Below are 71,285 nucleotides of genomic sequence, written 5' to 3' on the forward strand. Positions count from 1 at the left end.
AAAACAATGCCTTTTGGTTTGAAAAACGCGGGAGCAACATATCAGCGGATGATGCAGAAATGCCTTGCAACACAGAATGGGAAAAATGTACAAGTCTACATTGACGATGTCGTGATAACATCAAAGAAGGGGTCAACACTAATCAAAGATTTGAAGGAAACCTTCGACAATCTCGACAAGTTCTGCCTTAAGTTGAACCCGACAAAGTGCTCCTTTGGCGTTCCTGCGGGAGAACTTCTCGGGTTCTTAGTATCAGCAAGAGGGATTGAAGCCAATCCCGAAAAAATACAGGCCATCGTAACTATGAGGAAGCCAACAAAGTTGAAAGAAATACAACAGCTAACGGGGCGAGTCGCACCTTTAAGCAGATTCGTCGCCAGGCTAGGAGAAAAGGCGCTGCCGTTCTACGCATTGATCAAACAGGGGGAGAAATTTCAGTGGAACGAGGAAGCAGATAGAGCCTTTGAGAACCTTAAGCGCACAATTTCGACACCACCAATCTTGGTGGCGCCTAAAGAGAAAGAACCTCTCCTCTTATACATTGCAGCCACACCTCAAGTGGTTAGCACGGTCCTGGTAGTCGAGAGAGAAGAAGAAGGAAAGCTTCATGGAGTTCGAGAGGCCGGTATATTTCATCGGCTAAGTACTGTCGCCTTCAAAACAGCGGTACCCTCAATACCGAGAACTGGCGTATGGAGTATTTACGACAGCAAGAAAATTGCGACACTATTTTTTGGCGCACCCGATAATCGTGGTCAATGAAGCTCCTTTGTCAAACATATTGAACAACCCAGAAGCTACGGGTCGTGTCTCCCTTTGGGGAATAGAACTTTCCCCTCGGGACATCACGTATGAAAAAAGAAAGGCAATAAAATCGCAGGTTTTACCAGATTTCATCGCAGAGTGGATGGAGCTACAAAATACGGGACCTCCAGATTTATCGAGAACCTGGACTATGAACTTCGAAGGGTCCAAAAGGTTGGAAGGCGCTGGAGCAGGCGTGATATTGGTATCACCTGAAGGCGACAAGTTGAAATATGTCTTACGGATGACGTTCCCAAACGCGTCTAACAATGAAGCAGAATACGAAGCTCTTATACACGGGATGAAGATGGCAAAGGCTTGCGGTGCAACCAGACTGAAAATTTTCGGTGACTCACAGTTGGTGGCGCAGCAGGTTATGAATCAATGCGATGCGGTTAATGAGAGCATGATAGCATACAAGGAGATGTATAATGAGCTGGAGAAACTGTTTGATGGATGCGAGGTAAACCACATCAGCAGATTGAGCAATGATGAAGCCGACGTCCTTGCAAACATCGGGTCACAATGTCTGGCGATCCCTCCAGGCGTATTTTGGGAAGAAATAAGCGAGTGATCAACAAAGCCAATAAAAACAAAGAAAAAGGAGAAGGAGGAGAAATCTTCGGATACCAACAAAGAATCATTGGAAGAAGAAGAAGAAGAGGAACAGGAGCTAGTCATGATGGTGCAAATTCCATGGATGCAGGCTTACATATCATACATCCTAAGGAAAACAATACCCGACGATCCAGTTGAAGCAAGGCGAATAATTAGACGATCTAAAGCTTTCACTGTGGTAAAAGGAGAGTTGTACAAAAAAAGTATTTCGGGTGTGCTACAGAGATGTGTCACACCCGAAGAAGGAAGGATCATCCTGAAAGATGTACACGAAGGAATATGCGGGCATCATGCAAGCAGTCGAGCTATCGCAGCCAAAGTCTTCAGAGCGGGATTTTATTGGTTAACAGCAATTAAGGATGCGAAGGAAATAGTGCGAACTTGCGACGCGTGCCAAAGATTTGCCGCCAAGCCTCACTCTCCGGCAGCAGAACTGATGCCAATCCCGCTGTCGTGGCCTTTTGCTCAATGGGGTCTCGACATGGTGGGAAAATTACACAAAGCTTCGCCAGGAGGATATGAGTATATGCTCGTTGCTGTCGACAAATTTACTAAGTGGATAGAAGAAAAGCCGATAAATTCACCGGACGGCGCATCGGCAATCAAGTTCGTGAAAAGCATCGTCTTTCGATTTGGAGTCCCTCACAGCATTGTTACAGACAACGGCAGTAATTTTACGTCCAAGGAGTTCAAGGCATATTGCGCAGAAGTGGGCATCAAATTGAGTTTTGCGTACGTCGCACATCCACGGACCAACGGTCAAGTCGAAAAAGCCAATGGCATCATCCGCAATGGTATCAAGAAACGCTCGTTGGGACCATTGGAAAAAGCTCATCATACTTGGCCGGAGGAGCTGCCAAGCGTGTTGTGGAGTATTCGAACAACACCAAATACGGCGACACAGGAGACGCCGTTCTTTCTGGTCCATGGAGCCGAGGCAGTCCTGCCGATAGAAATAGAGCATGATTATCCAAGAGTTACAGAATATGATGAAGAAACTTCGAGAAAAGCCTTGGAGGATGATGTCGACGCACTTGATGAAGCTCGAGACGAAGTCCTGTCACGAGTCGCCAAATATCAACAGGACCTGAAAAACTACCACAGTCGACGATTGCGACCAAGATCTTTCCAAGTTGGTGACTTGGTTCTGCGACTTAATCAAAAAAGTCATGAAAAACTCGAGTCACCATGGCTTGGACCTTACATCGTCACAGAAGTAATCGAAGGAGGAGCATACAGAATCAAGGACAAGAAGACGGGGATTGCTGAGCCAAATCCTTGGAACATGGCGCAACTCAGGCGTTTTTACGCGTAGATGCAGAAATATAGTCTCCTCTATAAACATACAATGTACTGAAACGCCCGCGAGTTTTCAGACGCACTCTTTTCCTTTTTCGGGGCACCGAGTGGGGCCGGGAAAGGTTTTTAATGAGGCGGGCTCGCGGTGCTGCAATATAATAAAGATAGTGGAATTATATATCTTTCCCGACAGGCTCGGGGGCTTCCTCCTAGACGATACAATATATATATATATATATATACACAGTGTCGACAAATACAACTCGCAAAAAAAAAATCTCGCCTTGGTATAAAGCTCGGGGGCTCATAAAGCTCGGGGGCTCATAAACCTCGCCAAAATAAAAATAACGACAAATAGCGGTCAACATAAAGCTCGGGGGCTCATACCCACAAAAAAAAGTACAGTATTTATTTTGCCTTGGGATAACCTCGCATTATAAAACAAAAATACAGCCAACAAAACGCCCGGGGGCTTGGCGTTGAAAATAAAAAACATAGTGACTTCACAATACAGATCATATACACAAGATACAACCTTCGGAACAGTTTATCTTCAAGGATTTCCCAATATATTGTCTATTGTCAATCGCTCATTATTTATAGCACGAGTGCTATGCTCAGCATAGCTGCCCTTCACGAAGAATTCAGAATCCATCCGAAGAAGTTCATCCATCATATCTTCGGCAACAGGGGTCACAACGTCGTCATATTTGCTGAAGTTCTTCCTCCTCTTCGCCATCTTAGCCAAGCACTTTGGAACAATCTGCCCCATGTCCAACTTCGGGTAGCAGATTTTTATCATGATCATAGCAAATCTTGCGCCAGCAGCCAATTGGGCCCGCACAAAGCCGTGGATTCGAGGAGCATCACGAAATTTATCCATTAAAGCGGGAAGAGTCTCTGGCATCTTGTTGCGAGGAAACATAGTGCCATAAACCAGAGACAGAGTCCTTGTACAGAAGTCGAGATAATCGCGAACCTGGAGTGCGCGATCCTGAAATCTGACAATTTTGCGAGTTCGTTCAGGTGTACCCCAAAAATTTGAACCATGATCATGGGCAAGTCGAAGAAGTACATTGGATCGAGCTTCGACACGCTCATCTTCAGTAGTAGCATCCAAAAAAGAACCTATTTTGCCAAAACAAGAATCAGTGAGCAACGAGGAGACAAGCAAAAAGGAAAAGAAAAAGCACAACAATGATAATAAGGCACACCTGCCATATCCAAGCTAGCATCTGTCAGCAGTTGAAGCATAAAATTTTCGCGAGATGTAGCTGCAACAGCTTCAGCAACGGCGGCGTCCTTTTCAGTTATGGCATCTTGAGCTTGTTGAAGTGCAACTTTTTCCCTCTCAGAAGATTTTCGAGATTGTTCCATGAGCATAAGTGATTGCTTCTTCGTGGATTGGAGCTGTTGTCGAAGTTCTTCCAAATCTTCTGCCGAATTCTTACTCGAAGAATTTTCAACAAACTCAACAGAGACAGGGGTTTTCTTCGAAAGAGACGAAGGAAAAACCTCGGAAGGACCAGGAGTTGCCGTATAGTTGTCAAAAATTAACTGAAAACAGAAATTTCGACATCAATCATCGAGCAAAGACAAATTTCCATTCATTTTCATAATATATACATGTCTATTACAAAAGGAGGTCCTCTAGAGAATTACAGAAGCAGTCATCGCCAAGAACACTACGGCGACAGCACCAAAAGGGGAAATAAAAGCTAAAAAGGAAAAAGGAAAAAGCAAAGTGGTCTACTTGACCTCCGGTTTTGAAGAACTCGGAGCGGTTGTTGGCTTATATCCAAGAGTGGCGAGGATCTTCTTCGAATTGGGCTTTGCCGCTTTGATTAGCGACTGCCACTTCTTAGTTTCAATCTTCCCCGCGTCGCCAACTTTCGACCAGTCGACTTGTTGTTGACTCTCTGCAACCAAGTCCATAGTACCTTCGACACCAACTTTTAGTCCCTCTTGACGAAGTTGGAGTCCAAGGTCTTCATTGCCGTTGAAGCACTTGGCGAGGTCAATGAAAACTGCAGGTCGCTCCTTTTTATGGAAGAAATAGGGGAAGAGTCGCGACAGGCCAGCTTCAGCTTCATCTAATCCGTTACGAGCTTCCGTCCCATGAATTTCGAGAAGAGAAAGCGCATCAAGAAGCTCGTCATCCTCAGGATTGTCCAGCTCGTATTCTTGATGTGTTCTCCCTGTTTAAAGCATAAAAAAAAAGGTTATCGAAAAGAAAAAAGGGGAGAGACCAAAACATGACGAGAAAAAAAAATAGCAAGAGTATGAGGACTTACTAACAAAACGTCGACTTTGAGTTTCCAGTCGACTGAGGATCTCTTCTTCTCGAGTGCATCATTAAAACTGCTGAGCCCATCTTAATGGCTATAAAGAAAGAACTTCTTGGGAGATAACCCATGTGTTTATTTTACTACAGAAATTTTTGTTTTGTTGAGTCTTGGAAGTTGTTTACTACTGTAGCAACCTCTCCTTATCATGTTTTTGTGCCAAGTAAAGTTTCTATGCTAAAGTTGATGTTATATTTGGGATCGCTGCGCGAAACAGCAATGCTGTCTGTCACGAATTCTGGCATAAGTCTCTGTAAAAATTCGAAAAAATCTGCAAAATTACGAGCGTGATCCTCAGATATGTACGCAACTTTCATTAGTTTTGAGTTTTTCCATTTGAGCAAGTTAAGTGCCCAGTCCAGATGCATCTTTACGGACTGTTCTGTTTTTGACAGATTCTGTCTTTTATTTCGCATTGCCGCTTTTGCTATGTTGAATGAGTTTCTTTGTTCCATTAACTTTCAGAAGCTTTGTGCAATGTCCAGAAGTGTTAAGAATGATTGTGTCACCTCTGAATATATGAATTTGTGGTTAAGCACTAACCCTCTCATGAGTTTGCTTGAAGTTTGTGTGAAGGAAGTTTTCAAGGGTCAAGAGAAGAGGATGATATACTATGATCAAGAAGAGTGAAAGGTCTAAGCTTGGGGATGCCCCGGTGGTTCATCCCTGCATATTTTAAGAAGACTCAAGCATCTAAGCTTGGGGATGCCGAAGGCATCCCCTTCTTCATCGACAACATTATCAGGTCACTTCTAGTGAAACTATATTTTTATTCCGTCACATCCTTATGTACTTTACTTGGAGCGTCTGTTTGTTTTTATTTTTGTTTTGTTTGAATAAGTTCATCCTTGTGTGGGAGAGAGACACGCTCCGCTGGTTCATATGAACACATGTGTTCTTAGCTTTTAATGTTCATGGCGAAGGTTGAAACTGCTTCGTTAATTGTTATATGGTTGGAAACAGAAAATGCTACATGTAGTAATTGGTAAAATGTCTTGGATAATGTGATACTTGGCAATTGTTGTGCTCATGTTTAAGATCTTGCATCATATACTTTGCACCTATTAATGAAGAAATACATAGAGCTTGCTAAAATTTGGTTTGCATAATTGGTCTCTCTAAGGTCTAGATAATTTCTAGTATTGGGTTAAACAACAAGGAAGACGGTGTAAAGTCTTATAATGTTTACAATATGTCTTTTATGTGAGTTTTGCTGCACCGGTTCATCCTTGTGTTTGTTTCAAATAACCTTGCTAGCCTAAACCTTGTATCGAGAGGGAATACTTCTCATGCATCCAAAATCCTTGAGCCAACCACTATGCCATTTGTGTCCACCATACCTACCTACTACATGGTATTTCTCCGCCATTCCAAAGTAAATTGCTTGAGTGCTACCTTTAAATTTCCATCATTCGCCTTTGCAATATATAGCTCATGGGACAAAATAGCCTTAAAAACTATTGTGGTATTGAATATGTACTTATGCACCTTATCTCTTATTAAGTTGCTTGTTGTGCGATAACCATGCTTCTGGGGACGCCATCAACTCTTTGTGGAATATCATGTGAGTTGCTATGCATGTCCGTCTTGTCCGAAGTAAGAGAGATCTACCACCTTAATGGTTAGAGCATGCATATTGTTAGAGAAGAACATTGGGCCGCTAACTAAAGCCATGAATCATGGTGGAAGTTTCAGTTTTGGACATATATCCTCAATCTCATATGAGAACACTAATTGTTGCCACATGCTTATGCATTAAAGAGGAGTCCATTATCCGTTGTCCATGTTGTCCCGGTATGGATGTCTAAGTTGAGAATAATCAAAAGCGAGAAATCCAAAATGCGAGCTTTCTCCTTAGACCTTTGTACAGGCGGCATGGAGGTACCCCTTTGTGACACTTGGTTAAAACATGTGTATTGCGATGATCCGGTAGTCCAAACTAATTAGGACAATGTGCGGGCACTATTAGTATACTATGCATGAGGCTTGCAACTTGTAAGATATAATTTACATAATACATATGCTTTATTACTACCGTTGACAAAATTGTTTCATGTTTTCAAAATAAAAGCTCTAGCACAAATATAGCAATCGATGCTTTCCTCTTTGAAGGACCTTTCTTTTACTTTTATGTTGAGTCAGTTCACCTATCTCTCTCCACCTCAAGAAGCAAACACTTGTGTGAACTGTGCATTGATTCCTACATACTCGCATATTGCACTTGTTATATTACTTTACATTGATAATATCCATGAGATATACATGTTATAAGTTGAAAGCGACCGCTGAAACTTAATCTTCCTTTGTGTTGCTTCAATACCTCTACTTTGAATTATTGCTTTACGAGCTAACTCTTATACAAGACTTATTGATGCTTGTCTTGAAAGTACCATTCATGAAAAGTCTTTGCTTTATGATTCATTTGTTTACTCATGTCATTACCATTGTTTTTGATCGCTGCATTCATTACATATGCTTCAATAGTATGATCAAGGTTATGATGGCATGTCACTTAAGAAATTATCATTGTTATCGTTTACCTACTCGAGGACGAGTAGGAACTAAGCTTGGGGATGCTGATACGTCTCCAACGTATCTATAATTTCTTATGTTCCATGCTACTTTATTGATGATATCTACATGTTTTATGCATACTTTATGTCATATTTGTGCGTTTTCCGGAACTAACCTATTGACGAGATGCCGAAGTGCCAGTTCCTGTTTTCTGCTGTTTTTGGTTTCAGAAATCCTAGTAAGGAAATATTCTCGGAATTGGACGAAATCAACGCCCGAGCATCTTAGAATCCCCGGGAGCTTCCGGAACCCCGAGAGTCGCCAGAGAGGGGCCACAGGGGGCCCACACATGGTGGCGGCGCGGCCCAGGAGGGGGGGCGCGCCGCCCTAGTGTCTGGTGGCCCCAGACCCCCTCCGAGGCTCCCCTTTCGCCTATATAAGGTCCCTGACCTAAAACCCCGATAGGAATAATCCACGGTACGAGAAAAGTTCCAGAGCCGCCGCCATCGCGAAGCCAAGATCTGGGGGACAGGAGTCTCTGTTTCGGCACGCCGCCGGGACGGGGAAGTGCCCCCGGAAGGCTCCTCCATCGACACCGCTGCCATCTCCACCGCCATCTTCATCACCGCTGCTGCTCCCATGAGGAGGGAGTAGTTCTCCATCGAGGCTAAGGGCTGTACCGGTAGCTATGTGGTTCATCTCTCTCCTATGTACTTCAATACAATAATCTCATGAGCTGCCTTACATGATTGAGATTCATATGATGATGCTTGTAATCTAGATGTCATTATGCTAGTCAAGTGGGTTCTACTTATGTGATCTCCAGGAGACTCCTTGTCCCACGTGTGTAAAGGTGATAGTGTGTGCACCGTGTGGGTCTCTTAGGCTATATTTCACGAATACTTATTCACTCGTTATGAATGGCATAGTGAAGTGCTTATTTATATCCCTTTATGATTGCAATGTGTTTTGTATCACTATTTATCTATGTGCTACTCATGTGATGTTATTTAAGTAGTCTATTCCTCCTGCATGGTGTAATGGTGACAGTGTGTGCATCGTGTAGTTCTTGTCGTAGATTATGATCATAATCTCTTGTAGGTTATGGATTTGATTATCGCTATGATAGTATTGATGTGATTTATGCCTCCTTCGTAGTGTGATGGTGACAGTGTGCATGCTATGTTAGTACTTGGTTTATTTTGCAAAGATCTATTATGCTCTAAGGTTACTTAAACATGAATATCGAATGTTGTGGAGCTTGTTAACTCCGGCATTGAGGGTTCGTGTAATCCTACGCAACGAATGGTGTTCATTATCAAACAAGAGTATATATAGCACAAAGGAAGAGAACTTATTTATTATCTGATCAATGTTGAGAGTGTCCACTAGTGAAAGTATGATCCCTAGGCCTTGTTTCCACCACAAAGAATTGCTTCCCACGCCAGCAAGCTATTTTCTGGCGCCGCTTGTTTACTTTTTTACTGCATCTTTACTTTCTACAATATTACCACCATCTATACCACCTGTGTTTTACTATCTCTTCGCCGAACTAGTGCACCTATACATCTGACAAGTGTATTTGGTGTGTTGGGGACACAAGAGACTTCTTGCTTTGTGGTTGCAGGGTTGCTTGAGAGGGATATCTTTGACCTCTTCCTCCCTGAGTTCGATAAATCTTGGGTGATCCACTTAAGGGAAAACTTGCTGCTGTTCTACAAACCTCTGCTCTTGGAGGCCCAACACTGTCTACCGGAAAAGAAGCGTGAGTAGACATCAATCATCAGCACTGACGTCATCATGGTAAAAGAAAAGCTCGACTATGAAGCTGGGAGAGATTATCGACAACGTAAGGTTATTTCGAGAGCCTTTGATCAAATACAAGTTTTTGCCCAAACGCTCGGGGGCTACTTTGGAAAAATAGAAAACTTCGAGTATAACAAGATAGAAATGGCGAGAGCCTATGACCAAATGCAAGCATTTGTTCATAGCCTCGGGGGCTACTCCCATCGGGAGCGCTGGTCGCGCACCCGATAGATATAAAAATATCGAGAAGGATTATAAATATAGCGGCAGAGGATACTAATCTGTGGAGCCTACACCCAAGCACAAGTTCTTGGATGTAGCCTCGGGGGCTACTCCCATCGGGAACTCTGTTCGCGTGCCCGATGAAATTTTATCAAAAGAAAGAAACAGAAGTGAGTATATTTCGAGTTATACAGATAACTCTATATATACTCCCATCGGGAAGACAAAATAAGTCATCAAATATGACTCGATAAAATGTGCTATTCCAACAGCCGAAAAGCACTCGACAATATATTCTCAGAGCGCTAAAAGTCGCGATAAGATCTCTGAATGCCGCAAAACTTTGCGAAGGTAAGACCCCAGATCCGTTCTGAGCGGCGTGGCACCGTCTCTGACGGCGGACTGCTACTTTTTTCCGTATCAACAGATACGAAGAAAAATCCTAACGGACGCGTTAGGTACCGATAAAATATGACTCGGGACTCGACGGAATGGTAAGACCTTAAGCGGCACCTGTCGAAGTTTACACCAGTATCCCGAGATCATGTCTAGGGACGTGATCTTGAAGTAGGTTTTGCGGGTTGCCACTAGAAGCGGTTAACTAGTACTCGATCCGTCGGATGAACTAGCCCCAACTACCGTTATCCCTGTACAAAATAATATTTGCATATCGAAAGATTATGTAATGAGTAAAGTTGGAGATTTTCCCTGATTCTTTGATTCAAGAAAAATCTCGGGGGCTACTGACATAGGCATCCCCAATGGGCCTGCCAAAGATGGTACCCGGGGTTTACTAAAGGCTCAGGACTCGAAAAATAAGAAGACTTGGAAGCCCATTTAGTGTTAAGGAAAGATAGTTTGTATTAGGAAAGATAGAGATTTGTAATTTTGCGGGTTGGGTACGAAACCCTCCCGAACTATGTAACTTGTGTATTACGAAACCCTCGGCTCCACCCTCTATATAAGGGGGAGTTGAGGGACGAAGAAAGGATCGAATCTATTGTCAACAGAACCCTAGTTTTCATAATCGTCGAGTACTTTTCGGCTGAAACCTTCGAGATCTACTTGCCCTCTACTTCTAGCAAAACCCTAGTCTACAATCTGTAGGCATTGACAAATTAATCCTTTGTCACCTAGTGAGCCTATGTGTGAACTAGCTCATTGGTCATCAGATGATCATGGTTTCCCGATCATGGACATTTATGTAAATTGACAATGGAATCATAGCATTAGGTGAATGGTATGTTGGACATACATCCAATATAAGTATTGCAACACGATAAAGTCACAAAGTTCATCGTTGAGATAATTATGAAAGCTTAGTAACGTACTTCTAAAACCGTGAGATCATATTTAATCTCTATCACCGGGGGTTGCGTTTACCGCATCAACCCTCACACCGTAACAGGGTGATCATAAAGGTGTTGCTCATGTATTTCAAAGGGGTAGGCTGAGGCGTAAGTATCAAGATCAGGATTTTTTTCATCCACGTGATGGAAAGATACTCCGGGCCACTTGATTACATCCATGAAGTTGTGTAGCATATGACTAAATCATGAGCATGAAATATCACGGGAACGAGTTGAATACCCTTATCAGTAACGATAAAGAACTAGGTATAATGATACCGACGATCGCATCTCGGACAAGACTAGTATCTAAGTAACATAGCAAATAGGACTCAACATTTGTGGTTTAACAACATATGTATATTTGTGGAATACACGGGGGTCATTATGGGCATCCAGGTCCCGCTAGTGATCATTGATCGGAGAGGCGTCTCGATCATGTCTGTAGTGTTCCCAAACCGTAGCGTAACACACTTAAGGGCTTGGTGATGCTTAGAGATGGTTTTGGTAACATTGGAAACACCAGAGAATAGGGAAGAGAGAACCAGAAAGGTTCTCGGTGAATCCGAAGGAATTTGGAGTGGTTCAAAAGGTGTTTCGGATCACTAGGAATTAACTAACATCTATTATATATTAATTATTTGATATATTATTAAATATATTTAATTATCTAAATAGGTGCAACCCACCTTAGAGGGCCCCTCTTGGAGGGGGCCATTAAGGGGCCGGCCACCCCCATGTATAAGGGGAGGGTTAGGGTTTAGGGGCAGCTCCCCCCTTGGGCCGGCCGCACGAACCCTCCCCCTATATAATGAAGGGGCACATGGGGAGGAGGAGAGAAGCACACAATTCGAGGAGAATTTCTCTCCCCCATTTCTCTCTCTCTAGTTTCCTCTCCCGCGCACAGTTCCTTGAAGATTTGCGCATGTGGGGGTCTACTCCATCCCAATACCCCGTCGTGCTGCCGGTGTTCAGATCCAAAAAGATCCACTTCTGCACTCTCTGCTGGATCAGAGAACTGGGAGCCGTTCCTGAGCACTGCGCGACCACAGGGGTGCTGCCATTTCTGGCGCCTGTTGTTGTATGAGGATCATCACGACCGTGAGGTCAGCGACGAAGTACGACTATATCACCCACGTCTCAGTGGAAAGTTAACCGCTTCCGGTCTACGAGGGTATGTCACCGAAGTCTCTCTCCATTACACAACATTACTCCTAGATAGATCTGGGTAACCAGAGTACGCTAGTTATAAAAAAATATTATTTTCTGTTGTGAACCCCTTAAAGAATGTCATCGAATCATTGTCGAACGAGGAGTCCAATGGAGAGACCAAACTTTCGTTTTCCGCCGCAAGCATGATGCATGCCCACTACTTGCTTCTGCCGCATAGGGCTGGCTCGTTGAAGAAGTGCAAGGCCAACACCGATCGCGATCGAGAAGGTGGCCACGTGCGCCTTATGAGGGACTACTTCCACCTAACCGGTGAGGTGGTTACGTGAAGAGATTCGGTCATTTCTATCGTATATCCAGACCGTTTTTCCTGGAGACTCTCGATGGTTTGAGTGAATATGATGACTACTTTGAGGCGAAGCTTGATGCCACCGGTAAGGTTGGCTTATCCTCTTACCAAAAATGTTCCGCGACCATTTGGCAACTTGCGTATGGAGTACCAGGTGATCTCGTTGATGAGTACTTGCGCATTGATACGTCTCAAACGTATCTATAATTTCTTATGTTCCATGCTACTTTTATGACAATACTTGAATGTTTTATACATACTTTACATCATTATTATACATTTTCCGGCACTAACCTATTAACAAGATGCCGAAGCGCCAGTTGATGTTTTCTGTTGTTTTTGGTTTTAGAAATCCTAGTAAGGAAATATTCTCGGAATTGGACGAAATCAACGCCCAGGGTCCTATTTTTTCACGAAGCTTCCGGAAGACCGAAGGGATAACGAAGTGGGGCCACGAGGTGGCCAGACCATAGGCCGGCGCGGCCAGAGGGGGGCCCGCGCCGCCCTATGGTGTGGGCCCCTCGTGGCGCCTCCTGACCTACCCTTCCGCCTACTTAAAGCCTTCGTCGCGAATACCCCTGTACCGAGAGCCACGATACGGAAAACCTTCCAGAGACGCCGCCGCCAATCCCATCTCGGGGGATTCAGGAGATCGCCTCACGGCACCTGCCGGAGAGGGGAATCATCACCGGAGGGGCTCTACATCATCATGCACGCCTCCGGATTGATGCGTGAGTAGTTCATCCTTGGACTATGGGTCCATAGCAGTAGCTAGATGGTTGTCTTCTCCGCTTGTGCTATCATTGTTTAGGTCTTGTGAGCTGCCTAACATGATCAAGATCATCTATTTGTAATGCTACATGTTGTGTTTGGTGGGATCTGATGAATCTAGAATACTATGGTAAGTTGATTATCAATCTATCATATATGTGTTGTTTATGTTCTTGCATGCTCTCCGTTGCTAGTAGAGGCTCTGGCCAAGTTGATACTTGTAATTCCAAGAGGGAGTATTTATGCTCGATAGTGGGTTCATGCCTCCATTTAATGCAGGGCAAGTGATGAGAAAGTTCTAAGGTTGTGGATGTGATGTTGCTACTAGGGATAAAACATCGATACTTTGTCTAAGGATATTTGTGTTGATTACATTACGCACCATACTTAATGCAATTATCTCGTTGTTTACAACTTAATATCGGAGGGGTGCGGATGCTAACCCGAAGGTGGATTATTTAGGCATAGATGCATGCTGGATAGCGGTCTATGTACTTTGTCGTAATGCCCTGATTAAATCACATAGTAATCATCATTGATATGTATTGAATCTTGATTTGTCAATTGCCCACTCGTAATTTGTTAACCCGAGCATGCTAGTTATCTTATTGGAGAGACACCACTAGTGAACTGTGGACCCCGGTCCATTCTTTTACATCTGAATACATTCTACTGCAATCATTGTTCTTACTGTTCTTTGCAAACAAACACCATCTTCCACACGATACGTTTAATCCTTTGTTTTCAGCAAGCCGGTGAGATTGACAACCTCACTGTTACGTTGGGGCAAAGTATCTTGATTGCGTTGTGCAGGTTCCACGTTGGCGCCCGTTTCACTGGTGTTGCGCCGCACTACACTCCTCCACCAACAACCTTCTCGTGCTTCTTGGCTCCTACTGGTTCGATAACCTTGGTTTCATACTGAGGGAAACTTGCTTCTATACGCATCATACCTTCCACTTGGGGTTCCCAACGGACGTGTGCTTCACGCGTATCACGCATGTGCAAGTCCAAACGCCCTGAGGTCATGTACAGAAATTTGCAGCACAGTTTATCGCGGTGTTCGACAAAGTTTATCCCTGAGAGCCCAACACCGAAGACACTGCCCTCCTCTTGCCCATCAATGAAAAGAGGTGGTTTCCTCGGATGTTGGGCAACATATACTGCATGCATTGGAAGTGTAGGAACTATCTTTTTTGTTGGCAAGGGCAGTTCAAAGGGCGTGCAGAGGGTTGCACGGTCATACTAGAGGCAGTTGCATCACATAACCTATGGATTTGGCACTGCTTCTTCGGCATGGCAGGATCTAACAATAATATCAATGTGCTCCAACACTCACCGGTATTTGCTAGGCTTGCAGAAGGCAATTCTCCTCTAGTTGCCTACGAGATCAACGGTAATCCTTATGACAAGGGTTATTTTCTAGCTGATGGTATCTATCCTTCCATGTCCACCTTTATCAATATAGTCAACAACCCCAAAGATGAGAAATGTAAGAGGTTGATGTGGAGCGGGCATTTGGTGTGCTTTAATCACATGGGGCTATTGTCTGGCACCTTGCTAGAACCTAGAGCACGAGAAGGATGTGGGAGGTAATGATGGCATGTGTGATCATGCACAACATGATCGTTGAGGACGAACATGGTGACAACATCTGGGACCAAGACTGAAAATTTAGGGGTGACTTGGTTGAGCCATAGTCCGGTTCTGCGTCTTGGGAGCATTGTAACGCCCCTACTTTTGCAACTTTTTTTATGTGTCCAAAGTGCAAAAATCAGCGGGAACAAAAACTTTTATTCTTAAGTGCTGAAGTAGTTTGCTTGCCGTGATTTTTTTTGATGAATTGCCTTGATCTGCTTCCTAAGATGAATTGCTTTTATATGCTTGTAGATGAATTGTCTTGATCGGCTTATTAAAAATTGTCTTGAACTACCCCAAAGAATAACCCCTCTAGTAATAAAAACACATTAGCAACTCACTAAATAAAACCCATGTGTGGCCAAGGAAAATTCTCCTCCTTTGCACTACATAAAACCCCATGTCAACCTTCACCTGGTGATTTCTCATAAGTACCTCAACACATCAAAATTAAATTGTACACAACCAAGTAATGGCTAGTCCAACTTTGTAACTGGATTCAACCTTTACAACTTTAACTCAAGCCCTCCCACTTGTGGCAAAATCACTGCACCTACCTAGAGATCATCTTTCTGAGTATTTTTTAGCTCAACCTATCCTTGATTCAAGAGGGAAGATTATCTACTCCCTAATCTATCTTTGTCTTGTACCCTAGTGAACCACCCTAGAACAACACCAAATTTGGCTAAGTCAAAAATATTATGAGATTTAAATTTGGAGTCCCGACTCGGAGCCTAAGGAAGGTGATCCCTTGTCATCTCAGGCAATGAACTTGGCCCTAGACCTACCCTGTCATGTGAACTTCCTGACCATACCAATGTCTTGGACCAGATCACTCATCTACCCAATTGTCCTTGATAGTTTTGAGGCCAAGTCACTAATATATTTTGGCAGTGTTATAAGATTTAAATTTTGGCATCTAATTCCTAAACCCTCAAACATGTTATAGGTTAACTCAAAGCATGGATCTCATCTATGCAACTTACTCCCCAACCTCCATGACTTCCATGTTCTCTAGGAACCTTGCAACCCATATCTTCCACTTGATTTTTTACCCTAATCAATGTTTCAGCACAAAATCCCTTTTTCAACTCCTATTCATTATTTTATCTAACTCAAGCCTTAATTTCCTAAACCCACGGTGTGGAAATGATAGCTCCACTATGCGGTCATCATCCACCATTGAGATAATACTTTCCAAAATTACTTTCTTTTCCGAAATTCCCAAAGCTCTATTGAATTTATTCTCTAGTTTTAATCACAAAACTATTTCCAGTTTGATCAAAGCATTTTAATTTATTTTCTCAAATAAAATTAGGAATGTCAGTGGTATATTACGGCATCACATTTCCACCCTAAAAAGAGTTTCTTTAAGATAATTTTCTTTATTTGATTTTAAATAAAATGCATGGTATTGGTGCATATGCCATCTCTTGCCTTTGTCTTCTTCCCAAAACTCTTGAAAGTATTCTATGATGTAGGTTACTGCTAGTGATACATTCTAACTTAAACTACCATCTTCCACTCCTTACAATTTCAAAAAGGCTTTGTTTATCAAAAATTCATGAAACTTGGCCAAGGTTATGGGAGGTGATCCAAACATCTATCAAATGAATTCATAATTAAATGGCAACTCGTGTACACCATATGTACCTCCTTAATCCACCACCACTAGCACCGCTCCTTGCTTAACCTGCATACTCATTTATCAACCTCCCTTGATCCACTCTTGTCGGCGTAATGGGACCCAGGGCCCACACAATTACGCAGCAGCGCGTGCGGGCCCTAGCCCACTACCTCTACGATACTTCTATGGAAAGCCAAACATGTATGACTTGTGGTAAAACTGTGCAATGGTGGTAAAGTTTACCTTGTTACGTAGGACAACCAGTGGAGAACAAGTGCTCCCAGACACAGGCGAGTCTGGACGAGCAGACAGAACACGGAGAAAAGGACAAACGGAGCCATGAGCTACCCTTGGTCTCCTCCCGGGAGCATCCCCTGGGAGAGACTAAGGGCACAAAAGCGGAGCCTTCGAGCCAAAGCGTGGCTCGGACGGCCCCAGGAAGGGCTCAGGAGCCTCCTCTCCTTGGCCAGGCGAGGCTAGGGAGCGGGGGAAAGCTAGGATTGATGGGCCGCGTCAGGACTTGCGTCGGGAACAGGCGGGGCGCCTATGCCCCTGCGCGCCATCATGGCGCAGACCGACAGAGGTATGCGCCGCGGGCAGGAGTGACAACTCGCTGCCCGAGCTGTCACGCCATCATCAAGCGCGTCTGCGTACCGCCCGTGGCTATCTATTGGCCGCACGCACCAGCCATCTGCCTGTCGCCCGAGTGGCTCCATCCGATTGAGCCCGGGAATTCTCTTGGGTGGTGCCCCAGCGAGTCGTTGTGACCACCTCTGGAAATATATAAGCCGGAGATTCACACGTTGCAAGGAAGAAAAGAGAGAACATGTTGCCAGAGAGAATAAAGATCATGTTGCCCAGAAGGAGGATCACGTTGCAAAAGAGGGTTCACGCAGCCGAAGGAGAGAGGTCGTAGAACATGCCGGAGAAGGAGGTGGTAGAGAGAGCTACGTCGAGATATAATAGAGAGGGTTAGAGCCTTTTTCTTGACAATGTCAAGGCCAAGATTGAGAGAGGAAGAGAGTGAGGAAAAGATTGAGGAAGTTCGGGAGGTGTAGGAGCTGATCAAAGCGTCCTCCCGGCCGAGAGTTCATCACCCTTGTACTTTGTATCCACAAGATAATCCACCAAAGCAGGACGTAGCGCTGTTAGCCGAAGGGCGGCCTGAACCTGGGTAAAACATGATCGTGTGTGCTTTGTGTATGATCTTGCTCCGCCTAGGAATGATCCTAAGGCGGCGTTGAGGCCGAAACGCCTTCGTGCCCACTAACCAACAAGAAATGGGGGTGTGTTCATCCCCGGTGTCCGCGTAGGCGAGATGCGACATCTGGCGCGCCAGGTAGGGGGGCGCTCGTGTTTCAGCATCAACAATCTTCATCTTCTTCGTCAACGTTTGTCAAGTTCGCTGTCGAGATCCTCCTTGGTCGCCTCTACATCAACCATGGCACTAGGGAGGAACACCGCGGTGGGGGTCGGTACTGCCTCGGCGGGCACACCCGCGACTAGGACTCAATTTCATGGACCTGCCACGGTAGCCGGCCTGGGAGCTCAGACCCCCGCGCGGCGCTCTAACACCGCAGGGGCTGCCGACCCTCACGCCGAGCCAAGTGATGCGGCTCCACCTCCACCACCGCCGCATCCCGCGGCCGAGGACGGCGCTCAGGTCGGAGGAGACGCTGCTGCACACGAGGTCCCTCCACCTAGTTGCGCAGGAGGCGCCGCCAGTGGGGGCGTCCCGTCTGGGGCAGCGGGAGGAGGTCCCGTGTCGTGGTCCCGAGCATGCACACAATCGTCTGCCGCCCTGGGTCCCGTCAGGGGTCGATAGGCCGTACCTAGTGCCGGCTGCTCTTCCCAATCACACCGTTCATGGAACCGTTCATGTGGGCATTACCCTTCGGGTACCCGACATTAGTCTACCTCCTTTGGCCCAACAAGGGGCCCATGAAGATTGCCCTGATCCAAGGTGGGCCCATACATCGGTTACTACAGAGAAGACTTACAAGAAGACGGATTCTTGACGAACAAGGCAAGAAGATGTCGATAAAGGAAAGAATAGATTAGATCTTGATGTAACCTAGTCAAGTTCGGACAAGACTCTTGAGACATGGCCTCCTATACAAAGGCTGCCGAACAAGAACACTTACGCGATCAACACAATCTAGCATACACAAACCCTGGAAACCTTGCCTCTCGGCGAGTTCACCATAGCAGTCTATCGGCTACCCCATTGTAATCTATTTTACTCGATAAATCAAGATCAGGCAAGCAGGAAGTAAGGGTTTTACCTCATCGAGGGCCCCGGTAAATCTTGCTCCCTATTCGTTTGGTATTCGATGTCTCGTGTTAACCTGCAGGATTCCGTCAACCCTAAGCCCCTCATGGTGGGCATTGCCGAGGAGCTCCCTCGTCAATTGGCGCGTCTGTGGGAAACCTGGTGGTACAAGGCACTTCATCGGCTGTTCCGATCATGTCATCTACATCTTCGACGACATCACCACCACTATCCGCTCCATCGTCGCCGAACTCGGGGAACTCGATCCGCTTCAGATCCTTCGAGTTCACTCCACACCGACGCGTCACGTTCGGTCTTCTCAGGACTGCACGGTGGGATGGATGTGACGTTCAGGAGTGTCCACTTCCGCGTTGACTCTGGTGGTGTTCTACGGCTCCCGGACCCGATCGCTTCTGGCGCAGTGATGAGCGCAGATTGCACACCGTTAGGAAACCCCAAGAGGAAGGTATGATGAGCACAGTAGCAAGTTTCCCTCAGTAAGTGTTACCACCCGATTTTGGCCAAATCAGGAGATGGGCCGTAAGTGAAGATGGGCTTGAAGGACGTACACGTGGAGCATCTTCGAAGCGGCCTTGCGCTAAGAGTTTGGGCTTAACTGCCCGTGTATCTGTAATATAGTAGATCGTATCGTATTTAGATTAAAAAGATAGAGTCTGGCCCGTGCACGGTTAGGTGCACGCCTCAATTAGAAAGTCCCTTGGACTATAAATATGTATCTAGGGTTATCGGAAAAAGAGGACAATCATCGTTCAACCAACACAAATCAGGCGCATCGCCACCCCTTTCTTCGAGGGTTTCTCCCGGGTAAGCACCATGCTGCCTAGATCGCATCTAGCGATCTAGGCAGTATACGTTTATTCGTTACCTTGTACTGCTCGTGCTGAAGCCTTGTTGATGGCGAGCAGTACCATTTATCCTTAGGTGTCTAGGGGCTTGCATTGATGCTTTCGCGTGCATATCTGCGTGGCAATGCCGTCCCTCGACACCTAGCTGCCCTTACACCTACCCAGGTGTAAGGGCAGCATCTTGCTTGTTCGTTACTAAGTAGATCCGATCCGTTATAGTTGCTCCTTGCTCCGCGAGGGATTAGTTTAATATCCGCATAGTTAGGCCTTATGTTGGGGTCGGAGGATCCGGTAGTGCGTTAGGTGTTGTTCACCGTCCCGCAAGGGATGTTCCGGGAATCAACGTTATGTTGGTTTTTAGGCCTCTCGTAGGGGTAGTTTGCATCATCTTCCGTAGGCTGCTAGGCCCGATCGCACGTAGGACGTTCCGGTTATGCGGTGAAAACCCTAAACTGTCGTGGATCGTTTTAGCTTTGTTCTGATCAAGCAGGATCCCCATGCCATTGTAAATCCAACGTGAAACATGGGGCGATCGGCTCCTTGAGCCGATCCACAGGGAAACCTGATGAGCCGATAGGGCTCGTATTTAATGTTTACGTGTCTACCATGCAGGAACAATCGAAGCACTCTAACACCTTCCTGATCGGGTCTAGGTCAGGTGGCACGCCCTAGCAACCGCCAGGACGTGGTTGGAAGATTTGCGGGACGACGCGAGGTGCCAGGGTCCACTAAGCGGCCCTGGGAGCTTCCCGGCTCTTCGTGTTGCTTAGCCATTGCCCGTCGGTGGGTTTTGGAGGGTAACACATTCGGCACGCCCGGTGGGACCATCTTTCGCAACATCCACGTCAACATCGGCATCCGAGATGGCGGAGGAACAGATCACATACGAGGATCTTCCTCCTGATCATAAGAAGAAGTACGATGAGCTGAAGGCCATCGTTGAAGCCAAACTCATCGGCTCCTTTGAGAAGACCCGTTCGCACGGCATCAGGTTCAAAGGATTCACGCCACAAGGCGTCCTTGAAGGGGTGGATCTGTCTCTCCCTTCAGATGAACGTACCAGAGCCCTGCGACAGGAAATCAACTACGTGGTGGCCCATTCACTGCATCGGCATTCCGAGAGCTCTGGTGAATTCTTTGGAGCGCGTTGCGTTCCGGGTGGTCCAAGAGATCATGGAGCGTCGGTACTCCCCTTCAGGACCTGCTCTAGGGACTCACCAAGGAGAGGTGCAACTCCACACCAGGCCACCATTGTCGTACGCGATGGCAGCTCCACAGCAACAAGGTTCACCGGCATACGTTGTCTACAAGGTTGGAGGTGATCCGGGCGACTACCAGTTCTTATATGAGCCGCCCAAGGAGATCCCACACGGATACGTGTGCACGTTTGTGCCGGACTGCAACAACTGGACACAGGCGATCCAGGCTCCAACAGGAGGGATTGCCGGAGCAGGAGTCATTGTTCCGGCAGGAGGAACGACTGCAGCAACGGGGAGTTTGGGAGCGGAAGCTGAGAAACAGGCGTGGCTAGCCAAGTATACCACTGCACCAGTCCAGGAAAGCTCAGCTGCCACTACCTCCACCGCGGATCAGATCGGCGCGGTCCCGAGAGATCGGTTCGGCATCTTGCCGAAGAAGAAGGTAATCGGCTAGTCCAAGCCGTACCCCAATGAGTTCGACCTGATCCCACTACCACCTAAGTACCGGCTTCCGGACTTCAACAAATTCAGTGGGTCAGAAGGATCTAGCTCCATCGAGCACGTGAGCCGATACTTGGCCCAGCTGGGCATGGCTTCGGCATCGGATCAGCTACGGGTGAGGTGCTTCTCGCAATCCCTCACCGGTCCAGCTTTTGGATGGTACACCTCGCTGCAGCCAAATTCAGTACGATCATGGAAGCAGCTGGAGGAACAGTTTCACACCCAATATCATTCAGAAGCTACTGAAGCTGGTATTGCCGAACTAGCACAGGTTCGGCAGAGGCGAGGAGAGACAGTGTCTGAGTACATTCAGCGTTTCGGAGCTGTCAAGAACCGATGCTATTCGGTTCATTTAACCGAGAAAGAAGCGATCGAGCTGGCCGTGGCAGGCCTTGCAGCGTCATTCAAGGATCTCGACGTTCCAAGTGGAGTACAACTCGTTGACGCACCTCGGTCGATAGGCTGACCCTATATGAACGGCGCCATCCGGAAGCGTACCAGGACAAGTTCAAGCGCGCAATAACCCTGGTCAACGCTGATGAGGATGAAGATCCTGCGGAAGATCAAGAAGTCGCAGTAGCCGAGTGGACTCGGACGCCAGTACCTGTGTCCTGTAAATGGGTGAACCCGCCAGGGCCTCCAAGAGGGTTGGACTTTGATGTGAGCAAAACTGAACAGATCTTCGATGCGCTACGAAAGAGAAACGAGTTGAAGCTCCCTGAAGGCCACAAGATCCCTACGGCACAAGAGATGAACAAAAGGCCATACTGCAAATGGCATCATACGTTCACGCACGCCACCAACGATTGCAAAGTATTGCGCGCACAAATTCAGATGGCGATAGAATCAGGCCGATTAACCTTCGGACAGTTTGCCATGAAGGTAGACATGCGTCCGTTTCCGGACGTCAACATGGTGGACCTAAGCCACTCCATAAGGGAGCCAGGGTTCTCTTTTGATGTCAATATGGCAGGATTTGTCATCCGCCATGGCAAAGATAAAGCAGAGAGCAGCCACTCTCGTGGCAAAGATAAAGAGGAGGTCGTTCCACGCGACCGGCCACAAGATGATGATAGACGGTACCTAACCGAGGAGGAGGTGAGAAGCATACGGTATCAGCGCCCACTCTCCGTGCATCTCCTCAACAAATATGAGCAGCAGTACGACCGACGTCGGCGCTACGACGAAGACGATGAAAGATATCGTCGGTCTGATGCAGAGAACAGGAGGTATCGTCAGCATGACAGGAACAACGACGGGTACGAACGCTACGCTAGAGGGAGGTCAAGGGAGCAAGACAACGTGGATAAGCACTGGAACTGTCCCTTCTTCAAACATTGCTGGGACTCAGGAATGAGCCGATTGCCAACAATCGAGAACTGCCCAGAATGCAAACAGCAAAGGAGAAGGACAAACGAAGTTTCAGTATTCGAACGTTTAGGACCTCTCCCACCTATCAACAAACGAGCTGAGTCATCTGAAGAAGAAGACTTCGAGGAGTCAGATGGAGAAGAAGATAGGTATCACCAACCAAGGTGGTGCCCTGATGGACTCAGCCATTCTCAGAAGCGTAGAGTGCAGCGGCTGCGAAACCTCGGAAGAAGCCGAGGCACGTACTCGTACACGTTGAGAAGAGCATGGCCCGATCTGGCCGTGAAAATTCAGCAAACATTGGAAACGAAGGCGCGCCCGCCAAAGAAAGTATGGCGCCCAAAACAGGCAAGAGCCGATGCACAGGCATCGGCTGATGCCGATGCAGAGGCATCGGCTGATACAAACATGGTATCCGTGGTCCCAACAGAGTAGCAGGTCCAAGACATTGGACATACGTGGCAAGGCCGATCCCTGAGATCGGCCCTCAAAAAATGAAAAGCAAAGGATCTCATCTCCATCATGCCACGTAGCTACAATTGAAACCCAAGAAGTTGCGAACCATCGTCAAGCAGTGCAACGGAAAGGGAGGCCGATTCCCGCAATCGGCCAAAATTATCCTCAACATACTTTTGTCTGTGTTCAGCACTGATCCAACAGATGCCTAAAGAGCTGATACCATCAATTACTTGACAGAATCGGCTCGGGGGGCACATAGATGGAGGAGACACGAGGATACGAAGCTCGGAGTAGATATCAAATGCCCAGCGGAACAGCTCAAATATGGGGGCCGATACGTAAACAAATCGGCCGTAAAAAATCAAAAATACAGAAATTTTTGGGCACAGCCGATGCGTAGACATCGACTTAAGAATTCAAAGCCGATGCGCGGCCATCGACTCAAGGGATACAAGCTGTTGCATGCGAAGCCTAATGGAGCAGTCATCAAGTTACGCAGCAAGGCTCTACTGAAGGAGTCCCTCAGTGGAATGGTGGGTGGCTCCATTAGCACATCTTCAAGATCAGCAGCGCCTGTGTAAGCATGCAGATCGGGTTAGGATCATGAGAACAGCCAATGAACATTCAATCGGCTGTGACATTTCCTCCTGGGGTTGGACCAAGGTGACAACTTCACCAGAAGCTGCATCAGTCTGCCCGAGGTGATGGACCAATCCGAGCAGCAAGGCGCAAGAATGAAGCTTCTTAGTTCAAGGGAGCTGCTGATCCTTCCAAAACCGTCCTAGTGCACTGTCTCCTTGGGCGCAAGCTTTCTCTCCCAGTTTTGATGAAAAGATGGAGCGGCTCGGGGGGCAGCTCGCCTTGGAGGTTCTCTGCTTTTGGAAGCCCATTTATTTGGAATCGGGCCGACGCTGCACTGCAGTTGGGAGGCCGATGGTGACCCCTTTGGCTGATGCGCTTTCATTCTCGCCTTGACAGAGGCTCGGGGGGCAGCTGGCCTTGAGAATTCCTCATTCTGAAGAGCCGATGGTGTTGAAATCGGCCATCTCTGCATCATAACCGTGTTGAAGGGTGGAGGACTCTTGCGGAGGAGAATTACCAGGTTGGCAGGAGGAGTTTGAAGCGAGCCATCATAATTGATAGGCTTTGGGCCAGTTTTTTGCTGCAAAGAGACAAAGCATCGCGGCGAAAGTTGTAGGCGATCAAGATGTTCAGCAATGGTCCTAGAGTTCTCCTGAAGGCATCAATTCTGGAGTCTGGCCGAGTAAAGCTGACATTAAGCTCAGGGGACTCGGATTTCCAAGATTTAAGGTGTGCGCGATTCCGGTTTGGTCCTGTTCGACTGAAATTTGAGGATCTGAAATGATCTATCTCGAAATTTATCATAAGAGACCGATGCGTTACCATCGGTTCATCGAGCGTTGATCAGGCCAACAATCGGCAAAATCCGTATAAGGGAGAATCGGCTAAATCACTGGGCAAGAAATCGGCAAAATCAAGTTGGGGAAATTCTTCATTGATAAATAAGATTTCTTACATAAAGAGCTAATTGCTCTCAAAAGGAAGAGTTGGGGGTGCATGGCCCTATCTACTACTGCTGGTCCTAAGCTAAGCTCCTATCTAGGGGCCATGGCTGCCCTCATCGTCGTCGTCGTCACCATCACCGTAGTCGGCGCTGCTCCCGACCGGCTCGTCGTCGCTGCTGTAGCTCCGACTGCACATAACCGAACCGAAACTGAAAACCGAACCGAAAAAAACCTAACCGAATTGAATTTTCAGTTTTTATGGTTTTATGGTTAGGTTACAGTTAGCAAAAGTGCTAACCATATACACTTCAGTTAATTCAGTTAAAAACTGAAAAAACCGCGGTTAAACGAACAAAACCGAATAGCCCATCCCAACAAAGAATTTTGCTTTCCAGGCCCATCACAAATTCATGTTAACGTGTTATATCATTTAGAAGTGCATGTTGTACTAACAAAGGTAGTCCAGTGTGGTGGTTTTGATGTGTTAGTATACATGAATATGTTGACAAGTCGCTTGGTTCAAGTCCCAAATAGTGTTGCAATTTTTATTTTGGTTGCATTTCTATTATTTATCATTTGTTTCTCCTGTAATATAATTAGTTTGGTCTTTAAAAAATACATAAACAAAATATATGTCCATAAAAAGTAGGTGTTATTAAAAAATTCGCGTCAACTTTGGTTAATTTGGTTATTACCGAAACCGAACCAAATTTATATGGTTATTACCGAAACCGAACCGTATTTTTATATATAACCGTATTTACCGAAGTATTGAAACTGTATTTACCAAAAAACGTATTTACCGAACTGAACTAACCATATTAACCGAACGCGCAGCCGGAGCTGTAGCGGCCGCCGGCAGGACCCTCGTTGTCCTCATCCTCCTCGTCAGCATCATCGTCCTCGCTGTCGAAGTCGCTGAGGTGCCCGGGCCAGGGGTAATGGCGTTTGGCCGGCGGCTCGTCGGAGGAGCCGTCGTCCTCCTCCTCCTCCTTCACCTCCTCGGAAGAGGTGACCCCGTCCCAGGAAAAGCGGTCGTCGTCGCTTGCCTCCACCGCTTCCTCATTGGCGAGGAAGCGGAGGTCACTCTCCCCGTCAGTTGAGGACCTGTCATCCTCGGACCAGACGGAGGAGTCATGGTCCTCCTTGTCACATGCTGTTGGGGCAAGGATATCGTACGCCGCCTGCGTACCCCACTCTGGTGTTGACTCCCGGATGGGGGAGGACACGTAGGAAAGGCCCGATGAAGTGGAGGAGGAAGAAGAGGAAGACATGGCGGCGGAGGAGGGTTTTTGGAAGTGCTGATGCAGAAGGATGAAGAGGAGAACTGTTCAATGCGGCCAAATAAAAAGGGGATATAACGATTTAATGCCTAAGCAGTTTCCAAGGACATGGTGCCAGAACCGTCAAGTCATGCAGGGAAGTTGAGAAGGCAAGACGTCATCATGAAGAAAACTGCGACGGTTCTGCCACGACATGACCCTCCGAAGGAGACAGATGGTTTTGCAATTATCATTATCAAAACCAGGGGGGCATGTGTTACCACCCGATTTTGGCCAAATCAGGAGATGGACCGTAAGTGAAGATGGGCTTGAAGGACGTACACGTGAAGCATCTTCGAAGCGGCCTTGCGCTAAGAGTTTGGGCTTAACTGCCCGTGTATCTGTAATATAGTAGATCGTATCGTATTTAGATTAAAAAGATAGAGTCTGGCCCGTGCACGGTTAGGTGCACGCCTCAATTAGAAAGTCCCTTGGACTATAAATATGTATCTAGGGTTATCGGAAAAAAGAGGACAATCATCGTTCAACCAACACAAATCAGGCGCATCGCCACCCCTTTCTTCGAGGGTTTCTCCCGGGTAAGCACCATGCTTGCCTAGATCGCATCTAGCGATCTAGGCGAGATACGTTTATTCGTTACCTTGTACTCGCTCGTGCTGAAGCCTTGTTGATGGCGAGCGGTACCATTTATCCTTAGGTGTCTAGGGGCTTGCATTGATGCTTTCGCGTGCATATCTGCGTGGCAATGCCGTCCCTCGACACCTAGCTGCCCTTACACCTACCCAGGTGTAAGGGCAGCATCTTGCTTGTTCGTTACTAAGTAGATCCGATCCGTTATAGTTGCTCCTTGCTCCGCAGGGATTAGTTTAATATCTGCATAGTTAGGCCTTATGTTGGGGTCGGAGGATCCGGTAGTGCGTTAGGTGTTGTTCACCGTCCCTGCAAGGGATGTTCCGGGAATCAACGTTATGTTGGTTTTTAGGCCTCTCGTAGGGGTAGTTTGCATCATCTTCCGTAGCTGCTAGGCCCGATCGCACGTAGGACGTTCCGGTTATGCGGTGAAAACCCTAAACTGTCGTGGATCGTTTTAGCTTTGTTCTGATCAAGCAGGATCCCCATGCCATTGTAAATCCAACGTGAAACATGGGGCGATCGGCTCCTTGAGCCGATCCACAGGAAACCCGATGAGCCGATAGGGCTCGTATTTAATGTTTACGTGTCTACCATGCGGGAACAATCGAAGCACTCTAACACCTTCCCGATCGGGTCTAGGTCGGGTGGCACGCCCTACCAACCGCCAGGACGTGGCTGGAAGATTTGCGGGACGACGCGAGGTGCCAGGGTCCACTAAGCGGCCCTGGGAGCTTCCCGGCTCTTCGTGTTGCTTAGCCATTGCCCGTCGGTGGGTTTTGGAGGGTAACAGTAAGAAACCAAGGTTTAATCGACCAGTAGGAGAAAGGCGTGACTTCTGAAGGTGTTGCTAGCTGACTTGTGGCAGGGCGCACTACCGGCGCCAGCAACAACGTGGAACCTGCACACAACCCAACCAAAATACTTTGCCCCACCTTAAAGTGAGGTTGTCAATCTCACCGGTTTTGCTGAAAACAAAGGATTAAATATATAGTGTGGAAAGAGATGTTTCTTTGCAGTGGAATTAAAGAGAACAGTGCTTGCAGTAAGTAAACAGAATATGATGATTTTATCAGTGTAAAAGAAAGAACCGGGGTCCACAGTTCACTAGAAGTGTCTCTTCATAAAGATAAATAACATGCTGGGTGAACAAATTACAGCTGGGCAATTGACAGAATAAAGACCATACATGACAAGATGATTACTATGAGATTCATTCGAATATTACAACATAATTCATAGACCGTAATCCAACTGCGTCTATGACTAATAATCCACCTTCTGGTTATCATCCAAACCCCTTCCAGTATTAAGTTGCAAGCAACAGATTATCGCATTAAGCAATGTGTGTAAAGTAAACAATAGAATTATCCTAAGACAAAACATTGTTGTTTTCTCCCTACTAGCAACAACACATCTACAATCTTAGAAGTTATTTTCACTGCCGTTGGCAGCAGGGCAGCGGAGTGGCCGGGCAGCTGGTATCGCCCGCTCTGCCCAGATCTGTGCCCAATCTGGGTTGGGGCGGGCCTCTGGCCCCTAGCTCGACGCCGGTCCCCATGGTAGCAGCGAAGGTGTGGTGGCAGTGGTTGGTGACGGCGACACACAACCGGCCAGTTGCAGCGTGGCGGCGAGCACTCTACCGGGCCAGGTTGGGCCTGGCTTGTTCTTGCTGCTACATCCGGTCGACCACCGCTAGATCGGGCGGTGGAGGTTGTTCCCTCCCGCGTGGTTGTGCTGCTGCTATCCACGACCTTGCGCTCGGCTTGTCTACTTCTAGGCCTCGGTTGGTGACCTTTGAGCGACTGCGAGGATGGCTTCAAGACCGTGGTGGCGTATGCTGGTGGACGATGGGTGGGGTGGAGCAGTTCGGATTGTTCGGGGTGGTGGCGGTGTGGGTCGGGAGAAATCCGTGTCGGCTTGTCCGACACCGACGTGGCGACGCCTGTGGGTGCCGCCATTCCTCCCTGAAGGGTGTCGCGTGTACCTCTCCCCCATCACCTCCGCGTACCGGGGGAAACCCTAGGACTTGTTGAAGGTGTTGCTTCGTATGCGGCGATTTGGATTGCGAGGAGCGTGGTGGTACTTTTCCGGTCGTGTTCGTCGCTCAGCCGTAGTCGGCATTTGTTTCTCTTATCTTTCTTTGTGTTTTTTGTTTGGGCCTGGTTGTGCTGCGGTCCCAGCATGCTTGTTATATCTTGGTTGCTATATTAATATCGCGGAGCGAAAGCCTATTTCGAGGAATCACTGGGATTTTTGAAGATCTAGGCTGCCAAAGGCCCCTCCGTCCAAACCGCCCATTCAACGATCGGACGGCCCCCGTGACGGGCGTGCATGCATTGCACTCGGCTCGACCCGAGCAACCACATTTAAAATCCTGCACCACGGACAAATCAGCCGGAGTATCAATTTGAAACAAGACGAAAATCTCGCCCTTGCAAAGATAAGAAGCATATCTTGAATTGAATATTACTGTCCGTCGCAAGAACGTATTACAGCTAGTATATCTCTAGCTTTAACTCGTTTCCAAACCGAGCCCGACTCCATTCCGAAAATGTAAAGGAGCAAAAGCAGCCCAGCAGGAGGATCGCCTGGCGAAATAACCGACTGACATTCTTGGCATGGGTTATGTTCCATTTTCAATGAAAATGAGCTGGGGAGCCCTCCCTGTTCATCAAAAAAACCATTCTTTGCATGGATGTCGCGGATACGCTCGATCACAGCTAATCTCCTGGTTCAAACATAGAAGGAAGGAACACCGCGCGCGATCCCCTGCCCTTTTTATCGAGCCTTCTGTAAATAAATTCTATAATCTGAACCAGGAGGTTCCAAAGCCTAGCTTATAAATTACTAGGTGGCGGAGCTTTAGGAAGACAAGACAGGCTCGAGATCTCTCATTGCTATACGTGTGTGATCACGCATTGGTGCGTGAATACATCACTCACACGCTTGCAACCCTAGAGCGCGCGCGTGTCTACCAATCGTATCTGTACTGTAAACCATGGTATGTGTCGATTCAGTTCACCATTGATCATCAGCTGGATCAAAAGCACATGTAGATCATCTTCTTATCTTATACGGAGTACTAGTATATGTTGATTTACCTGACGGATATGTCGAAAACGGCAGAGGATCCCAGCGCAGCGTAGCTTCTTCTTGGTGGTGCTGCTGCTCGTGTTGGCGGCCGTTCAATCTGCAGCGCAGCAAGGAAAAAGATACAGCGTCATGGATTTTTATGCTGCTGGGGATGGCAGCACAGATGATGCAAAGGTAACACCAGCGCGCGCAAATCTGATCTATGATTCTGGCTTCACCATCACATTGCTGATCAAATTATGTGCATCTTCTGTGCGTCCCAAGGCGTTCGCGGCGACATGGAACGCAACTTGCGGCGACAGCTACAGTCCGACCATGGTCATCCCTGGAGGAAAGACGTTCTTGCTAAGCCAGATCAGGTTGAATGGACCCTGCAAGTCGCCTGTCACCGTGGAGGTAACACTTGTGGACGATCAGGCTGAGCTTCTGCATCATCCATCCGTCTGTAATAAGCAAGAGATAACTGGATAAGTTTCTCTGCAGCTGGACGGGAAGATCGTGGCGCCAAACTTCATCTGGACGACGGCAGCAGCGAACCTCCTTACCTTCTACAGGATCAACAACCTGACGGTGAATGGAAGCGGCCAGATAGACGGCAATGGCGACATCTGGTGGACTTGCTACAACCAAAAGGTAGGCTCCTCGGCAGATATTTTTCACTTGCTTCTCTTTCTCTATTCATTTGCAACAAACTGATAGTCTCCTCCCATTTTTTTGACAGAAATGCCATGTCCGGCCAATTGTAAGTGCACACCACAAACATCTCTTTCAGTTTCAGCCTCTAACTGGTCAGGTAGACAGCATGTTTAAGTACCTGGAAACTCAGTCTTGTGTTTCTGAAATCAGCTGCTGGCATTCGCAAGCTGCAACAACCTAGACGTGAAGAACATACACCTGAAGGACAGTCCCGACAAGCACATGACCTTGTTCCGGTGCAGCCAGGTGCAGGTGAACAACGTCTCCGTCAGGGCGCCAGGCGACAGCCCTAACACGGACGGGATCAACATGGCGTTCTCCGACCACGTTTCTATCTCGAATTGCTCTATCCAAACCGGTACAGTCCTTTCAGCAGCCCTTAAAATCCATACATGTATATACTGCACTCTGTCCTCAAATGTGTTGTTTTGGAAAACTACTGACATTGCACAAATGCAGGAGATGATTGCGTGTCCATCCTATCTGGCACCAGCGATGTTGTTGTCACTAACAGCATGTGTGGGCCTGGTCATGGCATCAGGTAAAAATATACAACCATGCGGCCCGTGCTGACCAAATACTGATGAACTTCTTCCCTAGCAGTAACAGACATTGAGCTAAGAAGCTTTCTGATCTTATTATGTAGCGTGGGAAGCCTTGGAGCTGATGGTACAACAGCACTTGTGGAAAGGATTACAGTATCCAACTGCAGCTTCTCCAAAACTATGACTGGTGTGAGGATCAAATCGTGGCAGGTAACACTAAAGCGGCATCTACATGCCTTGTGCATAAGTGCGCCTACATATGTATTCAAAGATATTTAATGATGGTTGCCTTTAGCATGTACATAACATAACCTAGCTGCAAATGATATGCATATATAGCAACATTCCCCTAATATATAGTATGATGTTAATGATACAGGGAGGCAATGGCAAAGCAAATGGGTTCCTTTTCGAGAACCTCGACATGACTGATGTCCAATTTCCTATTGACATTGACCAGTTTTATTGTCCCCAGGGAAATTGTCCGCAACAGGTGAAATCTACTGAACTCATCACAACTCCACCACTGCATGACATGAATCAATAATTTGAAATTATATGCATACGCTTTGTTGTGTTTGCAGGATAGCGCTGTGGCCATATCTGACGCCAAGTTCATCAACATCCAGGGGACATCCTCCAACCCCGAAGCCATCCAGATTCTGTGCAGCAAGAGCGTGCAGTGCCACGGCATCTATCTCTACAATGTCAACCTGACCTGCTCTGGGCATACCGCCCAAGCACGAGCCACTATTTTAAATGCCTACGGAACCATTGGGGGCACGGTGAAACCACAAGTACAGTTCCTGGGTGCTTGATAAAGAGTAGTCTCCGCTGTGAACACCCATAATATGTCTAGAGAGGTAGACAAAGGGGCGGTGCAATGCTACTGTACGTAGATCAGTGCCATGTAAGGAATAGAGTACCGCCGAAATTAGAAGGATTCTTCTATTGTTGGTTGGTGCTATCTCATATATATTCTCATGTCTACAAGTTCTTACTGTATGGTCATATAATGTAATGCAAAGCGTCGGGGCAGAAATTCAGAGTATCTCGCATGCTTCTGACTCTGAGCGGCCGAACACCAGGTACCGGTTGTTCGCCACGTTGTCGTACGCGAAGTCTCTCAGAAACCTGCCATCGTGACAGGAATCAATCAACACGAACAAATTCCACTGCAGTCGACCATGGTGCGTCTTTGTGGATGGTTGGTGGTGGGAGAGGGAGAGGGAACTTACAGAGGGGCAATGTTCAGGAAAGCAGCCAGCTGGGGGAAGGGCAGGTTAAGGTACTCCATGATCCTCAGCACTGCATCGGACTTGATGTAGGACCTGCACATCAAGAGTGAATTCCTGATCCATGGGTAACGTTGATCGATGATCACTGATGAGCTGAAAAGACAATTCAGCTATAGTTACCTGTCTTTCTCAACTAGGACGACGCTGGAGATGTCGTCGGGAGACCTCCCTGACCTCCGCAGCAGCTTCCTCCCGGACTCGCTCTGCAGAGGGATGTACCTGATGCTCCTGCCGGGGTCGCGCTCCCGCACGAACCGTACGCCGCCGTTGCAGAGGTTGCACACGCCTGCAAACCACGAGTACTGCAGAGGTCACGGCGTGCTTACGAATTGCGATGGACAGGGGGAAGAGGAGGAGTTAGCGCGCACCGTCGAAGAGCATGATGGGCCTGGTGTCGGAGGGCTGGAAGAACTCGGCGTCGGTGGCCGCCTTCACAGGCTCCGCCGCCGCGCCGCTGGCCGCAGACGCGGCCACCCGCAAGCTCTGCCGCCCCCATCCTCCTCTTCCTCTTCCCACGGGTTGCAGCTGCGGCGGAGGGCTGAGCTGTGGCTGGAGCCGCAGTACGGAGGGCGAGTAGCAGCGCCCGGCCATGGTCGCCATCTTCGTCTGTCCACCTTAGCTCTCCTTGAGATGCAGCTGGTGTTCCGTTCAGCGTTCAGTGATTTGTTGCAATTTCCGTCACGCCAGAACTCTTGGCGCGCCTCCAGCAACGTGGCACATCCAAGCAACAGATAATTTTGACACTAAAAGTTTTTTTTTACTTTTAATTTTTCTAACAGCGACTACACATCGAACAATTACACTTGCACATAGATCAATCGTTGCATATATTCACACTGGAGAATAACAACACCAGCAACGAAAGAGGTAACTGGAGCAGATTGTCAGCAGGCAAAACCAATGAGTTTTCCACATTATGATATTCAAAGAAACAAGTCGAAGAGTAAAGGCTTTGCCCTTCAATACCACACTTCCAATCAAAATTCCTACAAGATTGACGTTTGAAGAAAAAGACATGGTTTGATTGAAACTTTAAGTGGGTATCAAATCATGGTTCTCAACTCTACAACTCGCGATTTTCACGAGAGAACAATATCCAAGTTGGTGAAGATCAATCAACACATATATTCTCACCGGAGAATAACAACACCAGCGACAAAAAAGCTGTCTAGAAAGGGAGCAGATTGTAACCAGCCAAAACCAATGAGTTTTGCACACATACTGCCTTGAAAACCAGCCATCAGTTCAAAGAAACAAAAGCAAATGATGCCGAAGACACGAAACAGGATTATCATCACACACTCAAGTTCACACACTGCCATGGAGAAGTCATGAGTTGCACAAACATGACATCTCTCATGCATTGGTTTTAAACAACAACAACGATAACAAAGTACATCAACAAGAGGTGACCGCTACTGCTTTTTCTTTTCTTTTCAGGCCTCCTCCTCGCCTTCCTCGGCATCTTCCGCAGCGGATGCCATCAGCTCGTCAAATTTGTCGCTCTTCCCCAACTCTATCTCAATCTGCGTGAATCAATAATCTAATAAGTTTCTTTATCCAGAGATTGAGTTTCATACTAGAACAAAAAAAAATTGTCACATTGCCACTAAAACAAGATTCGTTCATCTCTGACCTTGGCCTTTTGGAATGGACGGCCTCTCGATTCATCGTTTATTTCCACAGTGGATGTCCTAATCTCTACACATGTGAAAGATAACAGAGTCAATTTAGAGTATAAAGTAATATGGCTGAGAATGTAATGGCAGCAATGTTAACTGAGATAAGAGCACGAGACATTATAATGTACAGCACAAGGAAAGGTAAACAAGGTTCTTACTCTTCTCAACAGCAAGGCCGTTGTTTTTCAGAATCTCCGCCACGGTCACAACCGTTGCAATGGCTGTAAGGATAACTTTGTTAGTGCCAAATTAAACAGAAGAGATACATATCTACAAAGAAAGCATCGACCTAGAGAACAAAAAAACTAAATGGGGGATGTGCCATTAGTTCATATGGCAGCCAGTAATTCAAACATGTAATCACTTTGACAACCCCTGTCCTAAAATATAAAGACAATTTGGTAGGCTAAAATAGCATATCAAAACATCTTAGAGGTCATTTGGTATCCATCATTTGGGCCTGGAATCCTGGAATTCATTTTGGAATTCCATAGGTGGGATGTTTGGTTGCCACAGAATTGGGCCATCATTTCATTTATGAATTCCAGCAAAATGACTCCATGGGTAAACACGATTCCAAGCTGAGACCTGTCATTTGCGATTCTCTATGGAAGCCTCTACAAATTCAATATTGAATTCTGTTGTCATTTGCAATTCCTGTGGCAACCAAACAAGTGTCTATTTCTGAAACTACAATGTAATCAAAATGCTACAAACGAAATGAAAGCCTGGCTTCCAAACGACTTCTTATATATTGGGATGGAGGTAGTACTTAACAAAAAGCAATGATAATACTACAGACTCAATACTTGTGTTTTTCTATATCCAACTCAAAAGACCCATGGTCTGCGAAAGTACTGCTGATGCACCCACTGTTCTATAATTATATGACATTACTCGGAGGGCGTGATGCAATATACCACCTGGCAGATGACTGGATTAACTTTGCACAACAGAAGAACACACACAGTTCAGTTATGCAAACTGGCATATCACATAACAAAATACTAAGTAGAACCATGCAGCCAAATATCACAGGGATTTTTTTTTCTATTTTGGCTAACAGCTCGTTGTTACTGAAACTTGCAGCACCACTGTACCACAGAAAGTTAGGGTTTAAGCCATAAGAAAAGATTTAGGGATCCAGCGATCCTGAAAGCCTTGAGTGATTAAATAACATGTAAGCTGTGCGTTAAATTGGATCGAGCACATTCTCTGGTAACCGGATAGTTATTCGATAAATTAGCGAAGACGAGACACTCATTTTACTAGAAGTGCAAACATTTGGATGGTGAGAACAGGGGCGATGCCAAATTATTTACATTTCTTACTAGCACAGAATGAGAGACAAGTGGGAGATAAAGCTCACCCATCCCGAGCGCGGAGAGCTCGACGTCGCCGTGCTGCTGCATATACCTCTGCAACCAACAAATCAAACAAAATCGATTTCAGAAACCCACGACGAGGACCGGGTACCGAACGTTGGCGGGAGGAGGAGGATGAGGCGGGGTAGGGTACCTTGGCGAGGTTGACATAGAAGAAGAGGGGCTTCTTGGTGTTGGACACCTGGATGCGGTTGCTGCTGTTGTTGCCCCTCCTCGGCCCCTCCCCGGCGGCGCCGGCAGCCGGCGCGGCGGGTGCGGCCGCGCCCTCGCCGTCCTCCACCTTGAGGCCCCGCACGCCCTCGGTGATCTCCTCCACCGCCATGAGTGCTGGTAGCTTGTTCCGCCGCGCCGCGCCGCCAGGCAGATCGAAAGGTAGGATTTTTTCTAGGTTCTAGTCTCCCCCACGTTTGCGTGCTGTGCTCGTAGAGAGAACCGGTGGAGGCGGAGGAAGAGGTAAGGGCAGGATGGAAGGCAGGCCGGCCCAAGAATAGCGGACCCAGTTCGCTTTGGGCATGGGCCTTCGTAGTCGGGGCTCCTATTGCCCGCTCGCTGTGGGAAGGTGCTAACCATCACCGTTTATAACCATCGCTAAGGGAAAACTATTAATGGTCATGGCTTATTAGTTCGGTTTTTTTATAATTCAAATTCGAAAATTTCTCTAGATTTGAAATTTGCTCGGAATTGAAAATTTCTCATATTCGAAAATTGCTTAGATTTCAAATTTGCCCAGATTCGAAATTTGCCCAGATTCGAAATTTGCTCAGATTTGAAATTTGTTTATTTTGAAATTTGTTCGATTTTGAAATTTGCTTAACTTTAAAATTTTCTCGACTTTAAAATTTGTTAAAAATAAAAAATCGACAAAATCGAAGAAAAATCGATAGAAAACCAAAATCCAAGAAAAACCAGAAAAAACTCTACAAAAACCGGAAAACACAAGGCCTACTGCTCCCTGCCTATTTGATGGGCCGCGGCCCAAACTCACCACCACGCGGGCGATGGTTTGTACTCATCATCCGCGGGTGATGAATAGGATTCCGCCTCGCTGTGGGCGCCAGCGGGGCTCCGCCTACAGCGCTACCATCATGGGTATGCCTTTTTTACTTTTATGTTTATATTTTAAAACATGTTTAAAGTTATAAAAAAACTAATTTTTCAAAAAAGGTCATCTAGAAAAAATTTCAGATTAAAAAGATGAAATTTTAAAAAATGTTGAAACTTTTTGAATTTAAAAAATGGTTAAATCGGAAAAGGTTCAAATTTAGAAATATTCATATTTATAAAGATGTTAAATTTTGAAAAAATGATCATGGACTAAAAAACTGTTCATAAAATATTTTCCAAAAAAAACTGTTCATGAATTATTTGCAAAAAGAACTACTCATGGACAAAACACGAGACGTATAACTACTATATTAAACCTTAACAACTTCGTTTTTCCTCCTAATTTTGGATTATTTTTGGGATTAACAGCATGCTGACACGTACCCTAATTTATGGTTCATTCCTGTTTCGGTGCTGCCTTGGAATTTTCATGCTCCTGAATTTTCATTTTGTGGTGACCTTCGTTACGACCTAGGTGGATGTAGCAGTTTCGTTTGAACGGTTGGTCAAAGCGGTGCATCAATTCCTCACTGCAAAACGATTTGAGAGGGATAACTCATTTTTCTCTCTCCACTCTCCCCGGCTTATCGCCCACATCTTTCTTCTAGGCCCGTCGCCCACCGACCTCCCCTGCCCCGCCTGAGCTTCTCCCCTGTTTAGCTCATCGTGGTCGCCGGTCAGCTTTTCCTCCACGTGCTGCCGGCGAATTTTTTCGGTTCGTGCAACTTCTGGTGTGAGGAGCTAGGCCACCGCCGGTTGGTAGTCTCGCGTGCTCAGCCAACAGTCTCCGCGAGCTGCCCCGACCAACCCACCTCGCGCTACAGGAGCAGGTGGAGAGTATAGAATTGGAGAGGAGACGACCCGGCAGGTAAGTGGAGCACGCTCTGATCAGTAGTTGAAGGGGATGCGATGCAGCAAGGATGGAAGATTTGGAGAGAGATAGGGAACGTCCAACATCACCAAATCGAAGGGGGATCCCAATGGATGGGCAGGTTGGTTCTCTCTGGTCATCTCCTGCTATCCTTATTTTCTGCATCTCCGGCAAAATTTTGCCGCTTAGGTCAGCTCTCTCCAGCCGACCCTTGTGCCGAATCCCACCCCCTTGCCGCTCCCATGTTTTATGTGGCGCCATCCTCTGTGAACAGCATGTTGGCTCCCTTTTTCTTTCAGCTCCCATCCATGGAGAAGCAACAAGAATCCTACGTCCGTTCAATTTCTAAATCTCCTAAACTGGTACTCTTTAATCTAGATCCGTCTTCCCATCTACCTTCTTTCTCTCTCTTTTCCAGGGGGCATGCTCGCGGTCATGGCGAGGGACGGCTCTGATCCATTGACTTCACGATTGCTTGAGAACCCCTGCGGGGTGAGGATGTCCGTCTGCCCCAATCCTCTCACTCTTAAGGCGAGGTGCAGGTGGGCCATGGTCACATCATGGTCGCCACGGTCCTTGGCCTTTGCAACATCCCGACCAGGTGGAGTTCCCAGTCAAGATGCTCCACCTGCAAAGATAAGAATACATTGTTTCCCCTTGTGATTTGTACTTGACTTGTATGCAATGACACTATTAGGATCCAGAGTCAGTTTGAACGGAGCTTTGGATGCTGATGTGCATACTTTCTGATGCAGTAGTACTATCTACCTTTCAAATATTCTGCAGAACATATGTGTACGCTGAAAGGACAAAAATTCTCCTGGGCAAGCATTCAGTTGATTGTGCGGCAGGTATATTTGTGTTCTCTTTTCTGTTGGATGGAAAAATCTTCTATGTCTAATTGTATTCTCTAGAAGCTTTGAGATAAGAATGGGGATACTGGTTTTCTCCTGTATGTTGTCAATACAAACTAATTCTTGTGCTTTCAATAGGAAAGTGAATTTCCCTTTCAATAGAGGACTCTGCAGTATTTCTGACTATTGTTTTGGTTTGCATAGAACGAACGACCCTCTCTCTTGCTTTCCCAACTGATAAATGCAGTATTTCGTCAACCTGATACATTAATGTGAGGTTTTTTTTGTTGTGCTAGAGTTTATCCAATCATGCCTTGCTGCATGGTGTCAAGGATTGTATATTACAATTGGTCATGTGAAATGCAGGTACCATGTGACGACGCTATAATGGAAAACTGATATGCCTCTAGCTGTGCCCCCCTCGGTGTTGAAGGTTGCGATGATCTTGGTTTCAAAAATTCGTATGATGACGATGATGCTGGTCGTAGAGAGCCCAGCTTGGATAGTTCATGCGATGATGTAGACGATACATGATTTCCAGTTCATTAGTTGTGAATTCCTTTTTTTCAAGTTTAGTAACTGAGAGTTCTTTAATCATATGTATGCTCATATATGTGAAATGAGAGTGAATTTGGTGTTCAGATGGGTAGGTGAGCATGCACTTATCACCGTTGGATATTATCTGGCACCGTTGGATTCTTTCCTTGACTCACGGCCACAACACGGTGACTAACAGATTGCATGCGGGAGTGGGACCCATTTTCTGAAAAGAGAATAAAGGCTCTACATCTTGTGTCGCTTGGTGTGTTGTGGTTCTCTCCAGTTTAGGTAGGCAGGCCTAATTAGTATCTGCCCTCTTGAGCTAAAATCTCAGTTTACGTAAGGAGACAAAAATAAATCTTCAGCGCTAATTAACTAAGCACTCTATTGTGTTTAAAAAAAACTAAGCACTCTATTATTACAACAAAAAAATCCAACAAATAACCGCTAATTAATATATCCCGTAGCCTAGCCATTCATTCTTAAACTTTTCCGTAGATCAAGACCAGATCTGGATTGTCCTCCAAAACAAAAGTTTGACAAAGGACACCACGACATCAGCTAATACAGGGCAATCAACACAAGTATCTGCGCGTTTGCCTGAGCCTGCGTGCGAGATCTTCCCCGCCGGGATATGTATTCCTCAAGCCTACATTGCTGAATCTCATCACAAACTGCTACTTTACTTTCTTCATATTCTTTCAGTAGTACCTGGAGCTTGAGAATTTCATCAGAATTCAGGTGTGCAACCTCACTCATCTAGCTGCAAACGAAGAAAATCTCTTGATATAGTTGCCGTGTACAGATAACTCTGAATATACTCATGGCGATATGGCATGAAGCTTTGAGATACAGCATCAGCAAATAATACTGGATCAACCTTTTCAACAGATGAATCCAATTCTGCAGTGACAGCTTCCTCTACTGCATTTGTTTTACTTGTGCCTACATCTTCTTGAACAGCATCTTTGGCCATTCCATCAGCTTCCCCGTGAGTGTCTCCTCGTCCAGGAATCTCATGTGAAGCTTCAGTCTTCCATCTCCGAAAAAGTAAGAAGGAATAAAGTGTATCAAAAGAAGAACTGATCTCTGTTTAGAACTCAAAGTAATATAGAACAACTGCAGATTAATCGGGAGGAATTTACCAGTAGAAGAACGACTGGCGTTGGAGCTGTTTCACTCGACGTAAAAGTCCACACGGAGGCGGTAGCACCAAGCGTGCATCGACTGGCAGCCACCGCTCGGCCCTGCATCTCTCCCGTGCGGCTAGGAAGACGCGAACCAGAGCCTCCATAGCTCGAGACGCCCAGGCGAAGCGAGGGGCAGACCACCTCCTTGCGCGCCGGCGTCGTCCGCGCCGGAGCTGGGTTTGCCGCGACTATGGCCGTCGATGGTTAAGATGGTGGGGTGGCAAACGAGCGAGATGGGGTGGGCGGAGTCACCATCGGCTGGTTCGAGCGGTAGAGAAGGTCGACCGGCCTAGCCAGAGGAGGAGCGGAGGTCGATCGCCCGAGCACCCCACGACCCGGAATCGAACCTGCTGGACGAACGGCTGCAGCCGCTGCTACTACCGGCCGCCAAGACATATGCTCGACCGGCGGAGCTCAGCATGGGCAAACGAGGGCACGACGGCTGGAGTATAGGAGGGTCGGGGGAGCAAGACGGCCACGCGCAGCGGAGCCAGAGCTTGGCGTGTAGCGGACAAGGATGCGGCGGCTGCGAGGGGAGGAAGTCGGGGGAGGCGGCGACCTCGTACAGGAGAGGCGGGCGAGGGTGTGGCGGCCGCGCGCGGCGCTCTAGCAGCCATGGAGCTGTCTGCGAAGGGAGCAAGAGGAACGGAGCTAGAAGATAACTACTCTGCTTCTTAGCATGTGCGTGCGCGGAGCTAGATAAAGTTGGGAATTTCCCACCGCTCAGTTTCATGGGCCCACCATGTGCGCGTGTCGAGAGGCTACGTTTCCCATCTCACAGAAAAACGAACGACGTTAGACACGTGTAGATCGCTGAATGCGTGCGTAGCTACCCATCTGTACACCGAGCTTCATTCGTACGTGAAATATTTACACTGCATGGGTTGGCAACTTCTTCTATGATTCATCTTAATCAGTGCCATGCATACCTTCAGCACCTAATTTATGTATTGTTGGAGATTTGTTTATTTTGCTCCTAGCCTTTTATCAATGTAGAATTGCATTGTGAATGTCCAATACTCGATTACAACCTGGTTAAAGTATCTGTGCAAGGCACATATGAAAATCGTTGTAACATATCTGGAAAGGGGAAGAGATATATCTATATATACCTTGCGTTCTTTTTCTTACCAATTAGTTGTTCTACATCGCCATCGGTATGGTGCTTGCTTTCTAGAGCCCCTTCCACATTTAGTATGAAGCAACAGTGATGCGCCTATTTTATAATGTACTAGATAGTAATTGTTACCAATTTGATGGAACAGTATTCAAGAGAGTTCAAATTTTATTTTCATTTTAATTTATGTGCGCTCTTTATAATATTGTTGTTATTTTTAATTTCCATCTGATCGCGTGCCTATGGTATGATGAAGGTATTATGTTGGCATTCCAAAGGCATTGCAAGTGGATGGGAAGAACAAGAAATATGGGAAAAGATGTGAAGGGTATTTTGATATATGGGTTATGCACTCATGATGTATGCCCATGTGGTTTACTATGTCAGAGGAAAATATATGATACCGCATGCGTCCATGAGAAGGTTCAGTGCCACTATATCGTTGATATTGATGGTACTTCTTGTAGAAAAAGTATGCAAATGGCACACCATTTCCTACTTAGTTTTTGTATTTGCTCAAGCCCATTCTCTAGATGCGTTATGTTGGTATGATTTCTGTTAAAAAAAACATGTGTAATTTCAAACTATGGATCTTTCTATGAATATTTGAGCAATGTGCTTCTGTTCAGTGTGATTACTTTGCTCATGTTCCTGCTTTCTCTGAGTGACTAATTTTAGACACATGATCTTTCTATAGATATTTGAGATGTGTGGTGTTAAAGTTTTTCCTTTTCTTGGGCTTTCCCATCATCATTGGAATGTTATATTTTTTCCTAAGTTAAATAGATTGAAAAAGGGCATGGGACATTCCTGTATTGATACTACATAAGCATAGTGATCAGTCATACATGCCAGGAAAGAAGGCACCCTAGGAGGTATCATATCTTTTAGATAGGATTTTTTTTCTTCCTTTGATTCATAATAAGCTATGCTCGAAAGTTCTAACCTTTACACTCATGGGTAGTAATATTTACATTTGAATGCAACAAAGAATTATCAGTTTAGCATCTGTTGTTAGCCTTGCTATCAATTTAGTGTTTTTTGTTAGCCTCACGGGATGCACTGACCAAGTTAATTAAAATTCTGGTAACACTTCGGTTATTGGCTTGACTGAAATAGTCTGGGCACATGCCAAAAATAATAATGAATGGCAGTAATAGGTGCCACTAATTAAAATTCTGCCAATACTTGGGTTATTGGCTCCATTGAAATAGTCAAGGCATATGCTATTGAGCTACGTAAAGCGGTCATTTTGAAATCATGGTGCTCCTGAAGCTCCAGTACAGATCAAGTCCAGCAAACATCTGAAAACAGAAGGTACATTTTTTAACGAATCTCATAAGTTAGAAGTTAGTATATAACCTTTCTATTTGCTGAAGTCAAATGAATTGATTAGTTGTGTTGAGCATTTATGTCGAAGTAACTGGTTAATTTGGTCTAATAAGTAGTAAATGAGGGTATGGCTTAGTTAAAAACATTCTACACTAAAACCTCAGGAGTAAGGTGACATTGTTCTGAAATATGTTTCTTATCTATACACAACACCGGTCTTTTAGCATTTACGGTAGCATTTGAAAGGGCGACCAAATTACAATACGTTATATGTCATATGATAGTTAATGTAAGAATTTTGTTGTAAGCTCTATGCTAACTGACTATGGTACCATTTCAGGGAGATATTTAATGTTACTGATTAGAGCTCTGACAATATGTTGAGCGAGTTCTTCAAGTAGAGGTTCTGAACTTGATCAGGAGGAAAGGAACCTGAAGTTGATATATTTAGATGGTTGCATATGGCAGATCCAATGCTTAGATGCATGAAAGTAACTTGTCGTGTCCAGTTTTCTACTTGGGTGGAGGCGAGGAGCCGCCTGAGGATTCCCAAAGTGGATGAATTCTGACAACTGGAGACTTGAACTACCTATATTGGTAGATGACCTAGCGGTTTCTGCTTGGCATTCTATTATAGTGGTTTAGCATGAAAATATGAAGCTTTCATACACTTCGCATAATAAGTTTGTGTTGTGATGGGTATACATTTCTCAGTAGGTATCTGGATGAGTTATATCTAAGTTGTGTAGGACTTGATGTGGTCTTTTTGCTTAGAATTTGGATGCATCGTATTCCAAAATTACCTTCTAGGATATTGTTACCATTTAAAAAATTATGAGGCCCTGTTATTGTCATTACCTATTGTTGACACTTGTGAGGTCTGAGATGTTCCTCAAAATATTTAATTTACCATTTTGCAATCAAGTTAGAGAAACCTGAAGGATATAAAAGATGATGAGCCGGCTATATTCTTACCATTTAGACGAAAAGATGTATCACAAATTCTGTCAGTCTGTTGTTATTTCTTTTATTTAGTCATAACATGAGAATCCTTATTGTCTTTCTGTTAGTCGGAATGAGAAACCTCTTGTGGTATCAAAGAAAATGGTTGTCATTTACAATTCCTTTTGTGAAGTTCAATTCATACTAGAAGGGTTGTGAGAATGAATGCCCAGGCAAACAAATGGAGACAAAACAAACAAAATCCAGGTTTTGCAACAGTATTCGGGAGAAGTTGATGTGAAGTCTAGAACATATTGCCAGTATCTACGATTCATTTCTACACGGATTGCTCAGTACTTGCTTCTACGACAACGAGGACTAACATCTTCTCAGCTCCAGGCCATTGGAAGAAGAGGCAAGCCAGCCCTTCCTTCAATAGATGGCATCTCTCACTTCAATGAAACGAACTAAAAAGGCATATTGGCTCTACACGTGCAACACTGAAATTATCGATGTATCATGTGAGTGACGGAGAAGGCGAGAGTGGCTAAAGTAGAATCCTTGCATAGAGATAGGACTTGGTGGATCGTGCATCGTCCAAATTAGCAATCCTACTATCTTTCTTTATGTTCTCGGGCTGTGAATGTATCATTTATCCGATTTCGTTATCAATCGCTTTGTAGCTTATTATTTGACCAGGAAAATTTACATTCCTTTTCTCAAATTAGGTGGAAAAAGACTCAAAATAAAATTAAGTGATAGCCAGCAGACACACCATTTACTGCATTCTGCTTTTATTATTTCCCTTCACGACTCCACACATTCTCCCTCCTATAACTTTGTTTAATATTCTCTTTAAAAGACTATACACTGACACACAAATACACTCACTCGCTAATAAACTCCTCATTCAGCCAACACCCTTCTTCTTCTACCCATGAATCTATCTAGGACTAATCCGTATCACAACACTCTTTCCACGGTGATGAAGCCGACCGAGACAAATCATAGTCAAATACATCATGTATCTATCTGTCATCACTCCCCTTTTATCCTTTTCCAGTGCCACTGTACTGCTTTCTCGATTCTCTTACCTAATTTTACACTTGCAGGGGTACCAGATGCAGATCAATACCAAGAAGAATAAGTATGCGATTACGCCAACCCAAGCAAAAATGGCTAAGAAGCTGAATACAATTGGAGTCTGCCTGGTTTTCCACCATTGAAGAGACCCACCAACAAAAAACGTCCTAACGGATCTGCCGCCAAGGGCAAAAAGAACAAGCATGCACAAGAGCCCGAAGAAGATAAGTTGGCACTGGATCTTCAGCGAACACATCACCGGTGATTTTGCAAAAAAAAAAAAAAAAACCTCCGCAATACAGTTGGAGGCACAGGACATGTGAGACTGGTAGATTAGAGAAATCATATATTTATTGAACAACGATGGGATGAATTGGCAGAAGAAAACGACATTGCAGAAGGTGACACTCTATTCTTCACTTACACCTTGGATTCATCAATGAAGGTGGCCATATTTGAGAGCAATGGTTCCGAAAAATATACCCGAGCACATTGAGGAATACAACACCTAGATACCAGACCAAGAACAATTTTTTTTTTTTGCGAATTACCTAGAACAACTTTTGATTCCTACCACTGTGAACCTTGTCACTGCATGTAATCTATATTTATGAACTTACAAGTACCGGTGGGTCGATCATGTTGTTATGCAACTATTTATCTATGACACATAAGTAGAATTTCTGAATTATGCCTGCTCTTTGTTAGATTATAATTCATGTCACCTGGTGTATATACAATCAACACATCCATATTTCACATTTACTCGAACTTGCCAAATATGCCCCACTATCTATTTTCGCCATTAAATTACAATCCGAACAACATTAGAGCCATCACAACCAATCATGTCACATGTTATGAAAAGGAGCGACCTCTTCTCGGCTCTCGTTCGTTCCAAAGCCGCCGCCTCAACCCTAGCCACCTCCACTTCATCCTCCTCCATAGATTGGTTCCCCCTCCTCCGGCCGGCTTCGCCGGCATCGGGAGGAGTGGGGAACCCGATCTATGCGTGGAGTTTAGAATAAAAGTATTGTTTGCATTAGATTATGTTAGGATTTTGGTAGTCGTCTTCTTGTTGGTTTCCCCTCAATGGAGATGGCATCGTCTGCAATAAGTGATCTTCGGCCTTTCGTTCGGCGACGAGATCTTCTTACCGGCGTCAATGGTGGTGTTGAACAATCACAATTTTTTAGGTATGGGCCTTCGGATCTTGCTTCGCTAGATCGATTTTGGATCTTTTGTCGTTGTTGCCGTGAGGAGGATTATCCTCGCAGTTGTTATCCCGGCTGCTACGTCCTCGACAATGGTGATTCGTACTCTCGGCTCTCCATCAACGACGACAAAGCTAGTCGGTTATTATTCCCTGACATACTGGTGTTGGTACTCTTGCCGATGTTGTATGACTGCTTTAATGGTTGCGTGCGTGCACGCAGCCTTGGCATTGCGGCTCAAAAAATTATGGGAGAACTTTCGTCGGTATCTACAGATCTATGGTTCGTTATCTATCTCTCGGCTGCCTTCGAAGAGTACAAGATTGTGTTCTGGAAGAAGAAAGAAATTGAAGACCTCGAAGATTTGCTACTATCTTTTAGACTTTATTTTGTAATCGTTGGAGTCAGTTCATGTATCTCTACCATGTACTATTTGTTGCTATGAATATATGTGGTACTGATTGTCAAAAAAAAAATCATGTCACATGTTATGATCATAATATAATTATTACCGGCATAATACAGCGCAGGCGCGGCGTGCCGCCGCGCCAGTTCATGCTAGTACAAGTAAAGAAACTTGGTGTTGTCAATCCAGCAAGCATCCCTTAGAGCATCTCCACTGGCGGGCGCCCCTAATAGTCGGCAGCAGAGGCACCAACACTGTTGTATGGAGGGGCGTCGGCACAACATCCTCTATTTGGGAAGCTGCTCCCACACCGGGGCGCCCCATATGACATCCCCGATAGATGATTTGAATTAAAAGCACAAACAAAAGCATAAAAATTCGAATAAATCTTCGAATTTAAAGTTTGAGCCAACACACAGCCACCAAATTCAAATAGGTTTTTGAATATGAAGTTTGGGCCAACATATAGTCACCGAATCGTCGTCTCTGGCTTCAAAAAACAACTCCGGCTTCTGAGCCAACTGATCAGATGAACGGGGTCATGGGCGGCTCAACCTCGACGACTTCCTCATCGTCGGCGAACCCCGGTGGCAGTTCCGTCGCTGCAACAGGATCAACGATTGCCGGGGGAGGCATGAACGTCGACGGTGCCGATGGAGACATGAGAGGGTGCCGGGGGAGACGCCGACGCAGCTCGCGCCGCCAGCACCTCTTGGCCGATGCGCTCGTGGTACATCTCGTGCCACGCCCGCGCCAACATGTCCATCTTTTCCATATCGGCCATCAAGATCTTGGATTCTTGAGACATCTTGGCCCTCATCGGGGAAGAGGTGGCGGGGAAGGTACTTGCCGTCTGTCACGTGGTCGTCGGTGCATCCCGGGCGGCGCAGGTCAGGCGACGAGTTCAGGTCGATGGGGAAGCAAAAGGCACTGCTGCCCCTCGGCGCCAAATCCGGCAAGAACGGCGCGTTGGGGTCGAAGGTCATGTCGTTGTCTGGGTACTCGGGGGAGTAGCTGACGCGGCCGTCCATCTGCGACAGCCGCATCTGTGAGAGCGACGACACCTCCGCGTAGTACCTCGCATAGTACCCTGGCGACGACGGTGAGCTCGAGAAGTTGCGGCCGGCGGGCTGCTGGCTCCATTCGGGCTGGTCGCCGCCCAAGCTGAGGCACACTTCCGCAGCAGCCACCGCTTTCGCTTTGTCGTCAGCGGCGATGCAGCGCCTTTTGCGATCGGCTGTCACAAAGGAGCAGCGATGTTTCTCCTCCTCCCACTCTTCGTGCGACATGTTCGTCGGCTTCTCCTTCGGTGTCACGGTGAGCGGATTCGCTGCCTTCGCCGGAGCCTTTTCCTTCGGCGGCATGGCGGTGGCGAGGGTTTTTCGGGTTGGAGGCTGGATGGGAGATGGAGCGGCGGGCGGGAGAAATGAGCGGCGGAAGGGACGGGGTTTTGGTGGAAAACATATATAATTTTGGGATGTGTCGTTGACAGGTGGCTCCCACGCCAAAAAAAAATCGCCTCGTGAGACGTCGGCGCGCCCGATTCGCGCCCTTCGCGTAGGGACCGTCACGGGGTTGCCGGCGCTTCTATTGGGCTCGAAAAAACGCTGACGCTATTTAAGGCGCGCCGGTATGAGCACATTTTCATTGCCGGTCACCAAAACGCTACCGGGGCCGCTATGAAACGGGCCGATGGAGATGCTCTAAAATCACTGGAGCATTGGGGATCACGTTCGTGCCCATGATTTTGCATGCACACATTTCATGATCATGTACACCCTTTTCTAGCAGACACGCATGATCACGATGGCACGGCAATAACGGCTTGAAACCAATATATAGTGGAATTTTCTATAAATAACTTTTCAATTTCCAATCCGCAAAATTCGAGCTAAATCATGTGACAACTCGACCCGCTCGTAGTGCTCACACTATAGCACATGTACTCCACGCATGTTGATGATCGAGTGCAAGCATGCCACCAATAAACCAAGTCGATCGCTAGTTAATTACTACTCCTCTAGTTTTAAAATAAATGTGTCAGTTTTCTTAGATATATATAGGTATTTAGGTAAACTTACGATACCCACTTTAAAATGGTGGTATCTTTCTAAAAAATAACGAAGAACGATAAAGGAATACGCAGCGGAGACACGAGATTTAATGTGGAAAACCCCTTCCAACACAGAAGGGGAAAAAAACCACGGGCGCCAGCCAGCAAAACTTCACTATATCGGGAGGTGTTTACAAACGCCGTGGGTTATCTTATAATCTGATAAATCCTAGCCGGCGGCTTACAAGATGTATATATAGGCGGTGCCAACGATCCGTACCGTACCGTACCGCGGGGGGCGGGCCGAAGCGTAGCGGAGTCAGAAGTTAGCCTCCCTTTAGTATATGAATTTGGATCACAATACAACAAACTCCACCTTGAGACAAATTCCATCTTGTAGTATGAACTTCAATAATCTCCTGAACAAACAAAGGAAAAACACTTGCTGGCGCCAACAGCCACTTGGGCTAAACAGTTATACCAACCAAGCTCGAGCAAAGTTCAAACTTGGAAACAAGAATTGGCTTTGTCATCATATCAGCAGGATTATCATGAGTACTTATCTTGCATACCTTCAGTTTACCTTGAGCAACAATGTCGCGAACATAATGGTACTTGATATCAATGTGCTTTGTTCTCTCATGGAACATTTGATCTTTAGTAAGGTATATTACACTTTGACTATCAGAAAATAAGTTAATGCAAGAATCATCTCCACAAAGCTCAGCATACAAACCTTTCAACCAAACAGACTCTTTGCAAGCTTCATTAATTGTTATATATTCTGTTTCGGTTGTAGATTGGGCAACAACAGATTGTAACGTTGCCTTCCAACTCACAGCACATCCACCAACAGTGAACACATAACCTGTGAGGGATCTTCTCTTATCCAAATCGGCAGCAAAATCTGAATCCACATAGCCTACAAGTCCCTCACCGGTCTTGCCAAACTTCAAGCAAGCTTTGGATGTGTCATGAAGGTACCTGAAAATCCACTGAACAACTTTCCAATGTTCTTTACCAGGATCAGCCAGGTATCGACTGACCAAACTCATAGCATATGATAAATCAGGACGAGAACAAACCATGACATACATCAAGGAACCAACAGCACTAGAATATGGAACTTGAGACATGTACTCAATATCTTCATCAGTAGTAGGACATTGCAATGCTGACAATTTGAAGTGAGAAGCAATTGGTGTACTAACAGACTTTGCATCATGCATATTAAAACGATGAAGAACTTTCTGAATGTAATTTTGCTGACTAAGAAATAACACACTAGATTTTTTGTCTCTTGTAATTTCCATACCTAGTATTTTCTTAGCAGCACCAAGATCCTTCATCTCAAACTCACTATTTAACTGTGACTTTAAAGTAGTGATCTCTTTCTTGCTCTTGGCAGCAATCAACATATCATCAACATATAATAGCAAGTATATTGGTGATCCATTAACAAACTTGATATAAACACAACTATCATACTTAGATCTCTTAAACTCATGTGTAAGCATAAATGAATCAAACCTTTTGTACCACTGTCTTGGAGACTGTTTCAGACCATAAAGGGACCTCTTCAACTTGCAAACAAGATCCTCCTTACCAGACACAACAAAACCTTCAGGTTGGTCCATGTATATCTCCTCCTCAAGCTCACCATGCAGAAAGGCAGTCTTTACATCTAGCTGCTCAAGCTCAAGATCATGCATAGCCACAATACCAAAGAATCCACGAATGAAACTATGCTTCACAACCGGAGAGAATACATCATTATAATCAATACCTGGAATTTGGCTGAAACATTTTGCTACTAACCTTGCCTTAAACCTCGGAGGCTCATTAGGAGACAATCCTTCCTTTCTTTTAAATATTCACTTACAACGGACAACCTTCTTTTGTTTAGGCAAGGGCACAACATCCCATGTGTCATTCTTGTCAAGCGATTGCATCTCCTCTTGCATAGCAGAAATCCACTTCACGCGGTCAACGGATGCAACGACATCAGTATATGTAGCAGGTTCAGTATCATGCTCCACCTGTTCAGCACAACTCAAAGCATGATGAACAAGATTACATTCTTCAATTAAACGAGGACGTGGACCTTTGTTACGCCTCGGTCTATCAGCAGCAATGGAACTATTTGTTTCCTGCAAAACAGGTGGTGAGTGTTGAACAACAGTGTTATCATTTTCAGCAACATCATTTTCTTTCTCCTCCACGTGCTCCACCTGCACGCTGATCCTCTGTTGCTCATCATCAGAATTATCAGAAAAATCAACAATATCAGTAACATCTGTAGATGAACTCTTATAAAACATGACAACCTCATTAAAGACTACATTCCTGTTATGCAAAACTTTCTTAGTTTCAGGATTCCATAACTTGTAAGCCTTAACTCTGATACCACTTGTTATAAAAGCGACAAGCAAATAACAAAGAACGATAAAGGAATACGCAGTGGAGACACGAGATTTAACGTGGAAACCCCCTTCCAACACAGAAGGGGAAAAAACCACGGGCGCCAGCCAGCAAAACTTCACTATATCGGGAGGTGTGTACAAACGCCGTGGGTTATCTTATAATCTGATAAACCCTAGCCGGCGGCTTACAAGATGTATATATAGGCGGTGCCAACGATCCGTACCATACCGCGGGGGCGGGCCGAAGCGTAGCGGAGTCAGAAGTTAGCCTCCCTTTAGTATATGAATTTGGATCACAATACAACAGGCACACTAGGGGCGGGGTGTCCATCCACATTATCTCACCATTCGTTCTTGTGTAACGCTGGACCACTACCAGAAACTTGGCTTTTACGATTGATCGGTTGGCTTGACTACGATATGTTTGGATATATGCATGGCTAATAAGTTACGGAATTGATGTAGCGGCGAAGGGTTCGAAAAAAATGAAACATATTTTTCATGCCTTTCATCACATGTCTCAAAATTTTCCTAGAGCATCTCTAGCATCGCAATTTCCATTACGGGCTACCCAACCTGCGCCGGGAAGCCCCAATTTAAGGCAGATACGTGGGTTCGGATGGGGTAAACCCGCATCCTCGCCTCCTCCAGCGCTGCACTCCGCCAAATCAAGCTCCTTGTTGGCCACGATTTTTAAATCGTCATCGCCACTGCACTCCCCTCCACCTGCTCCACCTCCGGTACCGATGACGCAACCCAATTTAGCTTGTGGCGACTGGATTAACGCGGCAAGCTGCCGCAACTCCGTGTCGGCAATGCCTCGTTGAGCGCTCTCCGCTCGCATCTCCGAGCAAGCACGCCGGCGCGGCGCGCTAACCCGCCGCAATCAGCGCTCCCCCGAATGGAATGGCGTTCTTCCACGCGTGCATGACGGCGAGGTGGGGCTGTTTGTTGGAAATATGACATAGAGACAATAATGATATAGTTTTTATCATATCTTCTTGTTCAGGATAAATGTTTATACTCTATGCTAGAATTGTATTAAGCCGAAATATTAATGGAAAACTTCAAACATAACTTCAAACGGAGGCCGAGCTACACGTAGCCCTTTATTTTTCAAACACACGGAATTTGTATTTTAAAATTTAAAAAAATTTGAATCAAAATTCTAGGGATATCCAATGATGTATACTACAATGGTGCAAAATCTCAATACAAACTACTTTATATTCTAGGCTACACAAAAATGACAAATTCTGACAAATTTTATAGTGAATAGTACACATTTCAAGATTACTAATTTTGTCGGATTTTTTCTATTTCGTGTTGCCTAGAATACAAATCAGTTTGCATTGAGATTTTGCACCATTGTAGCATACATCATTGGCTACCTCTAGGATTTTGTTTCAGATTTTTTTTGAAATCTTAAAATACGAATTTTGTATCTTTGAAAATAAAGAGCTACATGTACCTTGGCCTCCAAAAAACCATACTCTTACATTAATCCGCTACTAGACTAGTCCATTGGTTAATGATGGTTAAGATTTTCTAACCATAGACATATGTTGTTAACAACGGGGTCATGTTATCAGGAGAATGACATGATGGACAAGACCTAACTAAGCAAAGCAATACGATTGTATCAATGTTTCATGGTTGTAGCTTTCCAAATGTCAAATATACTAATCCTTAGACCATGAGATTATGCTACTCCCTAGTACCGGAAAAATAATTTGAGGGCATCAAACGTCACTTTTTGAATTGTGTGATCATAAAGGTGTCTTTGGGTATCTCAAAAAATACTTGTTGGGTGGTATGTATCAAGAGTGGGATTTGTATATCCGTGTAACAGATAGATATACTCAGGGCCAACTAAGGTAATGCACATTCTATAACGCTTGAAAGCACTTAACTAATGAGTTAGCCACAAGTGAATGATGTATTATGGTATGAGTAAGAGTACTTACTAGAAACGAGATTGAAGTAGGTATGGTGATACCGATGATCGAATCTCGGGCAAGTAAAATATCGCGAGACAAAGAGTATGAATATGAGATTATTTGAATCATTGACATTGTAGTTCAACTGATAAAGATCTTTGTTAAGTGTGTGGGAATCATTATGTACACCTAGGGCCCACTATTGATTATTGATTGGATAGGTGTCTTGATCATGTCCACAAATTCTCGACCTCGTAGGATCACACACTTAACGCTCAACATCTCTACGATAGTTATGGGATATTATAAATGGTGAGACCGAATATTGTTCGGACTCCGGGATGGGATCAGGGACATCATAAGGAGCTTCAGAATGGTACGAAGATTAAGATTCTGTTGCCTGCCAAAACCCACCGGCGGGCAGCGACTGGCAACAGGTAGAGCCGGGAGGCTCCCAGGACTGCTGGTGGGCCCTGGTCCCTCGGGCGACGGCCCGTAGTGCTCTGGCACACGTCCTGACGGTCGAAAGGGCGTGCCACCTGACCTATACCTGGTCAGGAAGGTGCTGGATTGCTTCAATTAGTTTCCTGCATGGTAGACACGTAAACATTAAACGAGCCTCGATCGGCTCTCAGGTTACCCTATGAATCGGCTCAAAGAGCCGATCAACCCATGGTTCATAATGGATATGCAATAACATATGGTTTCTGCTTTACCAAAGCTAAGCTAAATCGATCTACGACAGTTTAGGGTTTTCACCGCATAACCGGAACATCCTACACGTAGTTGAGCCTGGCAGATACGAAAGATAATAGCAAACTTGTCGTCGTGGTGAACGGACAGATGCCATGGGATGGCTTATCTTGGGGCCGAATGGACGCTAGAGGATTCGGGGGAGGGTTTGTGACTAGATGGACGAACTTCCGGATGCTTTCCTCAAGGACTTGGCCAAGGCCAGAGGTAGAAGAAGAAAGACACAAGGATGAACTCGCTCTAGATCACCATGTTCATTGATCTCAAGACAGGTTACAGGTTTTTCTCTCTTCTGTGTATCGCGCGTATGAAAGAAGCTGCCCCCTCTCCTTATATAGGGGAGAGGGTGGCTTACAGAACAAGAAACCCTAATGGGATCTTTGACTAGACAAACTACTTTACAAAGATACTTTATAAAGCTACTTTAATCACGAGATGACGCGGGGTCTTCTTTAAACATGAAGGATGACGTCCTCCGGCTTCTTTGACCGTCATCCTCTTCTTTGTCTTCAAGCCTTCGTTTAAAGCTACTTTGCTTAGCTCATCCTTGTCCTTTAGCTCCTGACGGAATCTTTGACCAGTCAGCCGACATGCCCTTCCTTCCGGTGCGCCGGTATCTTTCCTTCCTGGTTCCGGTATACCCCTCTTGGGGATACCGGCTTAGCCTTACTTAGCTAAACTCTATCTTCTTATTCCGGTACGAACATTAAACCGGTATCTTGAGAGGCGAGACCATCCGGTATGGCATACCTTTGGCATACCGGGGGTCATCCCCCCAACATTAGTCCCCGAAGCTGGTATAGTCTGGCGGATTCTATCCAACAGACCATGCCAGGTTTTCGTATCTTTGGATACCGGTTTAACTTTCTCAGCTCTTGGCTCGAATCCGGCATCTTTGCCCTGATTCATATTTTCTCTGCTCGCAAGGCATTCTCCGGCATCTTGATTTCCGGTATCTTAGTCATTAAGTCTCTCCTCGACGAGGTCGAGAATATATCGGGTTCCGTGCCTGTCAGAGACATGCGCACTGTGACTGTCGCGACAGTGTCAGTTGTCACTTCGTATTGACCCTCGCGCGCCCATTTAATGCACCGCTGCAGATCCCACTCACCGCTTCGCATCCCGTGTGCGCCTCCGTGTGGCCTTCTCTTTTTCGCGTGTACCTCTATGCCACGTGGCGACCAGCGACGCGAACCGTCGCGGGCCGCGAGGCGAAGCGCGTAGGCCCAGCGGTTTGCGGCCCACTTTCTCTCTCCTTTATAAGCTCAACTGTCCCTTCTTCTTCCTCTTCTTCGCATTCCCCTACCTTCGCGCATAGTGCTCCTCGCCTCTGCGCTCTCGCCGTTCTTCGTCTGCCGCTGCTTGCCTGAATTCCTCCGCCCGGCGAACTCGCGCCGCGTCTCCGCCGGACCTCGTCGTGCGGAGAGCTGCTGCAGTGTCTTCTTCAAGCGCGCTGCATTCCTGCCTCTTCTTCACCTTCACCGCCTCGCCGTCGGCAGAGCTCGTCGGCGACCGCAGGTCCGTTCCTTCGCCGGAGAAAGTCTCCCTCAACGACCGCGACGCTCGAGGTCAGTTCTAATCTTGCTTTGCTCGCCATTTGCTCGCTTTTCAGATCTGGGGTCTACGGTATTCTTATTTCTTCCTTTTTCTTTGATTTTTCTCTTACTCGTAGATCTTCACGCGGGGTCCAAGCGTGGGATTTCTGTTTCTTTCGCCTTCCATCCAATGTCTGACGAGGAATCTTCCTCCGCATCTTCCTCTTCTTCTTCCGCTAGACATAGCAAACAATCTTCCGGTGAATCTACATCTTCAGATTCGATGAAGACAAATTCCGGCAACCAGCAGGAATCCGGTAGCCAGCAAGGTTCCGGTAGTCACCAAGATTCCGGTAGCCACCAAGACTCCGGTAGCCACTTAGAACCCGGTAGCTCTAGCCAAGCATCCGGCAGCCACCTTGAAACGAATAACTCTGGTGAAGCTTCGAGTAGCTCTAGCCAATCATCTGGCGAAGAGCCTTCCCCAATCACCCGCGGAGCCTGGATGGGCTCCAATGTCACTAAGTACGAGATCGACTGGTTATACCGGTCTCGCAGGATTCCGGAAGGAGTCACTTGCCGGATTCCTGATGATGAAATAGTACCGGAACCCCAGGACGGCGAACGCGTTGTTTTTCTTGCTCACTTTGAGCGCGGCTTTGGCCTTCCTCCTTCCTCTTTTTTCCTGGACCTTCTAGATTTCTACAAGCTCCAACCTCACCATCTTCCTGGCAACTCCATCTTTTATCTTTCTTGCTACACCACCTTCATGGAGGCCTACATCGGCATTCGTCCCACTCGTGAGACGTTTGCCCGCTTCTTTGCTCTTCGGATTAACTCCGTTCAGGGCGTAGATATTCCTGCACCCAAACCTCCCGTGCAATGCGGGTCTTGCATCATCAGCTCCCGTCAAGGGAGCCCCTTTTTTAAGTTTTCCGGCCTCGAGTCTTGCCGATGTTGGCAAGGAACATTTTTCTATGTGAAGAACAACGGCGCCACAGATCTCATTTGTCTGCCTCCTTTTGACCCGGCGCCGCCCGCGAAGACCAACTGGGGCTACAACCCGAAGGAGTCTCACAACGAGACCAACCGGATTATACGCTTCATGAAGCAGAAGATGAAGGACACCGGCATCTGCTCCGATGATATCGTCCGCACTTTTATCTCGCGCCGGGTGCTTCCTCTGAAGCGCCGTGCGCATAGGATGAGCGAGATGTACGGCCCTGGCGATCCTACCAAAATCACAGGCCTTCCCCTTAGCAAAAAGGACGTCGTTCTCAAGGCTAAGCAGATTTGCCAAACTGCTATGCCCTTTAACTGGGAATGGGGCTTCCTTCCCTTCAGCACTACTAACCCTCCAACCCAAGAAGTAAGGGATTATACGATTGGGGTTGTTTTTTGCCAGTGATTTTTGCTTTTGCTTATCTTCTTTTTCATGTTTCAGGCCAAGGACCGCTTCCCCCTTATTGAAGCCGAGCGGCGAGGAGTTTGCCGGAAGCGCGCCCTCGACTCCATCGACCCAGATCCCTACATTTTCTGGAAGGATCTGAAAATGGGCAAGACCCCGGCATCTCGCCTGGGCCGGTCTCCGCCGAAGCCAACCGGGTCCTCTGATGACCTGGTCATGCTTGAGGTATTTTCTTTTCCGGTTTCTTTTACCTTTCCATTATCGTTTTCCTCCGAACTGCTTCTTAGCCTCATTCAATTTACAGATCCACGAGCACGTGCCGCCCCTGCACGCTGAGGCCGGCTCTGAGTTTGTGGACAAGCTCATGGCCCAGGGTCAAAAGAACAAGCGGCCGTCATCTGACGATGGCTCCAGCCAGGCCCCTCCCTCCAAGCGCTTCCGGACTGAGCCCTTGGGGGAGAAGAAAGTGGGCATGCGCCGCTACGGGCGCAAGCAGATGCCAACCGCTTCCGGGTAAGTTTTTCATTCTCTGACTCGTCTCTTTTTTGCTAAGTTCTTTTTCCGGTTGCTTTCTTCCAACCATCTTTCTTTCTTTTTCTTAGCCCTGCGCTCAAGCTTGGCCCAAGGCCGTCAGAATCTGAGGGTTCCGCAAGGACCTCAACTCCTCCTCCTCACTCAAGCCCGGCACCACCTGGTGCCGATACCTCTTGCCTCCCTTTCGGGGGGCACAACAAGTTCGGGGCGTGCGGCCCCTTCATCATCAGATCACCGCACGGAGGAGGATCTTTCCTTCTTCCCAGAGAACCAAGACACCGGCACCAGCAACATCGGTGCCGGAGAAGAAAATGTTGCCGGGCAGGCGGAGCCTCCAGCTCCTCCTGTCCTTGAGAAAAAGACAACTTCCGCGCCGGAGTCCTCCGCGCCGGAAGGTTCCAACCCGGGTGGTGCGCCTACCGCTCCCCCTTCTCCACGGACCATCCTCATGCCGCCGCCAAGCGCTCCTAGCGCCCAGCCTTCCGGGGCCGCTTCAGCCGCGCCACCGCCCAGGACTTCTAGGCTCACCAAGGGGAAAGCGACGGCTCCCGGCGCCTCTTCTGCCGGCCAGCAGCCCCTGGTGCTGCATGTCTCCAAGGCCGCCCAGAATACTGTCACCAAGGCCACCGGTCTTCTTGGCCGTATTACGATTTTAAGCGCGAGGGCCGGGATCCGGGGCATCTACGCCCTATGCCCAGAAGTGGAACGCCGCGGACATAACTCCGGCGACCCGCGGCTTGGGCAAGGACAGGTTGCCGGCACCTGATCCCGTTGGGAACCGGTCTTCCGAGGAGCACTTCACGCGGCTTCGCTGCGCCGTGAAAGAGCTGGACAGTGCGTGGTATGACGCCACGAACAATCTGATGGTACGCTTTACTAACTTTTCTCAATTGTTACCGGTTTCCTTCTTTTCCGGGTTTGTCCTATCTTTTAGTTTTATGCCGGTTTCTTTCCTGTCTATCTTCCCAGTCCCCGAGTTTTGTGGTGAGAGCGCAGCTTTCAGGACAAAACTTGAACTTTGAAAACTTAGCGCGAAACCGGCACCGCCGATCCCGAGCTTCGGGTTAAGAACTCGTTCTTAGCGCGAAACTTATCTCGAACGCGCGAAACCGGCACTGCTGCCCGGTCCGAGTTTCGGGTTAAGAACTCTGTTCTTAGCGCGAAGCTTACCTTAGAACGCGCGAAACCGGCACTGCCAGTCCCCGAGTTTCGGGTTAAGAACTCTGTTCTTAGCGCGAAACTTTACTAACCTTTTTTTTTTTTTTTTTTTTTGCTTTGAACAGCTCACGGCTGACGCTCGGAAGACCCTCTTTGAGGAGCTCTTATGGGAGCATCGGGAGCTTGTTGAGGCACACGACAAGTGCCAAGGTAAGCTTTTGTTCTGCCGGCATCTTTCTTACCGGAACCTTTTTTCCTTCTAACACTTGTAATTTCTGCTTGACAGTGATCCCAGAAGCTTCCATTGATGCTCTCAAAGAGCAGCTCGCCAACGCCCAACGTACAACTTTGTTTTTTCCTTCGCTAACTTGTCTTTACTTTGAATTTTACCAACACCTTCTTGTTTACACCTTCCTTTCCGGGTTGCGGTGGAGAAGGAGCAGCTCATTAAACAAGCATCAGGAGGAGCTGAGCGCCCAGAAGACCAGCTACCAGGAGCTTAAGTCCCAGCTTATCCAGCTAGGTCTTGACCATGCCAAGGTTCTCGAAACCGCTGAAGCTGAAGCAGCGGCCAAGATGAACGAGGCTCTGGAGGAGGCCAGCAACTCCACCGTGGTGTTGCAAGCTGAGCTGGAGGAGCTGGCCAAGGCCCGGAAGGCTGCCGAGGAGAAGGTCGCGCGGTTGGAGGAGGAGCACAAGGAATGCAACCAACTGATCCTTCAAACTGACGCCCTTGCCCATCGTGAGTTCTTTGACTATCGCATACAAGCCATTTTTCCTCCGACCCCATTTTCTTTTCGCTATCTTTTCTTCCGGTCTCTTTGTCTTCCGGAGTCTTTTTCTTCCGGATTCTTTTCCTTAGCCTTTTTTCTTTGCACAGGCCTCTTTCCGGACTCCCAGACGCATGCTGTCAAGAAGGTCAACGCGCGCCGCACTACCCAGGGCCAGGCGAATCTTGCCGTGCCGTGGACGCCCCATGACCACCTGGTCGCGCTTAACGCGCGGGTGTCTCACATGCGCGCAATTGATCGCAACTTGTCTGACATCCCTGATGTAGCTTCCCAGCTCTTCAGGACCCTTTGGCCTGGCGAGGTGGTGCCGGACACTTTCTCTCTTATCAGCGATCGCCTCAAGGGCGCCGGCAGGAGGATCCGCGAATGGCAGTGCTCCGCTGCCCGCGCTGGAGCAGACTCTGTCCTCCGCGTCGCTTGTTCCTGGTACCCGGAGCTCGACCTGGATGCCCTCACCGGAGTGCGCGAAGGCGCGGAAACCGATCTGGACCCGATCCTTACCGCCAAGCGGCAGGATCACGCGTACCGCATCGCGGAGTACGCCGAAATGCGCACCTTCATTCCTCCCCCTCACGGCGTCCAAGATTATCTTGACGAGGAGGAAGATGAAGCCGAGGAGGAGCCTCTTGACGATGCTGGTGCTGGCGACGCTCCTCCGGAAGCTCCTGCTGCTTGAATATCTACCTTAAGATTTACCTGTCATGCTGCTTAGCCCTGCGTGGCTCAAAACAATGTTCTGTTAAATTCTGCCCCGGTATGCCGGGGCTTATGATGTAAAACTTTAAGTCCGCTTATGGTTGACGTACAACCTTTTGTGCCGGTAAGTTATACCGGTAGCTAATTATCTTAAATTTGCCTTAGCGTTTTTGCGTTTGGTTCTGCTTTTATCTGCACTTGCAAAGATTTCCAAATTGTTTACGCATCCAATTCGATGCACACTTGGTTCTTTTGCCTTGACTCTGCCTGCCTTCTCTGGGCGTTCTTTGGCATATGAGCACAAAGTTCTTTCACCAAATAAGCATTTTCTTGAACTTAGAAATAATTCGAAATTTTGCAAAAAACCGGTATAACCGGGGTTAGTTAAATTTTTCCGGACTGTTCTTTCCCGGTTTCCCTCTCCACAGTTCATGTGCTTATCCCCTACCGGTTTATCTTGCTTGCCATGAAGCCAAGTTATGGACAACAGCAGAGTCGAAGACTCCGGTAGGGTTTAGCACACTACTAAACCGGAAAGAAAAAACGTTCAATAAGCAACCGGTAAACAGAAAAAATAGACATGTTTCATGCAATTTAATAAGGCAAGTCCCCGAGACTCATTCGAGGTTCCGGCATCTTTTTATTCATAGCACATAAGGTACAAAAAGGAACTTCTTACACCACAACTTCAAGAGTAGAAAGGACGCAACAAGGCTACGTTCCACGGGCGTTTGGTCTCGTCTCCGGATTTGTCCGCCTTTCCCTTCTTCCATTCCTGCGCATCGATTAGGTAATATGCATCATTGTGGAGAGCCTTGCTCACAATGAAAGGTCCTTCCCATGGGGGGGACAGCTTGTGCCTGCCTTCAGTGCGCTGCACCAGGCGTAGCACCAGGTCTCCTTCTTGGAATACCCTTGGGTTTACCTTCCGGCTATGATAGCGTCGGAGGTTTTGCTGGTAAATGGCTGTTCTTGCCAAAGCTAGCTCTCTTGCTTCTTCTAGTAAGTCCACATCATTTTCTCGGGCCTCTTTTACCTCTTCTTCGGTATAGAGTTGCACCCTTGGGGAATCATGGAGAATGTCGGTTGGTATGACCGCTTCTGCTCCATAAACCATGAAGAATGGCGTGTATCCGGTAGACCGGTTCGGAGTTGTTCTTAGACTCCACAGCACTGACGGTAGCTCATCGATCCAACATCCCGGCGATTTTTCCATTGCATCAATGAGTCTTGGTTTGATACCGGAAAGTACCAAAGCATTCGTTCTCTCAACTTGGCCATTGCCTTGCGGGTGCGCCACTGAGCACAAATCCAGCCGGATGTTTTTGGTTTCACAAAATCGCTTGAATTCTCCTTGGGCAAAGTTTGTGCCATTATCAGTTATGATACTATGTGGGTATCCATATCGCAGGATTACATCTTTTAGGAATTTTACTGCTGTGTGGCCATCACATTTTGCGATAGGCTTCACTTCCAGCCACTTGGTGAACTTATCCACCATTACCAAGATGTGGGTCATGTTTCCCCTTCGTTGTTTTAAACGGTCCAACCATGTCCAGGCACCAAACGAGCAAAAGGCCAAGTTAGCGGTATGGTTTTTAAGCCGGATCTTTGGGGTATGGTTTTGCTTAGCATACCTCTGGCAGCCATTGCATTTCCTTACCAAATCCTCAGCATTATCTAAGGCTGTGGGCCAGTAGAATCCATGCCGGAACACCTTTGCTACCAAGGCCCTTGAAGAAGCGTGGTGCCCGCATTCTCCTCGATGAATTTCCTCGAGCATTTCTCTTCCTTCTTTCGGCTCCACACACCTTTGGAGGACACCGGTAACACTTCTCTTGTATACCTCACCATTGATGATGGTGTAAGCTTTGGACCTTCTCTGTATCCTTCTTGATTCATTTTCGTCAACCGGCAAAGTGCCGTTGATCAGGAATTCCTTAATAGGTTTAACCCAAGATGGTGCCTCTTTAACCACAAACACCGGCATGTCTATGTCCATGCTGTCCACAAGCATTGCCTCTTCCGGCATGGGCGTCGCAGTCCCCGAGTTTACCGGTACAGTCCCCGAGTTTCCTCCGTCAATCTCCATTGGCACCATATGTGATTCCGGTACAAAAATTGATTCCGACTCCGGACTTGGCTTGATTGATGGAACTCTCAAGTGCGCCAGAGCTATTCCGGGAGGAATTTCTTGCCTGGACGAACCTAGCTTGGATAAGGTATCCGCGGCCTCATTTTCTGCGCGCGGCACATGGTGAAACTCACAACCTTCGAAGAATCCGGCAATCTTTTGCACATGGAACCGGTATAAGGCCATGTTGGCATCTTTTGCGTCCCAATCTCCGGAACACTGTTGCACCACAAGATCTGAATCACCATAACAAATGATCCTGAGTGCCCCGATTTCTTTTGCAACCTTGAGCCCATGTATCAGAGCTTCGTATTCAGCGACATTGTTTGATGCCCTGAAGTGCACTTGTAGAACATACCGGAGGTGGTCTCCTTTTGGAGAGGTGAGTACTACACCGGCACCTAGGCCCTCCTTGAGCTTGGATCCGTCAAAATGCATCTTCCAGTACTCTATTTTGTGCTCTGGCGGCTTGCGATTTTATGGCATCTCTTCTTTCATATACCGGCACATACGGTGATAGCTGAATTGCCCATTTTGCAATCCTGCCGCTGGCATCCTTGTTGCCCATGATATCGGAGATGGGTGCCTCGCTCACCACCTTCATGGGGTGCTCCTCAAAGTAATGCTTGAGCTTTGTGGCGGCCATAAACACGCCATAAGTCATTTTTTGGAAGTGTGGGTAGTTCTGTTTTGATGAGGAGAGCACCTCGCTCAGGTAGTATACCGGCCTCTGGACGGTTTTTCCTTCCTCTTCTCTTTCCACCACTACCACAACACTAACCACTCGGTTCGTTGCCGCTATATAAAGCAACATAGGTTCTCTTTCCAAGGGTGAGGCCAAAATTGGGGCCGTTACGAGCATGTTTTTCAATTCTTTAAACGTCTGCGTCCGCTCGCGTGGTCCAGATGAAAGTATCCGATTTTCTCATCAAAGCATAGAGTGGCAAGGCCTTTTCTCCTAGCCTGCTTATGAACCGGCTTAGCGATGCCAAGCTTCCGGTAAACTTTTGCACATCTTTTAGTTCTCGTGGAATAGTCATTCTTTCTATTGCCCGGATTTTTACCGGATTAACCTCAATGCCCCGGCTTGACACAAGGAAACCAAGCAGCTTGCCGGCAGGGACACCAAAAGTGCACTTTGCCGGATTGAGTTTCATCCGAAACCGCCTTAGGTTATCAAATGTTTGCCGGATGTCATCGATTAAGGTATCTTTTACTTTAGTTTTTATCACAATGTCATCCACATAAACTTGCACATTTTTCCCGATTTGATCAAACAAGCATTTTTGCATACAGCGCTGGTACGTTGCACCAGCGTTGCGCAAACCAAAAGGCATAGTAACATAGCAATAAGCCCCGTGCGGGGTAATGAACGCAGTTTTTATTTGATCTTCTTTTTTCAGAGGGATTTGGTGGAAGCCGGAATAGGCATCCAGGAAAGACAACAGCTCACACCCAGCAGTAGAATCAATCACTTGGTCGATTCGGGGCAAAGGGAAAGGGTCTCTTGGGCAAGCTTTGTTGAGGTTGGTGTAGTCGATGCACATGCGCCACACTTTTGCAAGTTTTGCCTCCAGGTTCTCATCTTTTTTCTTTTCGACCAACACCGGATTGGCCAGCCACTCTGTGTGCGTGACCTCCACGATGAAACCAGCAACCAGCAGCTTTGTTACTTCTTCTCCAATGATTTTTCTCCTATCTTCAGTGAACCGGCGCAAAGGTTGCCGCACCGGCTTAGCATCCTTCCGGACGTTTAGAGAGTGCTCAGCCAGCTCCCTCGAAACACCCACCAAGTCATCAGTAGACCAGGCGAAGATATTCCGATTCTCACGGAGGAAGCTGACGAGGGCGCTTTCCTATGCTTGACTGAGGCCGGCACCGATACGAACGGTGCGCTCTGGGTAAGCCGGGTCCAGCACAATGTCCTTTGTCTCGTTTGTCGGCTTGAATGTCGGTGAGTCCAAGCTTCCACTCATTGCCGCTAGGCTCAACTTTGAGGACTGAGCCAGCGCAACAGCAGTTTGCATTCTTTTCTTTTCTTCCGCTATCACCAGTGATTCCGCCAGGTTTGATCCGGCGGAAGCAGTTTCCATTGAGACTTTATAGTTCCCCACCACAGTTAGTGGTCCACGAGGTGCCGGCATCTTCATCTTGAGATAGGCCGTATGGGTTGATGACATGAAAGCTGCCAAAGCCGGTCTCCCCAACAAGGCATGGTAGGGACTATCTAAGTCCACCACCTCAAACTCAAGGTTCTCAACACGACAATTGTCGCGTCCTCCAAACGACACGTCCACCCGAACTTTTCCTATCGGAGCGCAAGACAAACCGGGAACAATCCCATGGAAGGTTGTGTGAGTTGGCTGCAGCATATTCTCTGTTATGCCCAGCGTACGCATGGTGTGCTTGTACATGATGTTTATGCTGCTACCATTGTCTATCAGCACCTTGCTGAATTTCACTCGAGTTTCCGGCCCCTTCATGATTGGGTCCACAACGAGAGCGTATCCACCGGATTCGGCATGACTTTGGGGTGATCCTTGAACGACCAGGTGATTTCCCGATCCGACCACGAGCATGTATTTTGGAACTGCCGGCATCACGGCGTTCACTTCCATGGAACGGCGATGCACGCTCTGCTCCGTCCATTGGCTCGGTGACAAAGACAACCATGCACGGATGCGGGTCCTCGTAAACATTCCGGCCTAAAGGTGCCGGTGGAGGTGGTTGGTCATTGTTTTGCTCCACCCGGTTAACTGCGTCGGTACTGCTGCCTGTTTGGCTGAGGCTGCACCGGTAAGGCGTTTGCTCCAGTGAGTGGTGGTGGAGGTGGCAATTGCTGTTGTTGCTGCACTGGGCCCCCTGGCGCATGCGCATCTTTTACCGCTCCCCTTTGCATCAAGAACTTGGTCCAAGAACAATCCTTTGTTAAGTGGTTCGACGGGTGATCCGGATTCGGCGTGTGCCACCGGCAAGGTTGATCCATGGCGGCTTCCATGGTGTATTTCACGGGCTCTTGCCAATTCTTTTTCTGGCCCCAGGGTTTCTTTTCTACCCACTGCTTCTTAGGACCCGCCCATGGCTGCGATCCGGTTTTTTGTCTCTGACTGCCGCTGGCGTCAAAATTTTCCTGCACGGCAGCAACTTGCTGCGATGCATATCTTCGATCCGGGAAATCTTCCCTTCTTTTGTTGTTCCGGTTATCCCGGTATTGCTGCTGATGCGGATTCGACTGCTCCGGCTCAGCTTGCACAGCCGGTTGCATTGGGTCTCCCAATGCATAGCTATCTGCCACACGTATCATCTCTGCTAAGGTTGTGGGCATGCTTCTCTGCAGCCTTTGCCACAAAGGTGATCCTCTCCGGCATCCTTGACTGAACCAAGCAATGGCTTGTGCCTCAATCACTCCTTCACACGTGTTTCTCATCGAGTTCCACCGGGTGAGATAATCCCGGTCTGGTTCTCCCGCACGCTGCTGACACAGCGCAAGCTGTTGGGGCCGGTTTGGCATTTTGTAGGTGCTGCTGAAGTTGTTCACAAATGCTTCCTCGAAGTCCAACCACCCGTTAATACTTCCTGCCGGCAAGTTGTTAAGCCAAATCCTCGCAGGACCCACGAGGTAGGACGGTATGATTCTTACCGCCCAACGTCGGTTCACTCCACCACCAGCCACATAAACAGCCGTGACATAATCTGCCAGCCAGTCTTCCGGCTTGGTCGTACCATCATACGTTCTTGTGTCTCGGGGCAACTGGAAGTTGCGTACCGGTGGTTCTTCTCTCATGATCCGTGGGCCAAAACACCTTGGGCTGGGAGGTCCTTCACATTCAACTATTGCAGATAGATGTACTCTGTCCAGCCTGTGCCTCGCATCCCGGTCTGGCAAACATCTTTCCCCCAGGCGTTCTCCCAAAGGATTCCGGTGGACTCTTGTTCGTTCCACCTCAGAATCTGATTCATCGTACTCTTCCGGTTCCGCGGCTCTTGCCTGCCGGTACCCTGGTGGTGGCATCTCTTCATCCACGTACGCCACCCTTGCGTCTCGATAATTTTGCCCGGTTTCATATCTACCGGCATGATTGTTTCCGGCATAGCCTCCCTTGGCGTAGCCTTGATCTGCCCCTTGGCTTTTTCTACCGGCATCATATTGCCCGGCCTTTTGCTTTCCGGCAAGAACTGGATCATACACAGTCATCTGCCGTGCGTTCTTTTCTCTTTCCTTTCTTTTGTCCGGATGAGGGGACGATGCCTGCCCCTGAGACTTGCTTCCGGCATTCTTTGTCGAACGCGCGGATTTTGAGGCCACTGCCTCGTTCAGCTTAGCCAGCTGCTCAGCATTTTGCTGCTCAATAACTTTCAACAGCTCTTGCACACGTTCTTGCTGCTTTGCCAACTCATCACCGGAAAGAGATTCACATAATGCTACTGCAGCTTTAGCGGCTTTTATAGTTTTATCCGGACTACTGTACTTAGGCTTTTCTATGATGCTCACAGATACAGATGCACTCTTGCCGGCAAGAACTTCTTTGCGCAAATCCTGATCTAGATTGCGAGCCTTAAGCCGGTTTTCCGGCATCCTAGCAGCATGAGCACTAACTGAAGCAAAGCCATGGGCAGCATTGTACTCACGTAGGGTTAGGTTCAGCTCGCGCTGCGCCCGGATGATGTCGGCGCCACCGGTAGCGTGGCCTTGCGCGTGGCCTCCGGCTCCTCCTGAGCCTTTGCCGGGTCGATGTTCTGCGCGATGGGCGTGGCCAGCGTGTTCATCGCCGCTTGGAGAGGTGTTGCCGGTGGTGCTGATGATGCTCCCGCGACGCCAGCGTCACGCTCCAGCGGTGGTTTTGCCGGGCGAGTCGACGCCGCACGTTCAGTTCCTTCCTCCACGGCTCCCTTGCCGGTGTTGACCGCACCAGCCATCATGACCTCCACGCTGCCGGCGGCGCGGCCAGCGCACAGCCATCTTGGCGGATCCGGCGCCACCAGCACCGGCGAGAGGCGCTGGCGCACAGGGACGGTGCCGAGGTAGACGCGGATGCTGCCGAACTCGATGGTGCGGCCGTTCTGCGGGAACTTGCCGCCGTTGGCGAAGCAGCCAGCGTTATCGTTGATGAAGTCCATGCTGTAGATGCGTTCCACGAGCGCGGACACCGTGCGCTCGCCGTTGATGTCGAGGATGCCCGCCCGAATATGAACTCCAGCAAGCGCCACTTCATGCCCCACGGTGGGCGCCAACTGTCGTCGTGGTGAACGGACAGATGCCATGGGATGGCTTATCTTGGGGCCGAATGGACGCTAGAGGATTCGGGGGAGGGTTTGTGACTAGATGGACGAACTTCCGGATGCTTTCCTCAAGGACTTGGCCAAGGCCAGAGGTAGAAGAAGAAAGACACAAGGATGAACTCGCTCTAGATCACCATGTTCATTGATCTCAAGACAGGTTACGGGTTTTTCTCTCTTCGTGTATCGCGCGTATGAAAGAAGCTGCCCCCTCTCCTTATATAGGGGAGAGGGTGGCTTACGTAACAAGAAACCCTAATGGGATCTTTGACTAGACAAACTACTTTACAAAGATACTTTATAAAGCTACTTTAATCACAGATGACGCCGGGGTCTTCTTTAAACATGAAGGATGACGTCCTCCGGCTTCTTTGACCGTCATCCTCTTCTTTGTCTTCAAGCCTTCGTTTAAAGCTACTTTGCTTAGCTCATCCTTGTCCTTTAGCTCCTGACGGAATCTTTGACCAGTCAGCCGACATGCCCTTCCTTCCGGTGCGCCGGTATCTTTCCTTCCTGGTTTCGGTATACCCCTCTTGGGGATACCGGCTTAGCCTTACTTAGCTAAACTCTATCTTCTTATTCCGGTACGAACATTAAACCGGTATCTTGAGAGGCGAGACCATCCGGTATGGCATACCTTTGGCATACCGGGGGTCATCCCCCCAACAAAACTAACCCAAAACGAGGCCTAAAAACCAACACGGAGTCGATTCCCGGAACATCCCTTCTTGGATCAGCAAACCGTACCTTACGCACTACTGAATCATTCAACCCGTTTGCAAGGCCTAACCATGCAGATATCAAACTAATCCTAGAAGACCAAGGAGCAACTATAACAGATCGAATCTACTAAACAAAGGCAAAGCAGGGTGCTGCCCTTACACCTAAAATAGGTGTAAGGACATCTAGATATCTAGGGGCGGCAAAGCTACGCAAATACATCAGAAAAGCATCGATGCAAGCCCTAAAACATCCACGATAAACAGTGTTACTCGCCATGAAAAAGGCTTCAGTACGAGCAACACCAAACAACGAATAAACAGATACTGCCTAGATCGCAAGATGCGATCTAGGCAGCATGACGCTTACCCGGAAGAAACCCTCGAAACGAAGGGGTGGCGATGCGCCTGGTTTGTGTTTGTTGTGAACGTGATCGTCCTCCTTTCTCAATAACCCTAGGTACATATTTATAGTCCGTGGACTTTCTATCTTTGGAAGTACACCTAACCGTGTACGAGCTAAACTCTATCTCTTAATTCTAAACTAAGATGCAATCTACCATAATACAGATACACGGGCAATCTAGCCACAATCCTCATACGAGGCCGATTCAAAAACACATTACGTGTATATCCTTCAAGCCCATCTTCATCACGGCCCATCTCCTGAGTTGGCCAAAATCCGGTGATAACACATGCCCCCCTGGTTTTGGCAATAATAATTCCAAAACCACTCTGTTTTTTCTTCACCATGATTTGACATAACAGAGCAAACTGCATTGCAGAGCCGAACCGCTACAGTGCCCTTTCATCATGATGCCTTGCCTTCTCAACTTCTCCGTACTGCACGATTTGACAGTTTTGGCAACGCATCCTCGAAACTGCCACAACATTGAACCTTTTTCATTATATCCCTTTATTTAAACTCGTCCAGGCAATTTGCTTCACAGTAGCCATCCTCTTCCCCTGCTCCACAGTAGCCATCGGCAAACAAAAAACACTTCTCAGCCGCCATGGATTCCTCTTTCTCCTCTATCTCCTCAGGCATATCCTTCCAGTCCTCCTCCTCCAGCGAGCTCGAGCGGGAGGTCAATCTGATGGCCATCTACGAGGCCCGCGCCCCAGAGTATTGGGACGCGCGGGACTGGGATTCCTCCATCGAGTCGGAGGACGACGAACCCCTCACCGACGGGGAGGAAGACCTCCAGTTCCTCGTCGACGGGGAGCTGGAGGCATCAAGCGACGATGACCTCTTCTCATGGGAGGGGAACCTCTCCTCCGACGAGGAGGAAGAGGAGGAGGAGGAGGACTCCTCCTCCGAAGAGTACCCACCGGCCAAGCGCTTCCGCGCCGGGTCGGACGACGATGAAGAGGAAGATGAAGCCCCAGCCGGCGGCTTCATCAGCAGCGACGAGGACCTCGCCGGAAGCAGCGCCGACGGTAGCTACGACAGCGACGATGAGGGCAGCGATTGCCCGTAGATTAGGGGCTAGAACAGAGCTAGTAATAGTGCATTAGGCACTAGATGATCCCTTTTGAGAGCAATTAGCTCTTCGTTGTAAGATCCCCTTTGAATCAATGAAAATGTTCTTCCAATTTGATTTTTCAATTGTCCGATTTCGAATCTTCCAATGGTCAAAGCAGGTCAACGCCCCAAGAACCGATAGCAGCGTATCGGTCTTTCACCATCAAACGCTCATAAGGCCAACCCGAAAACCAAATTAGACCGGTTTAAGCAGACATTTCCAAACTTCAAATAATAACTTGATGCCTGCTCATAATCTTTTGTTCCTCTATAGTCGATGGCTGCGCATCGGCTGTTTTTATTCTAAAGTCGATGTCTGTGCATCGGCTGTTTTTAATCTGAAGTCGATGTCTGAGCATCGGCTGTTTCCCCAAAAAAATTTTTTTTTACCGGCCGATTTCATGAATCGGCCCCCATATTTCACTGTCCATCATCCCACATACTTGGGAAATACTTCTTGAGATGCTGGCCATTGACAACCATCTGGGAATTTCACACCATCCAAGCTGCTCGAGCATGTATGCATTACCCTTTAAAACTTGGTCGACTCCGTACGGCCCGTGCCAATTTGGAGACCATTTGCCATATACTCGCATCCTTAGTTCCCAATGGCAATACAGCTTCCCACACCAGATCACCAACGTGGAATTCCTTCGGTCTCACCTTCTTATTATATGCACGAGCTACCTTAGCTTTGTTCTCCTTAATCTTCTCAAGCGACCACAGCCTGAGCTACGTCACATCCTCAATGCTATCGCTCATCAGGGCTGCATATTCTTCAGATGTTAAATCATTCTGAAACGCAACACGTCTTGATCCAGCCGTGATTTCCCAGGGTAGTACATCTCCCTGTCCATAGACCAGATGATATGGCGAGGTTTTGATCGCTCCATGACATGACATACGGTAAGCCCACAAAGCTTCTGACAATACCTCGTGCCAACGTCTAGGATACTCGTCGATCTTTCTCTTAATCAGCTTGATAAGGCTCTTGTTGGACGCTTCAGCTTGTCCATTCGCTTGAGCATAATATGGAGATGATCGGATCAGCTTAATTCCCATCTCCTCGCAGAATTCTCTAAACTCATGGGAAACGAAAATCGAACCTCCATCGATCGTGATAGTCTGGGGAATCCCAAATCTGTGAATGACATGTTCTTTCACAAAGCTGATAACATCTTTTGATGCCACTGATCTCATAGGGACGGCCTCCACCCATTTAGTGAAGTAATCTGTAATGGCCAACACCCACGCATGGCCTTTGCTCGAAGGAGGATGTATCTTGCCGATCATATCCATGCCCCACCCTCGAAACGGCCACGGCTTGATGATGGGATTCATTTCTGATGCAGGAACCATCTGAATGCTTCCAAACATCTGACATGCTTGACACCCCTTATAATAATTAAAACAGTCCTCAAGCATGGTGGGCCAATAAAACCCTGATCGCCTGATCAGCCATTTCATCTTATGAGCCGATTGGTGAGTCCCACAGGCACCTTCATGCACCTCGTGTAAGAGCTGATTCGACTCGGCTGGTCCCAAACATTTGAGAAGTAAGCCTTCCAAAGTCCTATAGAACATGTCATCTCCAATAAGGACGTACTTCATGCCTTGTATCTTATCCGTTTAGGTGCCCCCCGAGCCGAATCTTTCAAGTAATTGAAGATATCGTCTCTCCAATCATCTGGCTCCATGAACTGAACCTGAACATCGGCTCCATCTGCTACGTCCTTGTAGCCTGACGCCATCTGTGCTAGATCATTGGCCTCGGCATTCTGCAACCTTGGGATCCAATTGAAGTTTATATACTTAAATTGTGCCATCAGCTCACGGCATTGCATCCATAATGGGAAGAGCGACTCGCTCTCACATTTGTATTCCTCCGTGAGTTGAGAAATCACCAACTTGGAATCTCCAAAAAGTTCCACTGCTTCTGCCCCGGCTTCTAATAGCAACTCCATGCCCTTGCGTATAGCTTCATACTCGGCAACATTGTTGGTGCAAGGGGTAGGTAACCTGATGGAGAAGGAATATGTTGCCCCCCGGGGCGACACGATTAAAATGCCGATGCCACATCCACCATCACAAACCGATCCATCGAAAAACATAGCCCATGCACGTACAGATAGTGCGGCTATATCAGTGTTGATTCGTTCAGCAATAAGATCGGCCAACGCTTGTCCCTTGACTGCTTTCGCAGGCTGATACCGGATATCAAATTCCGATAATGCAAACATCCATTTACCGAGTCGGCCTTTCAAAACAGGAGCCGACAGCATGTGCTTGATGACATCAGATTTGCAAATGACGACAATCTCCACAGTCCACAATATGTGGTGAAGTTTGGTGCAGGTAAAAAATA

The 71,285-nt window shown here is 47.2% G+C and overlaps 3 protein-coding genes and 2 long non-coding RNA genes across 5 annotated transcripts; 2 read left to right on the forward strand and 3 right to left on the reverse strand.

Annotated features, from left to right (window-relative positions):
* Positions 1–30,720: 30,720 nt before the first annotated feature.
* Positions 30,721–31,872, forward strand: LOC124664720 (polygalacturonase QRT2-like). The gene is made up of 5 exons (XM_047202170.1): positions 30,721–30,769; positions 30,871–30,952; positions 31,058–31,166; positions 31,336–31,449; positions 31,541–31,872. The coding sequence occupies exons 1-5, from the start codon at positions 30,721–30,723 to the stop codon at positions 31,772–31,774; spliced, it is 588 nt and encodes a 195-aa protein (XP_047058126.1). The 3' UTR covers positions 31,775–31,872.
* A 7-nt stretch (positions 31,873–31,879) lies between these two features.
* Positions 31,880–32,845, reverse strand: LOC124664721 (DCC family protein At1g52590, chloroplastic-like). The gene is made up of 4 exons (XM_047202171.1): positions 32,623–32,845; positions 32,375–32,540; positions 32,195–32,287; positions 31,880–32,090 (listed from the first exon to the last, which is right to left on the reverse strand). Exons 1-4 carry the CDS (start codon positions 32,843–32,845, stop codon positions 32,000–32,002), a joined length of 573 nt encoding a protein of 190 aa, XP_047058127.1. The 3' UTR covers positions 31,880–31,999.
* A 676-nt stretch (positions 32,846–33,521) lies between these two features.
* On the reverse strand, positions 33,522–35,666 carry LOC124661225 (uncharacterized protein At2g34160-like). The gene is made up of 5 exons (XM_047199088.1): positions 35,455–35,666; positions 35,306–35,354; positions 34,095–34,157; positions 33,891–33,955; positions 33,522–33,780 (listed from the first exon to the last, which is right to left on the reverse strand). The coding sequence occupies exons 1-5, from the start codon at positions 35,641–35,643 to the stop codon at positions 33,691–33,693; spliced, it is 456 nt and encodes a 151-aa protein (XP_047055044.1). The 5' UTR covers positions 35,644–35,666; the 3' UTR covers positions 33,522–33,690.
* Positions 35,667–36,998: 1,332 nt separating this feature from the next.
* On the forward strand, positions 36,999–38,791 carry LOC124660622. The gene is made up of 4 exons (XR_006989915.1): positions 36,999–37,417; positions 37,715–38,147; positions 38,355–38,422; positions 38,517–38,791. It is a non-coding gene; the product is annotated as an uncharacterized LOC124660622 (long non-coding RNA).
* A 245-nt stretch (positions 38,792–39,036) lies between these two features.
* Positions 39,037–40,537, reverse strand: LOC124660621. The gene is made up of 2 exons (XR_006989914.1): positions 39,571–40,537; positions 39,037–39,453 (listed from the first exon to the last, which is right to left on the reverse strand). It is a non-coding gene; the product is annotated as an uncharacterized LOC124660621 (long non-coding RNA).
* Positions 40,538–71,285: the final 30,748 nt, after the last annotated feature.

The sequence above is a fragment of the Lolium rigidum genome, chromosome 6 (assembly GCF_022539505.1).
Source record: "Lolium rigidum isolate FL_2022 chromosome 6, APGP_CSIRO_Lrig_0.1, whole genome shotgun sequence".
In the NCBI taxonomy this organism is placed as follows: Eukaryota; Viridiplantae; Streptophyta; class Magnoliopsida; order Poales; family Poaceae; genus Lolium; species Lolium rigidum.

Bases quoted from the DNA above. Each gene is read 5' to 3' on its own strand.
- LOC124664720 (XM_047202170.1), top strand. From the start codon at position 30,721: ATGGCGTTCTCCGACCACGTTTCTATCTCGAATTGCTCTATCCAAACC. The intron at 30,770-30,870 runs GTACAGTCCTTT...GCACAAATGCAG, and splicing joins GAATTGCTCTATCCAAACCG to GAGATGATTGCGTGTCCATC. The intron at 31,167-31,335 runs GTAACACTAAAG...TTAATGATACAG, and splicing joins TGAGGATCAAATCGTGGCAG to GGAGGCAATGGCAAAGCAAA.
- LOC124664721 (XM_047202171.1), bottom strand. From the start codon at position 32,845: ATGGCCGGGCGCTGCTACTCGCCCTCCGTACTGCGGCTCCAGCCACAG. The intron at 32,541-32,622 runs GTGCGCGCTAAC...CGTGGTTTGCAG, and splicing joins GCCCATCATGCTCTTCGACG to GCGTGTGCAACCTCTGCAAC. The intron at 32,288-32,374 runs GTAACTATAGCT...CTTGATGTGCAG, and splicing joins GTCCTAGTTGAGAAAGACAG to GTCCTACATCAAGTCCGATG.
- LOC124661225 (XM_047199088.1), bottom strand. From the start codon at position 35,643: ATGGCGGTGGAGGAGATCACCGAGGGCGTGCGGGGCCTCAAGGTGGAG. The intron at 35,355-35,454 runs GTACCCTACCCC...TGTTGGTTGCAG, and splicing joins TCTATGTCAACCTCGCCAAG to AGGTATATGCAGCAGCACGG. The intron at 33,781-33,890 runs GTCAGAGATGAA...TGATTCACGCAG, and splicing joins GTCCATTCCAAAAGGCCAAG to ATTGAGATAGAGTTGGGGAA.